The sequence below is a fragment of the Oratosquilla oratoria genome, chromosome 7 (genome assembly GCF_046742065.1).
Source record: "Oratosquilla oratoria isolate Oo_2021 chromosome 7, ASM4674206v1, whole genome shotgun sequence".
NCBI classification, from domain to species: Eukaryota; Metazoa; Arthropoda; class Malacostraca; order Stomatopoda; family Squillidae; genus Oratosquilla; species Oratosquilla oratoria.
Window position 1 is genome coordinate 59,295,548 of NC_134783.1, and position 72,089 is coordinate 59,367,636.

At 39.9% G+C, this 72,089-nt stretch overlaps 3 protein-coding genes across 6 annotated transcripts in view; 2 read left to right on the forward strand and 1 right to left on the reverse strand.

The window, feature by feature from the left end:
* Positions 1-2,488: 2,488 nt before the first annotated feature.
* On the forward strand, positions 2,489-49,092 carry Gmd (GDP-mannose 4,6 dehydratase). 3 transcript variants are annotated; one of them, XM_076188267.1, is made up of 10 exons: positions 2,489-2,642; positions 2,802-2,875; positions 17,837-17,953; positions 23,509-23,634; positions 28,542-28,734; positions 30,422-30,654; positions 32,889-32,990; positions 35,117-35,230; positions 42,185-42,253; positions 44,942-49,092. In XM_076188267.1, exons 2-10 carry the CDS (start codon positions 2,825-2,827, stop codon positions 45,002-45,004), a joined length of 1,068 nt encoding a protein of 355 aa, XP_076044382.1. In that variant the 5' UTR covers positions 2,489-2,642; positions 2,802-2,824; the 3' UTR covers positions 45,005-49,092. The 3 variants fall into 3 exon arrangements, with proteins under 3 accessions (XP_076044382.1, XP_076044381.1, XP_076044383.1); XM_076188266.1 differs by having other exon boundaries at positions 2,508-2,669; XM_076188268.1 differs by having other exon boundaries at positions 2,509-2,641; positions 2,795-2,875.
* A 2,694-nt stretch (positions 49,093-51,786) lies between these two features.
* On the forward strand, positions 51,787-54,180 carry LOC143026930 (uncharacterized). The gene is made up of 2 exons (XM_076187721.1): positions 51,787-51,806; positions 52,610-54,180. Exon 2 carries the CDS (start codon positions 53,082-53,084, stop codon positions 53,760-53,762), a length of 681 nt encoding a protein of 226 aa, XP_076043836.1. The 5' UTR covers positions 51,787-51,806; positions 52,610-53,081; the 3' UTR covers positions 53,763-54,180.
* A 12,391-nt stretch (positions 54,181-66,571) lies between these two features.
* Positions 66,572-72,089, reverse strand: part of trp (transient receptor potential) — a 66,471-nt gene continuing 60,953 nt past the window's right edge. Inside the window, exons 16-19 of one of the 2 annotated variants that reach the window (XM_076188270.1) lie at positions 71,087-71,254; positions 69,517-69,662; positions 68,878-68,945; positions 66,572-68,229 (exon numbers count right to left, since the gene is read on the reverse strand). In XM_076188270.1, coding sequence (XP_076044385.1) covers positions 67,148-68,229; positions 68,878-68,945; positions 69,517-69,662; positions 71,087-71,254 — 1,464 coding nt within the window. In that variant the 3' untranslated portion in view covers positions 66,572-67,147. The remainder of the gene's footprint in view (positions 68,230-68,877; positions 68,946-69,516; positions 69,663-71,086; positions 71,255-72,089) is intronic. The other variant, XM_076188269.1, reaches the window with a different exon arrangement.

Consider the following 72,089-nt stretch of genomic DNA (forward strand, 5'->3'; position numbering starts at 1 on the left):
GAAGTCATGAATAATCACTTCAAATTTGTCTTCACTAGAGAGAAAACACAATATTGGGATGAAGGTAATGAAAGGCGATCTCCCACCATGAGCGAGATAACAATAACACAAAAAGAATTATTGGAACACATATCAAACCTTGACGTCTGGAAATCACATGGCCTGGATGGAATTGCAAATTGTATTCTAAAAAAATGCAAAGAAGAACTAACGGACAAAATACATAACATAATAAGTTGCTCACTCAAAGAAGGAAAAAGACCAAAAGACTGGAAAAATGCTAACATTGTACCAATATATAAAAGAGGAAATAAGGAAGAACCAACTAACTATAGGCCAGTTTCACTAACAAGCACTATAGCCAAAATTTGTGATAAAATCATCAAGAATAGATGGGTAAAACACCTGGAAGACAACAATATAATAAATCCAAGACAATTTGGGTTCAGACAAGGAAGATCATGTACCACAAACTTAATATGTTTCTACTCAAGATTGATAGACAAAGTGCAAGAAAGGGATGGATGGGCTGATTGTGCCTTCCTGGACTTACAAAAAGCTTTTGACAAAGTACCACACACAAAAAAATATAAATTAAAAAAAATGGAACATATAGGAGGGATACAAGGGAACCTACTAAAATGGATGGAGGACTTCCTGATTGGTAGAAAGATGAAAGTAGTGCTCAGAAAAATATTCAGATTAGAAAGAGGTGATCAGTGGAGTACCGCAAGGATCTGTATTGGCTCCAATAATGTTTACTATTTATGTGAATGACATGGATGATGATGTGAAATGTTACATGACCCTCTTTGCAGAAGACGCCAAACTGTCAAAGAAAGTAAAAACTGAAAAAGATTGCAAAACACTGCAGGAAGACTTGAATAAGGAATGGAACTGGAGTCAGAAATGGGAAGTGGACTTCAATATTAACAAGTGTAGCATAATGGAGTTTGGGAAAAGCAAAAACAGAATATCAGGACAATATAAAATTGGAACCAAGGAGGTAAAGAAGGAGGGATCTGAAAAAGACTTGGGTGTAATTATCTCAAACGACTTGTCCTATGACAAACAGATAAACAAAATTGTCAGAGAATCCTACAACTTGCTAAGATCAACAAAAGTGGCATTTACATATCTGGACGAAGAAATTATCAAAGAAATATTGGTCACACTGATAAGGCCTAGACTAGAATATGCGGCGACATTGTGGTCACCCAGTACCAAAAAGAATATAAAGAAAATAGAAAGAATCCAGAGAGCAGCAACAAAGATGGCACCTGCACTTGCAAACTTGTCATTTGAGGAGAGATTGGCTAAATTGGAGTTACCTACTCTGGAGCAAAGAAGAGAGAGAGGTGACCTACTGACCATCTACAGAACCATGAAAGGCACAGAAATACTTCATAGAGTGGACTTGGTAATCTGGGACAAGAGAAGCACAAGAGGATATGGAAAGAAAATAAAAAACATAGCTACAAAAGAGATCTGAAGAAGAACAGTTTTCCACATAGAGTGGTGGACACTTGGAACAAACTGGACAATGAAATAGTGTGCGCAAAAACCATTCATGAGTTTAAGAGCAAACTAGACACTGCAAGATACAAAGGCGGGACACCACGAGCGTAGCTCCCCTTCCCGCAAAATACAACTAGGTAAATACAACTAGGTAAACTAGGTAAATAGGCCCTGTACAATGGGCGATTTGAAGGAAGCTATTCGCGTGGAAGTCGCCCAAATCAACAGACCCAACTTTCAAGAACGCCTTCAGGCTTCAGAAATGCATAAATGAAAACGGACACTACATGATGGGTGTTGCTTTCTACACTTGTGTCAAATGCCCTTTCACTACAAACACAGTGATGTCAATAAAATTTGTTTGCATCGGCAATTTATGATTTTGTGTATTTTCCAAAAACGTTTGTCTTCTCTGCCCCACCTATAAGACAAACACCGCAGTCGGAGCAGAAGAAAAAGACTGGAAAAGGGAATTACAAATTTGGACAACTAACTTCAGTCCTCTTCAGTAGTACAAAGCGAAATGGGGATGTTATATTTATATTATATCTTCTTCCATAAAAAGAAAAGTAAGGCGAGGAACAAGGAACACTCAACAATGATCTAGGTTGTTATTCTGTGTGGCCAGGAGGATGATACATATATACATACATATACCAAGGCTTTTTTCCCCTTACAAGGAAGGTAGCCAAAAAGACAAAGGCGTAAAACCATTCCCACCCATTCCATCCCTAAATACACTCAACCCCCCTCCACCCTCCCTCTTATCTTAGCAGTTGCTGGATGATGTCTTCTATAAAATCGGTGATTGCAAGCCTAGATATAATGTCCGGATACCCGTGCCTCTTTGAAAAGTTCATGTTGTGGTAATACTTAATAGTATATTTCCTTTAAAATGTCATTGTTTCTACTTAAAGTGGGTGCGAGTAATCCATAGTATTACAATTTTATTTTAATTATACGACAGTTTCAGGATCGAACATCGGAATGGCTACAGGGACTAAACTTTGTTGTCAGACGAAAGCAGATGCGTCTGCCGCTGTAAACACCTGTACGCAGTAGCCACGTCAATTGAAAGTGTACTAGTGTAGTGTTCAGTTAGTTTGACTATAGCCAGCGTAGAGGTTAGTACTCCACAGGTTTAGTCAGAGGTACAGTAATATTGACCTTCATGTTGATATTCATATATGATATTCACTTTATTCATTATTTTTTTTATATGAAATAAGAAGGCTTTGTTTAAGTGTTTTCATTAATTGTTTTATCATGTTTCATGGTGACAGTTCTTACACTTGGAGAAAAAAACATGGCAGACTGCGTTGGAAGAGTGGCATTGATTACAGGAATTACAGGGCAGGTAATGTAACTTCATTGGTTAAATGTAGAAAGATGCTTTTTTCAATTTCACCGGGCGGTGATTAGAGTGGGATGTTATTTACACTGTAATATAGTTATAGAACATAAGAATGGAGGAGGCTGCAAAAGACCATAAAGCCTACACTAGGCAGCTCCATATCTATTACCACCTATCATTCTCATCCATAAAAATACCTTTTAAAACATCCAATTTTAGTTTCACTTCTCACTATTACATAGCCATAGGTTATCAAGTCCATTCCATTTGTTAACCACCGTATTGGTAAACCAGTTCTTGCCTAATTCCTTCTTAAATCTAAATTTGTCCAATTTAAATCCATTTCTATGAATCCTGCCGTCTTAATATATGATGACTTTGGTCTTTGTATGCATCACCTTTGTTAACCACTTCACTATAAGTCAAATTCTCACGTACAGCATTGGCTGCCACGTGTGCAATTCATCACACTACTCACATAGAATATAAAGTCACGACTGTATTACTTATTCTCTTTTACTCTGAATAATAATAAATTGAAAACGTGATCAAACCAGTTCATAGAATCCGGGGGTAACGTCATGTACGACTACAAAAAAGAATATATAATCAGACATCCTTGAGTACCCACTCGCACCGCACGAAGCCTACATAGGCGTCATCCTACTCAAGTGATTAAAGCCCTTGATATTTTTTAGAAGATTAAATCTACATGATATAACAATAGAAAATTAGATATTGATATTATAAACTTTAATACGTTAATGTAATATATGTTTTCCCTGGCAGAAATCAATAAGAAAAATTGCTAAAAGCAAATACAACTGTGATGATAGGTTTGAGATGCCATTTTGTTGTATGTCCAGTTCCATCAATATTAGTTTGATGTTAGCATTGACATTGTGCACTGAGTGTTCTCCCACTCCAAGTGACATCACCATGCTACACATTTTTTAAACTACAAAGGAGCTGAGCTTCATGGTTTTCTTCAAGTTATGAAATTCCTTTACAACAGAGATGGGCACATTACCACTGATCAGGTAGTGCAGTACCAAAAATCTGGTGTACATTTCCATCAATGTGTATTGTATACATATATGTATATATATTTATAAACTTGGAACATAAGAGTAGAGTGTGTTTGAGATGAGGTGCCTGCGAAGTATGATTGGGGTTACTAGGCTGGATAGAGTGAGAAATGAGGAGGTGAGGAGGAGAACAGGGATGGAAAGGGAGTTGGGAGATAGGGTTGATGAAAGAGTATTGGGATGGTTTGGACACATGGAAAGAATGAGTGAAGAAAGATTAATAAAAGACATATGGAAGGCAGAGGCAGAAGGAGTGAACATGAGGGACAATCAAGGATGAGATGGATGGATGCGGTAAAAGGGGCATTGGGAAAGAGGGGAATGTCTGTTGAGGAAGAAAGGGAGGGGACAGAAGATAGGGGTAAATGAAGAATGGTTGTGTATAGATGATGTGGTGATGCATGAAAGGGAGTGTGGGGAGATGGGGGGTGAGGGAGTATGTGCGAAAAATCACTTCACACAGACCAAACGGATTTCTCCCCATCTTCTCTTTTTCTGCATGAGGGGTGGTCACCAATTAAATGGATGTGCTGAGTCTCATGACACTGCTTCTGACCCAGGGCAGTGGGTGAGATGTAGGGATGACCTGTCATCCAGGAATAGCCAAGATATGAGGGAGGGAGGGGTGTGAATGGGAATGGAGTATGTGGGGATGGAATGGGTGTGAGTGGATTTCTATGACATTATTTTTTGGCTGCCTCCCTTGTAAGGAGGAAAAAGCCTTTGGTATATGTATGTATATACAGTGCATATATTTATACATACATATATATATATATATATATATAGATTTTTCGGTAACACATTACCTGTCTGGCCCAGGACATAAAACACCACTAATTCCCAAAGTGGGTTAATGTCCTGGGCCCAGACATCTGCACAAGTGGTGGTTAGTGAGTGTTGGATTAAGAGACATAGGTGTATAGGGATTATGTGTGTGTATGTGTGTATATATATATATATATATATATATATATATGTATATATGTGTGTGTGTGTTTATTCACCTTCACCTTGGTCTTTGGATCACATGCTGGACTCATGATGGACAGCTATTTCCCTCCCAGAAGAGAGCTCAGAGCTCGTGTGACCGATCTATGGGTAATGCTGTGACCTTACATGCACACACATACCCAACTCCCCGCCCACAAGAGTTGGAGTAATGACTTGAAGCACAGCAATACTGAAATTATTTCAGCCCTGGGCAGGATTTGAACCTGAACCTCCATAGTGACAGTTGGGGACTCTGCAAACCGCGCCACCGTGTATTTACCTAGTTGTATTTTACGGGAAGGGGAGCTATGCTCGTGGGGTCCCGTCTTCATATCTCATTTTATCTAAACTATTTTTAAATTCATGTATTGTTTTTGCACACACCACTTTCTCATCTAACTTGTTCCAACTGTCTATTACTCTGTGAGGAAAGCTGTTCTTTTTCAAATCTCTTCTATAGCTGTCTTTTTTTATTTTCTTTCCGTGTCCTCTAGTATTTCTGTCATCCCATTTTATCAGATTCTCTCTGTCAGTAATTTCTATGCCTTTCATGATTCTGTAAATAGCTATCAAATCTCCTCTCTCTCTTCTTTGCTCTAGTGTCTGTAGTTCAAGTTTTTCTAGTCTCTCTTCATATGATAGTTTTGAGAGTGTTGGTGCCAATTTTGTAATTGCTCTTTGTATTCTTTCAATTTTTTTTATACATTTTTTTGTACTTGGTGACCATATCGTTGCTGCATATTCCAATCTTGGTCTTATCAGGGTGATTAGAATTTTCCTCATCATTTCTTCATCCAGGTGTGTAAATGCAACTTTGATTGTTCTTATTAAATGATAAGTTTCTCCAAAAATCTTATATGTTTCTCAGGTGACATATTATTCATAACAATGACTCCTAGGTCCTTCTCATTTTCTACTTTTTTTATTCCTTCTTCTCCCAATTTATATGCTCCTGTTATTCTGTTTTTGCTTTTTCCAAATTCCATTATACTACACTTTTTTGTATTGAACTCCATCTCCCACTTCCTACTCCATTCCTGTACTTTATTTAGATCTCTCTGTAGTGATTCACAATCTTCTTCAGTTTTCACTCTTTTCAGTAGTTTTGCATCATCTGCAAAGAAGCTCATATAGCTTTCAATTCCTTCATCCATATCATTAATATATATAGCAAACATTATTGGGGCCAGAACTGTTCCCTGCGGAACACCGCTTATTACTTCATCCCATTTTGAGTGCTGGTTTCTTATCACTACTCTCATTTTTCTTTCTTGCAAAAAGTCTTCCATCCAATTTAGTAGTTTGCCCTGTATTCCTCCTTCAGTTTCTAATTTCTTAAGCAACTTCTTATGTGGTACTTTGTCAAAAGCTTTCTTTAGGTCTAGAAATGCACAGTCCGCCCATCCATCTCTTTCTTGTATTATATCTATTAGTCTTGAATAGAAACATATTAAATTGGTGACGCATGATCGTCCTTGTCTGAATCCAAATTGCCTTGGATTGAACACTTTGTTTTTTTCTAAATATTTTACCCATCTACTTTTGATAATTCTTTCACAAATTTTTGCTATTGTACTTGTTAGAGAGACTGGTCTATAGTTGGTAGGTTCTTCTTTATTTCCTCCTTTATATATAGGTACTATATTTGCTTTTTTCCAATCTTCTGGAACTTTCCTTCTTTCAAGGAACTATTTAGTATGCTATGTATTTTGTCTGCCAGTTCATTCCTGCATTCTTTCAGTATCCAGTTTGCTATTTCATCTGGTCCATGCGATTTTCTGACATCAAGATTACTCAAGTGTGTTAATATTTCATTCTTTGTTACTTCTATTTCTTCCATAGGGGGGACTTTCTCTTTCCATTCGTTCTCTTCAGGTTGTATGTTCTCCCTTGTAAACACTGATTTAAAATGCCTGTTCATAATTTCCGCCATTTCCATTTCCTCAGTGTATTCAACTCCCTCTTGTCTTAATTTCTCCAAGTCTTGTTTGTTTTTCAGTTTATTGTTTACAAATCTGTAGAATAGTTTTGGTTGATCTTTACACTTTTCTATGATATCTTTTTCATATTTTCTCTTTTCCTCTCTGCACGTTTGTACATATTCATTTCTATAACAGGTATATATTTTCCATTTTTCAGGTCTTCTGTCTTTTTTCCATCTGGTCCAGGCTTTGTCTCTTTTGTCTTTTAACTCCCTACAACTTTTGTTGTACCAGCATTTTACATATTCTTTTTCTTGTTTTTGTCTTGGGACATACTTTTCCACTCCTTTTTTGTAAATTTTTGTCAAAATATTCCATTTCTCTTCTACTGTTGTTTCTTCTTTGTATATTTCTTCCCAGTTTTCCTTTTGAAAGAATTCTCTTATTTTATCAAAGTTTGTTTTTTCATACATCATTCTTCCTTTTCTATATTGTTCATTTCTTTTCATATATTTTTCTTCATTAAGTTCCAGTTCAATCAATATGTGGTCACTTTTACTTATTGGTGTTTTATATTCAATTTTGTCCACTATTCTAGGTTCAGATGTAATTATTAGGTCTAGTCTCGATGGCTCTTCTTCATTTCTATACCTAGTGTTCTCCTGTATCCATTGTGTCATTGTATGGTCAGTAACCATCTCAAGTAGAGCGTTTCCCCATGAGCCGTCTCCACCCTTTACTGTCATTTCTTCCCAGCAGATTTCTTTGCAATTAAAGTCGCCCATCATAACTATTTTTCCTCCCTCTTCCATTATCTTGTTTAATGTTATCTTTGTGTCCTCTAACATACTTTTATGTTCACTCTCTTCCCATGAGGCTGTTTTCGGGGGCACATAATTTATCACAAACTTTCTGCTCTTCTTATCTCTATCTTCTACTTCCATCATTATCATCTCTACTGTATTCTTTCCATATGTGACACACTTCACGTTTATATCCTTCTTAGTCAGGAACATAACTCCACCCCCTTCCTTTTTCACTCTGTTTCTAATCCAATAATTATATGCATCATGTCCTACACTGTTGGGTGGTAGTGGACCTTTTAATTTTGTTTCTACAATTCCCATTATGTCTGGTTCTTTTTCTTTCAAATAATCATTCAGCTCATTCAATCCTGTTATTTATCCATCTATATTTGTGTAAGACACTCTTAGTTTTCTGCCACTTCCATTGTGTTCTCTGTTTCCCTTTTGTTTTTCTCTTGTATGTCGACTTTCTTTAGTTTCATATTCACTACTCTCCAATAGAATCTCTCTTTTTCTGACTCCGTTCTTATCTCGTTTTTTTCCTTAGCTTCAAGTCTTTTCTGTTTTTCTTCCTCTCTTTCCTCTTTATTCATTTCCTTTTTTATCCATACCTTTTTATATTCACTTGTTGCTAGTTTCCCTGTTTTGGATAAGATATTCTCAGCCGTAGTTTGTGACCTGAATTTAATCTTAATTGGTCTGGTTTTGTCTGTACTATATTTCCCGAGCCTGAATTTCTCTTCGATTTGTTTCATTATTTCTGGTTCATCTTCCTGAACTAATTCTAGTAAATTTCTTACTTTTTCATTTTCCTCTTTGATTCTTGTGGTTCTATCTGGGTTATGTTTCTCTTCCATTCCTAATATAATTATACATTTCTTTCTGTCTGCTAAGTCTCTTACTATATTCTCCTTCTGTCTCATCACTTTAATAACTGAGTTTTCAGTTTGTTCATTCATTTGCTGTCTGATTATGTCAGTGAATGCAACTTTGCTATTTTCTTGGATTTTTTTCCAACCCTCCTTGTTCTCCTTATTATTCTCCTTTAAGACTTTATTCTCATCTTTTACTTCTTTTAACTGTTTTTTTAATTCTTCAATTTCCTTAGTTAAGTTTTTGTTCGCCTTCTCTAGTTCTTCCAATTTTTCAACTCTCCGTATAATGTTGTTAACATGACCGAACCTACGCTCCAAGTCCTCGATCATCTTATCGACCTTCTCTTCTAGTCTTGTCAGTCGGGGGGGGTTTGTGTCCCCCCCACCCTCTTTAAATCCCTGGAAAATATTCTTATCACTTTCTACTGTATTGCTCTTATCTATACTTCTAATCTTTACATTTTTATTAGACATTTCATCGTCGCTCAGCTGGTCGGGGGGCCTTTTGTTTACCTTTCGCCTGTCTGCCTGGGCCAAGTCCTCTCCTTCCTCATTTCCTTCCATTTCCCTCAGCAATCCCTCCCCTTCTCCTCTTTCCCTACTTTCCCACTACCCCACGAGCAATTTCCCCCCACCCTGTAAATACAATAGGCACTTCTCTTTGCGTTGGGATCCAAGAAACTTCAATTTTCTTCAGAACGTCTTCTAAGCCGTCTGTTCATTGAAGTGTGTGTGTGTGTGTATTTACCTAGTTGTATTTTACGGGAAGGGGAGCAATACTCGTGGGGTCCCGTCTTCATTTCTCATTTTATCTAAACAATTTTTAAATTCATGTATTGTTTTTGCACACACCACTTTCTCATCTAACTTGTTCCAACTGTCTATTACTCTGTGAGGAAAGCTGTTCTTTTTCAAATCTCTTCTATAGCTGTCTTTTTTTATTTTCTTTCCGTGTCCTCTTGTATTTCTGTCATCCCATTTTATCAGATTCTCTGTCAGTAATTTCTATGCCTTTCATGATTCTGTAAATAGCTATCAAATCTCCTCTCTCTCTTCTTTGCTCTAGTGTCTGTAGTTCAAGTTTTTGTAGTCTCTCTTCATATGATAGTTTTGAGAGTGTTGGTGCCAGTTTTGTAATTGCTCTTTGTATTCTTTCAAGTTTTTTTATACATTTTTTTGTACTTGGTGACCATATCGTTGCTGCATATTCCAATCTTGGTCTTATCAGGGTGATTAGGATTTTCCTCACCATTTCTTCATCCAGGTATGTAAATGCCACTTTGATTGTTCTTATTAAATTATAAGTTTCTCCAAAAATCTTATTTATATGTTTCTCAGGTGACATATTATTCATAACAATGACTCCCAGGTCCTTCTCATTTTCTACTTTTTTTATTCCTTCTTCTCCCAAATTATATGATCCTGTTATTCTGTTTTTGCTTTTTCCAAATTCCATTATACTACACTTTTTTGTATTGAACTCCATCTCCCACTTCCTACTCCATTCCTGTACTTTATTTAGATCTCTCTGTAGTGATTCACAATCTTCTTCAGTTTTCACTCTTTTCAGTAGTTTTGCATCGTCTGCAAAGAAGCTCATATAGCTTTCAATTCCTTCATCCATATCATTAATATATATAGCAAACATTATTGGGGCCAGAACTGTTCCCTGCGGGACACCGCTTATTACTTCATTCCATTTTGAGTGCTGGTTTCTTATCACTACTCTCATTTTTCTTTCTTGCAAAAAGTCTTCCATCCAATTTAGTAATTTACCTTGTATTCCTCCTTCAGATTCTAGTTTCTTAAGCAACTTCTTATGTGGTACTTTGTCAAAAGCTTTCTTTAGGTCTAGAAATGCACAATCAGCCCATCCATCTCTTTCTTGTATTATATCTATTAGCCTTGAATAGAAACATATTAAATTGGTGACGCATGATCGTCCTTGTCTGAATCCAAATTGCCTTGGATTTAGTACGTTGTTTTTTTCCAAGTATTTTACCCATCTACTTTTGATAATTCTTTCACAAATTTTTGCTATTGTACTTGTTAGAGAGACTGGTCTATAGTTGGTAGGTTCTTCTTTATTTCCTCCTTTATATATAGGTACTATATTTGCTTTTTTCCAATCTTCTGGAACTTTTCCTTCTTTCAAGGAACTATTTAGTATGCTATGTATTTTGTCTGCCAGTTCATTCCTGCATTCTTTCAGAATCCAGTTTGCTATTTCATCTGGTCCATGCGATTTTCTGACATCAAGATTACTCAAGTGTATCAATATTTCATTCTTTGATACTTCTATTTCTTCTATAGGGGGGACTTTCTCTTTCCATTCAATCTCTTCAGGTTGTATGTTCTCCCTTGTAAACACTGATTTAAAATGTTTGTTCATAATTTCTGCCATTTCCATTTCCTCAGTGTATTCAACTCCCTCTTGTCTTAATTTCTCCAAGTCCTGTTTGTTTTTCAGTTTATTGTTTACAAATCTGTAGAATAGTTTTGGTTGATCTTTACATTTTTCTATGACGTCTTTTTCATATTTTCTCTTTTCCTCTCTGCACGTTTGTACATATTCATTTCTATAACCAGTATATATTTTCCATTTTTCAGGTCTTCTGTCTTTTTTCAATCTGGTCCAGGCTTTGTCTCTTTTGTCTTTTAACTCCCTACAACTTTTGTTGTACCAGCATTTTACATATTCTTTTTCTTGTTTTTGTCTTGGGACATACTTTTCCACTCCTTTTTTGTAAATTTTTGTCAAAATATTCCATTTCTTTTCCACTGATGTTTCTTCTTTGTATATTTCTTCCCAGTTTTCTTGTTGAAAGAATTCTCTTATTTTATCAAAGTTTGTTTTTTCATACATCATTCTTCCTTTTCTATATTGTTCATTTCTTTTCATATATTTTTCTTCATTAAGTTCCAGTTCAATCAATATGTGGTCACTTTTACCTATTGGTGTTTTATATTCAATCTTGTCCACTATTCTAGGTTCAGATGTAATTAATAAGTCTAGTCTCGATGGTTCTTCATTTCTATACCTAGTGTTCTCCTGTATCCATTGTGTCATTGTGTGGTCAATAATCATCTCAAGTAGAGCGTTTCCCCATGAGTCATCTCCACCCTTTACTGTCATTTCTTCCCAGCAGATTTCTTTGCAATTAAAGTCGCCCATCATAACTTCTTCCTCCATCTTCCATTATTTTATTTAATGTTATCTTTGTGTCCTCTAACATACTTTTATGTTCACTCTCCTCCCATGAGGCTGTTTTTGGAGGCACATAATTTATCACAAATTTTCTGCTCTTCTTATCTCTGTCTTCCACTTCTATCATAATCATCTCTACTGTATTCTTTCCATATATGACACCTTTCACGTTTATATCCTTCTTAGTCAGGAACATAACTCCACCCCCTTGCTTTTTCTCTCTGTTTCTAATCCAATAATTGTATGCATCATGTCCTACACTGTTGGGTGGTAGTGGGCCTTTTAATTTTGTTTCTACAATTCCCATTATGTCCGGTTCTTTTTCTTTCAAATAATCATTCAGCTCATTCAATCCTGTTATTAATCCATCTATATTTGTGTAAGACACTCTTAGTTTTCTGCCACTTCCATTGTGTTCTCTGTTTCCCTTATGTTTTTCTTTTCTATGTCGAACTTCCTTAGTTTCATGTTCACTACTCTCCAATAGAATCTCTCTTTCTCTGACTCCGTTCTGTTCTCGTTTTTTGCCTTAGCTTCCAGTCTTTTCTGCTTTTCTTCCTCTCTTTCCTCTTTATTCATTTCCTTTTTTATCCATATCTTTTTATATTGTTCACTTGTTGCTAGTTTCCCTGTTTTGGATAAGATATTCTCTGCCGTTGTTTGTGACTTGAATTTAATCTTAATTGGTCTGGTCTTGTCTGTGCTATACTTTCCGAGTCTAAATTTCTCTTCGATTTGTTTCATAATTTCTGGTTCATCTTCCTGAACTGATTCTAGTAATTGGCTTACTTTTTCATTTTCCTCTTTGATTCTTGTGGTTCTATGTGTTGTGTTTCTCTTCCATTCCTAATATAATTATACATTTCTTCTTGTCTGCTAAATCTCTTACTATATTCTCCTTTTGTCTCATCACTTTAATAACTGAGTCTTCAGTATGTTCTTTCAATTGCTGTTTGACTATGTCAGTGAATGAAACCTTATTTCCTTCTTGGGTTGTTTTCCAATTCTTAGTTTCTTTAGCTATTGTCTCTCTGTTTTCTTTACTATTCTTCTTCAATTCCTCATTCTCCACCTTTACTTCTCCTAACTGTCTTTTTAGGTCTTCTATTTCATCAGTTAAGTTTTTATTCGCCTTTTCTAGTTCTTCCAATCTTTCAACCCTTTGTAAAATGGTGTTCATATGACCTAACCTACTCTCCAAGTCCTCGATCACCTTATCAACCTTCTCCTCTAGTCTTGTCAGTCGGGGGGGGTTTGTGTCCCCCCCCACCCTCTTTAAATCCCTTGAAAATATTCTCATCACTTTCTACTGTATTGCTCTTATCTATACTTCTAATCTTTACATTTTTATTAGACATTTCGTCGTCGTCGGGAGGCCTTTTGTTTACCTTTCGCCTGTCTGCCTGGGCCAAGTCTACTCCTTCCTCATTTCCTTCCATTTCCCTCAGTAATCCCTCCCCCTTTCCTCTTTCCCTACTACTCCACGAGCAATTTCCCCCCCACCCTGTAAAAACAATAGGCACTTCTCTTTGCGTTGGGATCCACAAACTTCAATTTTCTTCAGAACGTCTTCTAAGCCGTCCATTCGTTGAAGTGTGTGTGTATTTACCTAGTTGTATTTACCTAGTTGTATATTACGGGAAGGGGAGCTATGCTCGTGGGGTCCCGTCTTCATTTCTCATTTTATCTAAACAATTTTTAAATTCATGTATTGTTTTTGCACACACCACTTTCTCATCTAACTTGTTCCAACTGTCTATTACTCTGTGTGGAAAGCTGTTCTTTTTCAAATCTCTTCTATAGCTGTCTTTTTTTATTTTCTTTCCGTGTCCTCTTGTATTTCTGTCATCCCATTTTATCAGATTCTCTCTATCAGTAATTTCTATGCCTTTCATGATTCTGTAAATAGCTATCAAATCTCCTCTCTCTCTTCTTTGCTCTAGTGTCTGTAGTCCAAGTTTTTGTAGTCTCTCTTCATATGATAGTTTTGAGAGTGTTGGTGCCAGTTTTGTAATTGCTCTTTGTATTCTTTCAAGTTTTTTTATACATTTTTTTGTACTTGGTGACCATATCGTTGCTGCATATTCCAATCTTGGTCTTATCAGGGTGATTAGGATTTTCCTCACCATTTCTTCATCCAGGTATGTAAATGCCACTTTGATTGTTCTTATTAAATTATAAGTTTCTCCAAAAATCTTATTTATATGTTTCTCAGGTGACATATTATTCATAACAATGACTCCCAGGTCCTTCTCATTTTCTACTTTTTTTATTCCTTCTTCTCCCAAATTATATGATCCTGTTATTCTGTTTTTGCTTTTTCCAAATTCCATTATACTACACTTTTTTGTATTGAACTCCATCTCCCACTTCCTACTCCATTCCTGTACTTTATTTAGATCTCTCTGTAGTGATTCACAATCTTCTTCAGTTTTCACTCTTTTCAGTAGTTTTGCATCGTCTGCAAAGAAGCTCATATAGCTTTCAATTCCTTCATCCATATCATTAATATATATAGCAAACATTATTGGGGCCAGAACTGTTCCCTGCGGGACACCGCTTAAAAAGTCTTCCATCCAATTTAGTAATTTACCTTGTATTCCTCCTTCAGATTCTAGTTTCTTAAGCAACTTCTTATGTGGTACTTTGTCAAAAGCTTTCTTTAGGTCTAGAAATGCACAATCAGCCCATCCATCTCTTTCTTGTATTATATCTATTAGCCTTGAATAGAAACATATTAAATTGGTGACGCATGATCGTCCTTGTCTGAATCCAAATTGCCTTGGATTTAGTACGTTGTTTTTTTCCAAGTATTTTACCCATCTATTTTTTATAATTCTTTCACAAATTTTTGCTATTGTACTTGTTAGAGAGACTGGTCTATAGTTGGTAGGTTCTTCTTTATTTCCTCCTTTATATATAGGTACTATATTTGCTTTTTTCCAATCTTCTGGAACTTTCCTTCTTTCAAGGAACTATTTAGTATGCTATGTATTTTGTCTGCCAGTTCATTCCTGCATTCTTTCAGAATCCAGTTTGCTATTTCATCTGGTCCATGCGATTTTCTGACATCAAGATTACTCAAGTGTATCAATATTTCATTCTTTGATACTTCTATTTCTTCTATAGGGGGGACTTTCTCTTTCCATTCAATCTCTTCAGGTTGTATGTTCTCCCTTGTAAACACTGATTTAAAATGTTTGTTCATAATTTCCGCCATTTCCATTTCCTCAGTGTATTCAACTCCCTCTTGTCTTAATTTCTCCAAGTCCTGTTTGTTTTTCAGTTTATTGTTTACAAATCTGTAGAATAGTTTTGGTTGATCTTTACATTTTTCTATGACGTCTTTTTCATATTTTCTCTTTTCCTCTCTGCACGTTTGTACATATTCATTTCTATAACCAGTATATATTTTCCATTTTTCAGGTCTTCTGTCTTTTTTCAATCTGGTCCAGGCTTTGTCTCTTTTGTCTTTTAACTCCCTACAACTTTTGTTGTACCAGCATTTTACATATTCTTTTTCTTGTTTTTGTCTTGGGACATACTTTTCCACTCCTTTTTTGTAAATTTTTGTCAAAATATTCCATTTCTTTTCCACTGATGTTTCTTCTTTGTATATTTCTTCCCAGTTTTCTTGTTGAAAGAATTCTCTTATTTTATCAAAGTTTGTTTTTTCATACATCATTCTTCCTTTTCTATATTGTTCATTTCTTTTCATATATTTTTTCTCATTTAGTTGTAGTTCTATCAATATGTGGTCACTTTTACCTAGTGGTGTTTTATATTCAATCTTGTCCACTATTCTAGGTTCAGATGTAATTAATAAGTCTAGTCTCGATGGTTCTTCTTCATTTCTATACCTAGTGTTCTCCTGTATCCATTGTGTCATTGTGTGGTCAATAATCATCTCAAGTAGAGCGTTTCCCCATGAGTCGTCTCCACCCTTTACTGTCATTTCTTCCCAGCAGATTTCTTTGCAATTAAAGTCGCCCATCATAACTTCTTCCTCCATCTTCCATTATTTTATTTAATGTTATCTTTGTGTCCTCTAACATACTTTTATGTTCACTCTCCTCCCATGAGGCTGTTTTTGGAGGCACATAATTTATCACAAATTTTCTGCTCTTCTTATCTCTGTCTTCCACTTCTATCATAATCATCTCTACTGTATTCTTTCCATATATGACACCTTTCACGTTTATATCCTTCTTAGTCAGGAACATAACTCCACCCCCTTGCTTTTTCTCTCTGTTTCTAATCCAATAATTGTATGCATCATGTCCTACACTGTTGGGTGGTAGTGGGCCTTTTAATTTTGTTTCTACAATTCCCATTATGTCCGGTTCTTTTTCTTTCAAATAATCATTCAGCTCATTCAATCCTGTTATTAATCCATCTATATTTGTGTAAGACACTCTTAGTTTTCTGCCACTTCCATTGTGTTCTCTGTTTCCCTTATGTTTTTCTTTTCTATGTCGAACTTCCTTAGTTTCATGTTCACTACTCTCCAATAGAATCTCTCTTTCTCTGACTCCGTTCTGTTCTCGTTTTTTGCCTTAGCTTCCAGTCTTTTCTGCTTTTCTTCCTCTCTTTCCTCTTTATTCATTTCCTTTTTTATCCATATCTTTTTATATTGTTCACTTGTTGCTAGTTTCCCTGTTTTGGATAAGATATTCTCTGCCGTTGTTTGTGACTTGAATTTAATCTTAATTGGTCTGGTCTTGTCTGTGCTATACTTTCCGAGTCTAAATTTCTCTTCGATTTGTTTCATAATTTCTGGTTCATCTTCCTGAACTGATTCTAGTAATTGGCTTACTTTTTCATTTTCCTCTTTGATTCTTGTGGTTCTATCTGTTGTGTTTCTCTTCCATTCCTAATATAATTATACATTTCTTCTTGTCTGCTAAATCTCTTACTATATTCTCCTTTTGTCTCATCACTTTAATAACTGAGTCTTCAGTATGTTCTTTCAATTGCTGTTTGACTATGTCAGTGAATGAAACCTTATTTCCTTCTTGGGTTGTTTTCCAATTCTTAGTTTCTTTAGCTATTGTCTCTCTGTTTTCTTTACTATTCTTCTTCAATTCCTCATTCTCCACCTTTACTTCTCTTAACTGTCTTTTTAGGTCTTCTATTTCATCAGTTAAGTTTTTATTCGCCTTTTCTAGTTCTTCCAATCTTTCAACCCTTTGTAAAATGGTGTTCATATGACCTAACCTACTCTCCAAGTCCTCGATCACCTTATCAACCTTCTCCTCTAGTCTTGTCAGTCGGGGGGGGGTTTGTGTCCCCCCCCCCACCCTCTTTAAATCCCTTGAAAATATTCTCATCACTTTCTACTGTATTGCTCTTATCTATACTTCTAATCTTTACATTTTTATTAGACATTTCGTCGTCGTCGGGAGGCCTTTTGTTTACCTTTCGCCTGTCTGCCTGGGCCAAGTCTACTCCTTCCTCATTTCCTTCCATTTCCCTCAGTAATCCCTCCCCCTTTCCTCTTTCCCTACTTTCCTACTACACGAGCAATTTCCCCCCCACCCTGTAAAAACAATAGGCACTTCTCTTTGCATTGGGATCCACAAACTTCAATTTTCTTCAGAACGTCTTCTAAGCCGTCCATTCGTTGAAGTGTGTGTGTGTGTGTAAATATATATATATAGATTTATATATATATACATATATATATATATATATATACATATATATACATATATATATATACATATATATACACACACACACATTATGTACATATGCAGTATGTATATGTGTACATATATGTATGTATATAATTGTAATATGTAGGGAAGGAACAGCATTTTTTGAGTCTAATTCTCTCCAATTATTATACTGAGACTAAAGTTCCTGTACTGTAACTTGGTTTATATCCTTAATTTCCAATAATCATATTTATATTGAAATTCATTTAATATAGCTCTGGCCATATCCCCTCTTAAGTTATTCCAAGTATCTATGCATCTATACCAAATGGATTTGCATGCAGTTTTTTATTTGTTGAATAATTGACCCTGTGGAGTTGATATAATTGGAATATCTTTGGTTTTCATGCAGGATGGATCCTACCTTGCAGAATTTCTCATAAACAAAGGATATACAGTCCATGGGATCATTCGCAGATCATCAACCTTCAACACTGGTAGAGTTCGTCATTTGTATGAAGATACAAAGGTAGGAATGTGCAACTATAAAATTGTCATGTATTAGCCAGAGTGAAATTTTTAAATGTCATGGGCGTTAAGGTTAACCACTTTGGTATGAGTCAAATTCTTGCATGCAGTATCAGCTGCCATACATACGATTCATCACACAACTCGCATTATACAATATTAAGTCACTGCTGTATTACTCATACTCTTTTACTCTGAGTAATAATAAACACAGAAAAGTGATCATACCAGTTTACAGAATCCGGGGGTAACTCATACAGAAATACAAAAAAATATATATATAATTGAGATGCCGACGCCAGCACCCTCGTGTACCCACTCATGCTGTATTACTCATACTCTTTTACTCTGAGTAATAATAAACACAGAAAAGTGATCATACCAGTTTACAGAATCCGGGGGTAACTCGTACAGAAATACAAAAAAATATACTGTATATATAATTGAGACGCCGACGCCAGCACCCTCGTGTACCCACTCATGCTGTATTACTCATACTCTTTTACTCTGAGTAATAATAAACACAGAAAAGTGATCATACCAGTTTACAGAATCCAGGGGTAACTCCTATACAAATACAAAAAATATATATATAATTGAGATGCCGATGCCAGCACCCTCATGTACCCACTCATGTTGTGTTACTCATCCTCTTTTACTCTGAGTAATAATAAACACAGAAAAGTGATCATACCAGTTTACAGAATCCAGGGGTAACTCCTATACAAATACAAAAAATATATATATAATTGAGATGCCGATGCCAGCACCCTCATGTACCCACTCATGTTGTGTTACTCATCCTCTTTTACTCTGAGTAATAATAAACACAGAAAAAGTGATCATATCAGTTTACAGAATCCGGGGTTAACTTATATAAAAATACATATATACATACATATACCAAGGCTTTTTCCCCCTTACAAGGGAGATAGACAAAAAGGAAAAGACATAAAATCATTCCCACCCATTCCATCCCTGAATACACTCCACACCCCTCCACCCTCCCTCTTATCTTAGCACCTCTTGGATGTCGGGTCATCCCTGCACCTTGTCCACTGCCCTGGGTCAGAAGCAGTGTCTCAAGACACAGCACATCCACAGCAAGGCCGCTTCATTAAATCAGCAATCCCCCCTCTCTGTCCCCCCATGCATAAAAGGAGAAGACAGGGAGAAATCCCTTCGGGCTGCGTCAAATTTTGCTCACACATACTACCTCACCCCCCATGCCCCCACCCCTTCCACCTCATGCATCACAACATCATCCATATACAACCATTCTCCATTCACCCCTGTCTTCTGTCCTCTCCTATCCTTCCTCAACAGACATTCCCCTCTTCCCCAAAGCCCCCTTCACCCCATCCATCCACCTCATCCTAGGACGTCCCCTCATGTTCACTCCCTCCACATCTGCCTTCCATACCTCATTTACTAGTCTTTCTTCACTTATTCTTTCCATGTGTCCAAACCATCCTAATACTCTTTCATCAACCCTATCTCCCAACAACAACAACAACAACAACAACAACTCCCTTTTCACCCCTGTTCTCCTCCTCACCTCCTGATTCCTCAGTACAGGGAGCCCTCAGTTTATGATAATCTAGACTTACACCTTTTGTGGTTATAAAACTGATAGTGTTTGTCTCTTTACATTCTCCCTTGCTTTTTTTTTTTTTTTTTTTTTTTTTTTTAGTACAGATACAAGCACCCGGCTGCGCCGGCCCTGGCTATGCCAGGGGTACTTGGCCTGCGGCGCTGCTCGCTTACGCGCCCCGAGGGCTCCGCCCCATGTTTAATACTATACAGTTTTATTTATACTATTTACTCCTTCACAATATTCACATCTGCACCCCATTTTCTCTTCTTTCACTGTTCTCATCTTCTTCATCACTGCTGATAATCTTGTAAAGCAATTCCTTGATGGTTTCCAGCTCTTTTTCATGATTTCTTTCACGTTTTTTAATCTCTTTAAATTCTATGTCACGTTTCTTAATCTCTTCCTTAAGTTCTTTAAACTCTTCTGAAAGCTCAACCTTCTCGGAGTCATCATCACGGTAAAATTCTTCGGGCATAAAAAAGAACGCGAAGAAGAAGAAGAAGAAGAAGAAGAAGTCGTGGTCAGGTGGTATTCTTCTTCTTCTTCTTCTTCTTCTTCCTCCTCCTCTTCTTCGCGTTCTTCTTCTTCTTCGTCTTCGCGTTCTTCTTCTTCTTCGTCTTCTTCTTCTTTGTCTTCTTCGTCTTCTTCTTCTTCTTCTTCTCCTTCGGATCTAGAGGACTCGAGCGGATCTTTGAGACTCGAGTGGATCTACAGGACTCGAGCGGATCTTTGAGACTCGAGTGGATCTAGAGGACTCGAGCGGATCTTTGGGACTCGAGTGGATCTAGAGGACTCGAGCGGATCTTTGAGACTCGAGTGGATCTAGAGGACTCGAGCGGATCTTTGGGACTCGAGTGGATCTAGAGGACTTGAGTAGATCTTTGGGACTCGAGCGGATCTTGAGGGCTCGAGCGGATCTTTGGGACTCGAGCGGATCTTGGGCGTAAGTCTAAATAAAAATAAAGTCTTTCCAGTTTTTCTCCGTTTTTTTTTTGTTTTTTGGAAAGCTTTTGTAACCAGTAAAATAATGTTTTTTAAAATTTTCTGAAACTTCACTCTTAATTTCACCATCATATAACGGTAAACTGTCAAACATTTCATCGCAATACGTATACTCATCTGATTCACGAATTGTGGCATTAAATTTTAACACTTTTCTATGAAACTCTTTTAGTGATTCGTTAACATTAAAAGACTTCACATTATCGTAAAATTCTGGAAACATTGTACTATGCTCTGATTTCAACATCTGAAGTTGTTTACAGTTTTTCAACACTACATTATTAATTATCTTCTTCGTGTTTATCACCCATTTCCAAAAATGTCTCTGTCTTCGTTTCTTAGCAGCAAAAGACTCCGGCATCTTTACACCGCGCCACTGCCCACGTTGGTTATCAGCGTATAGAGAAGGGAATAAAGAAGAGTGCTCTGCTGTTAACTTGTTGAAAAGCGCTTTATTGTTTTGTACATTTTTCTTGTCTTGGCTCTTCTTCGTGGTGACCCAACTCCAGAAATGTCGTATCCTCCTCTTTCTCTGAGCTTCAGTTTCTTTAGCCATTTAACGATAACCAACTCCGAGAAGGGGGCCGTAGTTCAGAAACCCCAACCCGTTAACTTTCAAATGTATGCTTACAGCTAGGCCGGCGGGGTGTCCCAGAAACACAATGGAAGTCGCAGACACCCCCGGGCCGGCCGACTCAGATCGGGAGCGCTCCAGAATTTTTTTTAGAGAGTTATAGATGTACGGATGCCCCCCCCCCCCCAAATTAATTTTGTCACATTGTTTTACTGGGTTGATTTTACATGTTTACACATGTATCACTTGTAAAGTATTCTCCATTTTAAGCAATGCACTTAACCAGACACATTTTCCGCTGTTCATAACAGCTCTGGAACTCGTACAAAGTGATGCCTTTTAACAACTGTCTTTTTTCACCTCATCCTTGTCTGCAAAACATTTTCTCTTATGGACTTTCTTCATTCAAAAAAAAATCAGGGAGTGAGATTGGATGAATGGGAAGGGTGGGTAAGCAGGGTCATGCCATTTTTGGTTAGAAACTGTATTATGCTCAAGGTGGTGTGCGCTGGCACATTGTCGTGACAAGACCGCTACCTTCCACTTTGCCACAAGTTGGAGCATGTTCATGTCACTGTGTCTCACAAACACTTCAGAAAGGCTTAGTAAAAAGACTAGTTAACAGTTTGACGAGGAAGAACAAATATTTTGAGGGCAATTCCTTTTGTATTGAAAATACAAAGCATTATCTTGATATTGGACTTCACTTGACACATTTTTTTTTTATCTTGGTGATGCTGGATGTTTCCATTGACTTGATTACTGTTTCATTTCCAGGTCATAGCCATAGCACCAGCTTTTGTCACCAAAAATAACCTTCGTAAAAAGGTCTGGATCTACTTCCAACTGTTCTTTCAGTGCACAACACACATTCATTTGAGACTGTTTTTGATCATTTGTGAGCAAGTGAGGCACCAATTTTGCTGCAATTCTTTTCAGTCCCAGTTATTATTATTATTATTATTATTTTTTTTTTTTTTTTTTTTTTTTTTTTTTTTTTTTTCCAAAATTTGTTGGCAGGAGCTCAAGCCAAAAAGTTCATCAATTGTTTGGTAATAGTCCTCCAAAATCAGTTAATGAACTTTTGTGATGTTTCCATCTGTTTAGGAGGTTAATGGTCGCCCTGAATGAGGTTGGTCTTCAACCAACAATTGACTACTCCTAAAGTGTGCAAACCACTCATAAACATGTGTTTTGCTCATGGTAACATCCTTATAAGGTGTTTGAAACATGACATCTGTTTTGGCCACTATTTTCCACTGGAAAAAAAAAACAGAATTTCATGTCAGCATACCTTGCCCATCTTCCTCCTACGAGTATGGCCGCCTCTTCCATTAACATCCTTTCATCTGCACCTTTTACGTTTTCTTCTTTACTTGATTCGCCTCTCCTTCCTCCCTCGATTTCCTTGAGGGGACAAGGAGGGAGGGATGGCATGTAAACGAAGCACTGGACCCTTGTTGTGGTTGTAGTGGGTTTTGTTGCATTGCTTCTGACTTAAGCAGTGTGTGAGAGACTAGACTGATCCTTCATCCATGAGAAGTTGAAATAAAAAGGAAACAAAAGGGTCATGGATGGAAGTGGAAAGGATGGGATTGGTTGCATGCTTTGATTGGCATACAAACAATCAAAAATCTCTTAAACCCATTCCATACGATGATGCCATCATCGGTGTCATGAGGTGCAAGTGAGTATACAAAAATCCCAGCATTGGCGTCTTGATTGTATTTATTTTATAGTTGTAGCTGAGAGACATTCATACTCTGTGACCAGGCTTGATTACATTTTCTGTGGTTATCAACATTCAGGGTGAAAGAACAAATAATATAGCTGTAACTATATTTTGTAACATTCATATCGTGATGCATCATCAAATCATTGTATATCAGGCAGCCAATGTTGCATGCAAAAATTCAGATTGTATTGAAGAGGTTGAATTTTGAACTCATTCTCTAGAAAAAGAAAAATAATTGGTAACATCAGAATTGAAAGTATTTTCAGATTGAACATTAACAGAACGAGAAACAAATGCCACAAGCTGCCATGACATAGAATTAATCTAGAAGTAGGTAGAAATAATTTTGCCATCCATGTCAACGGTGAATGGAAAAAGCCACCAGCTAAGGCAGTTGAATTTAATACAGTTTGAAGTTTTAAAATTCACTTAGATAATCATGTAAACATTATTATTTTCTTTTCTTTTCTCTCTGATTTCATTATAGACTGAAAGGTTTTCTTTTAGCATAATTTATCATTGTAGCTAAATCAATTAACAAATTACTTTTCAGAAAGTTGTGTATACTGTGTCATATATCAACGAGTTTGTGTCCAAAAAATATTTCTAATGGGAACATAAATACATTTATATATATTTACTTTTCAGTCTCACAGAGAAGGTAAAATGCATCTTCATTATGGCGATTTGACAGATTCCTCTTGCCTTACAAGAATTGTTACAGAAACTCAGCCAGATGAGATCTATAACTTAGGGGCTCAGAGTCATGTTAAGGTAAGTTGTTTTGTAATGCCATACTGACTTCAAGTATAAGTTTTGTTTTGTGGCATTTCCCAGCTTAAATACCTCTAGTAGTTTGATGTAGTATCATCCTAACCCTCTTGTTACAGAGGGGGTTTCTTTCAGGTGACTGTTACAATGAATAATGTGTTTGTGTTTACCTAATTGTTGTATACAGGAAAAGGGTAACACTGATGGGGCTGTCTCTCTTACTGCCCAATTATCATATCTGGCTACAAATTCACATAGCCAGGTGTCACAGTCTTGGATCATGTACTGGACTCGTGATTGACCTCTTTTACCCTCCTAGATAAGAACTCAGGACATATATGGCTCAATCTATGGATAATGTAGTTAATGCTGTGACCTGACATATACATAGCAAAAATGTGTAAGAAAATTGTAAAAGATAGATGGATGAAACATCTCAAAAACCAAAGATTATTAATAAACAATTTGGATTCAGAGAAGGAAGGTTCTATATAAAAAACCTACCAAGTTTTTACTCGAGTGACTGATGTGCTGCATGAGAGAGAGCAGTGGATGGACTGTGTATATATGGGTTTAGTTAAAGCCTTTGACAAAGAGCCACATAAATAAAACAACCCTCAAAAGACCACATTTTATCTAATACCATCCAATGTTGTAGTCAAACTGATACAACTTTGACACAGCCCCATTCACCACCCCTCCTGTCCACTTATCATGACTCCTGCATGATGGGTCATCCCTGTACCTCGCCCACTGTATCAACCTTATCTCCCAACTCCCTTTCCACCCCTGTTCTCCTCCTCACCTCCTCATTTCTCAATCTATCCAGCCTAGTAACCCCCACCATACTTCATCACAAACACATTTAAACTCTTTCACTCTAACTCTCTTATGTTTCTTGTTTCTGCCCTATACAGTGCTGTCAGTATAATATTTTTTTATATAATCTCCTCTTAGCACCTATTCCTAAACTACTCACTCTCTCCAATTTTAATTCAAACACAGATTCTACTACTCTCATAAAAACTTACTGCTTTTAACAGCTTTCCTCCTATCCCATATATCTGCATTACCTCCCACAGTGCCTTCTTGTCTACTATGTCATAAGCCTTTTCCAAATACATAAGGGCCCACAAAACATCCTTACCTTTTCATAAAACTATTTCACATATCTACCTTACCACAAAAATCTGATCCATCCAACCCCTACCTGTTCTAAATCCACACTGTTCCTCACCAATTATTCCCTCTGTTCCTCTCCAAATCCTCTCAATCAGAACCTTACCATATGCCTTCCCAATTACATTCAACACTCTGAAACTACTACACTCACACTTGTCCCCTTTTCCCTTGTAAAGCAGAACTATACAGGCACTCATCCAGTCGTCTGGTGTTCTACCCTCTTTAAGACATACAATAAATAACCTCACCAGCCAGTCCACCATCAGTGTACCTCCCTTTTTAGGCACTCTGCATGACACCGATCCAACCTGCTCTCGTTATGTTAATAACTGCTTTCAACTCTTCTTATTTCTCCTCCATATTCCTCACTCATCACTATCATTTTCTCAATGCTTTCCACTGCAGCTATCTTTCCCTCCCTATCCTCCTTCACATTTAGCAACTCATTAAGATATTCAGCGCATCTTCCTTATACTTGTCTCTTCCATTATCATCTCTCCATGTGCACCTTTCACCTTTTCTTCTCTACTTGATGCACCTCCTCTTCCTCTCTTAATTTCCTAACATCTTTTTATCACTTCAAAAAATTTCTGTCATAATCTTACCCCATTTTACATCTCTCCTCTTTGCCTACTTTATCTTGTGCTTTACTTTTTTTTTTTTTTTTTTTTTTTTTTACCCATATGATTCTCTTGTCATATATATATATATATATATATATATATATATATATATATATTACCTAGTTCTATTTTATGGGAAGGGAAGCTATGCTCATGGTGTCCCATCTCCATATCTTGTTTTATCCAGACTGTTTTTAAATTTGTGTATCATTTTTGCACACACCACATTCTCATCGAATCTGTTCCAAACATCTATTATCCTGTGGGGAAAGCTGTTCTTTTTCAGGTCTTTTCTATAATTGTCTTTCTTGATTTTCTTTCCATGTGCTCTTGTATCTCTACTATCCCATTTTATTAGATCCTCTCTATCAATAATTTCCTTGCTTTTCATGATTCCATAAGTAGCTGTCAAGTCTCCTCTCTCTCTTCTTTGCTCTAATGTCTGTAGCTCAAGTTTTGCCAGCCTCTCCTCATAAGATAGTTCTGAGAGCATTGGTGCCAATTTCGTAATTGCTCTTTGTATACTTTCAAGTTTTGTTATACGTTTTTTTGTACTTGGTGATCACATTGTCGCTGCATACTCCAATTTTGGTCTTATCAAAGTGATTAGTATTTTCTTCACCATTTCTTCATCCAGGTATGTAAATGCCACTTTGATCTTATTAAGCTATAAGTTTTATATTCAATCTTGTCCACTATTTCAGGTTCTGATGTGATTAGGTCTAGTCTCGGTTGCTCTTCCTCATTTCTATACCTAGTATTCTCTTGTATCCATTGTGTCATTGTTCTATAATCATATCAAGTAGTACATTTCTCCATAGGTCATCTCCACCCTTCATTGTCATTTCTTCGCAGCAGATTTCTTTACAATTAAAGTCACCCAATATAATTATTCTTCCTCCATCATCCATTTTGTTATTTAGTGTCATCTTTGTGTCTTCTAACATGTTCTTGTGTTCTCTCTATTTCCACAAAGCCGTTTTAGGAGGCACATAATTTACCACAAACTTCCTGCTCTTCATGCCCCTCTCTTCTATTTCCATCATGATCATTTCCATTCTATTCTTTCCATATGTAACATTACTCACATTTATATCCTTCTTAGTCAGGAACATAACTCCACCACCTTGTTTTACTCCTCTATTTCTAATCCAATAATTATATGCACCATGTCCTATATTGTTGGGTGGTAATGGACCTTTCATTTTTGTCTCTACAGTTCCCATTATGTCAGGTTCCTTTTCCATCAGGTAATCATTCAGTTCATTCAAGCCTGTTATTAATCCATCTATATTTGTGAAGAACACTTTTAATTTTCTGCTACCTCCATCCTGTTTTCTGTTTCCCTTCTGTTTTTCTCTCCTATGAACCATTTCCTCATTTTCATATCCACTACTCTCCAATAGAATTTCTCATTGACTCTGTTCTGTTCTCATTTTTCCCTAGCTTCGATTCTTTTTGTTTTCTCTTTCTCTTTTTCCTCTTTATTCATCTCTTTTTATCCATACCTATTTGTACTGATCACTTTCTGCTAGTTTTCCTGTTTTTGATAAGACATTCTCTGCTGTTATTTGTGACCTGAATTTAACCTTAATTGGTCTGGTCTTGTCTGTATTGTTTTCCCAAGTCTATTTCTTCAATTTCTTTCCCTATTATCAGTTCTCCTTCAAATATTCTTAGTACCCTGTTCACTCTTTCTTTCTCCTCTCTTTCTCTTGTAGTCCTATTTGGATTATGTTTCTCTTCCATTTCTAACATAATTATACATTTCTTTTTATCTGCTATCTTACTATATTCTCCCTCTCATTACTTTAATAACTGTGTCCTTAGTGTGTTCCTTCATCTGTTGTTTCACTATATCTCTAAATTCAATTTTGCTATTTTCCTGAACCTTTTTCCAACCACTTACCTCTTTTTCTATGGACTCTTTATTCTCCTTATTATTCTTCTTTAATTCCTCATTCTCATCCTTTGCTTCTTTTAACTGTCTTTTTAATTCTATAAATTTAGGTTTTGGTTCTCCTTCTTTAGTTCTTCCAATTTATCAACTATTTGTGTAATCAGTGCAAGTTGACTGAACCTAACCTCCCACTGTTCATTCATTTTTGCTAGTTTTTCTTCTAGACTTGCTAATCGGGGGAGGTTGTCATCTCTTCTCTCATTAAATCCATGGAAATAATTTTCTTCGACTTCACCACTATTGTCTGCACACCTTTTGTTGACATTCCTTCTGACTTTCAGGGCCCATTCATTCCCTTCATCATTTCTTTCCATTTTCGTCAGTAATCCCTCCCCTTCTCCTTTTTCTTCACCATCCCACTACACTACGATCTTTCCCCTTCCCTACTAATACAACACAGGTACTCCCTTATCGTTAAATCCACGAACATTGCATTTTTTTTTTTTTTTTTTTTTTTTTTTTTTTTTTTTTTTTTTTTTTTTTTTTTTTTTTTTTTTTTTTTTTTTTTATTTTTCCTGGAGTCCAATTGTCACCTCTTCTCTGCTGAATGTGTGTGTGTGTATGTGTATATGTATATGTATTATAAATAGAAAAATTCTTTAGTATGTTATAAGGTGAATAGGCCATTGGTATATATAATATATATATTTTTCATTCCAGATAAAAAAAGAATTCATGACTTAACAGAATGACCCAGACAACAAATGTATTTTTGGATGGTGTGTAGGATAGGTGTAGGGTAAATGTTTGCTTTAACTTGGCTACTCCCCATATAGGAGGGAAAGAGCCTTTTGGTATTTGTATGTACAAATTCATGTAGTAGAACAAGTTGTTTTATACTAATGGAAGGAATAAAAAGGGGTCAGCATCCCCTGGTACACATGCTGAAGTTTGCACTAGACACCTGCCAGGTGATTTTAACAAATTACAACAGTATCAATAAATAACAGCACTTCAGATTATCAAAATTAAACAAAGCATTGAGGGAGTTAATATTAGTGGCATCTTATTCATTAGCATCCCTTCTTTCTGACAGTAATTTGTATATTCAAAAGTACTGTAGGTTTTGAAAATCAAACAAACTGGCAGTGTTCAAAAAAGACCCCTGGACTAATATTACAATGTATATTATTTTTGTTAAACAGGTCTCCTTTGATTTAGCAGAGTACACAGCTAATGTTGATGCTCTAGGTACTTTACGTATCCTTGATGCTATTAGGACAAGTGGATTAGAGAAAAAGGTCAAATTTTACCAAGCCTCAACATCTGAGCTTTATGGAAAAGTTCAAGAAATTCCACAGAAAGAAACCACACCTTTCTACCCACGGTCTCCATATGGTAAGGAAAACTTTTCCATAGTTGTAGTAGTAATCTGTAATGTGCTTTAACAGATTATATTAACCCCTTCCATACGGGGCCGCACACGTAGGCGTCATGGGGAGCGAGTGTATTCGCGAGGCTGCCATATCGGCGTCTTGATTATATTTATTGTAGTCGCCCCTCCATAATGACATTCTTTCTAATTCTTTTGTAATCGCATTTTCTATGGTTATCAAAATTCACGGGTGAAGAGAGAACGATCGATATAAGCGGTGACTATATTTTATGATGCGAGTATTATTACGACACGTCGTACGGCTGGCATTGTTTGCTGCCACCGAGATCTAAGTCCATGACGCCTACGTGTGCGGCACCGTATGGAAGGGGTTAACAGTATTCCTGAGCCAGCTGCTTTGTTATTCTCATATTTCATTTCATTTCTCTATCTCTGAGTCTCTCTCCCTCCCGTGTATAACAGTGTCATCCATGCACAGTCATTCTCCATTCATCCCTATATTTTGCCTTCTCCCTTCCTTGCTCAGCAGGCATTCCCCTCTTGCTCAATACCCCCTTCACACCATCCATCCATCTCATTCTTAGTTGCCCCTTCAAATTCATTTCCTCCACCTCTGCCTTCTACACCTCTCTTACTAATCTTTCATCTCTCATTCCATGTGTTCAAACCATCCCAATAATCTTTCATCATCCCTATCTGACATCTCCTTTTCCACTCCCACTCTCCTCCTCACCTCCTCATTTCTCACTCTATCCATCCTAGTAACCCTTACCATACTTCTCAGACATTTCATCTCAAACACATTTAAATTTTTCCTCTCTCCTTCTCTTAAATCCAAGTCTCTGCCCCATATATCAGCACAATCACCCATTCATACTATCACCTATTTGTATCCATTCCCATTTGCCTATTTCTTATAACACTTTTTAGTCCCCCAAGGCATTTACTTGCTTCTCTCAATCTACAATTTACCTTCACATCCAAACCTCCCTTTCCTGCCACATATGACCCTAAATACCTAAAACTATCCACTTCCTCTAGTCCTTGATATGGAAATTAGAAAACATAGGAGGCCTGAGCAGAAACATACTGGATGAAATATTTCTTATAAGGTAGGCATATGAGAACAGTGGTGAGAGATGAAGAGTCAGAATTAAGAAAAGTAACCAGTGGTGTATCACAGGCTCAGTTTTGGCTCTCGTAATGTTCCTCATATATATTAATGATATGATGAAAGGAATAAGTTTATATGTAAATTTAATTGCTGATGATGCAAAGATTACAAAGAGGGCAAGAAGGATTGTAAAATGTTACAAAATGACCTGGGTAAAGTAGTTGAGTGGAGTCAGGAGTGGAAATTTAATTTTAACACAATGGAGGTGAATCTGATATTCCTCTCACAAGACCTCCATGAGTGGACACCAGTTATTTCTCTGTGGGGCTGTAGATTTTTGATATAAGAAACTTGAGACAGCAGTGAGTGGTCTAAATCCTAAGAAGTGCCCATAAATTGTATCCTGCTGTAATAGATTTCGGTATTTGGTTTTGGACGTAATTATAGGATTGTTATAGTTTCATGAGTGACTCATGTTATTATATATTTTCATAATCTCACAGGGATCAACTCTTATCATTATATGAATTTTGCAAGTTTTACATGGATTCTTACTATTGATCAAACTATTACAGGTGCTGCTAAGCTCTATGCTTATTGGATTGTTGTGAACTACAGGGAAGCATATGGAATGTTTGCTTGTAATGGTATTCTTTTCAACCATGAGTCCCCAAGGAGAGGAGAAACATTTGTTACACGTAAGATTACTCGATCAGTAGCAAAAATCTACCTTGGACTTTTAGACTTCTTTGAACTTGGAAACATCGATTCACAGAGAGATTGGGGACATGCCCAAGATTATGTTGAGGTAATGTTTAATTATTGGATAATTCTGTTATATTGGTTTTACTGTGTTGGTGGCTATGCACAAAACTGCACTTTCACAAATGTTTTCATATATTGTTTATGGTAAAATATATATATATTTATATATATATATATATTTATATATATATATAATATATATATATATATATATATATATATATATATATATATATATATATATATATATATATATATATATAAATTCATATATACATACACACTGACACACAGATACACTTCAGCATGCATATTTTCAAGTTACGTCAATTCTATACATATGTAGGTTTTTAAAGATAATATATTAGAATATATCACTTTGAGCTATGGCATTTAACTCGCTTATGTCACTGCATTATATAATGTGATATCACTAAAAGAACAATAAGAATATATAAGATCACATTAAGATGAATGTTGAAATACACATAAATATTGTATTGTATTATGGTTTATGAAATCAATTGAAAACAAAAAAATATGAATAATAACACACTACTACAAGTACTTGCCAACTTATGTCTTAATTTGGTTCCAATCATTATTAGTCTCCAAGTAATATTCCATTTGTATAGAGTCCACCATGGTTGACAATTCATTGATATGTCATCAACAGAAGATGGTACTGGTGACAATTCTTCTGCAGACAATGGATGTTGTGGCACAGTAGAAATAAAAAACAGCTTGGTATCTTCAATTAATGGGGCAAATTGGAAAAAACAAAATTTTAGTTTCTAGATGTGTTTTATCGTACATTTATGCAAAGTAGTACATATGCTGTGTGCTTATCCTTTAAGAGAGACAGAGAGGAAAAGTTGAAATGTTTTTGAGATGAAATCTGAGAAGTATGGTAAGGTTTGCAAGGTTGGATAGAGTGAAAAATGAGATAGTGAAGAGAGATGTGGTGGAAAAGGAGATGGCCAATAGGGGTGATGAAAAAGTATTGAGATGGTTTGGACACATGGAAAGAATGAGTGAAGAAAGATTAGTTAGAGATGTATATACAGTAGTTTTAGAGGGATCAGATTGTTGAGTGTCGTTGGAAAGACATGTGAGAGGGTGTTGATTGAGAGGATTAGGAGAACAACAAAGGTAATTGGTAAGGAATAGTGTGGGTTTAGGAAAGATAGAGGGTGCATGAATCAAATTTTTGTGGAATGGCAGATATGCAAGAAGTTTTTGGCAAAAGAAAAAGGGTCTTTTTTATGGATCTAGAGAAGGTGTATGACAGGAAGGCATTGTGGGAGGTATTGCAGATATAAGGGAAAGGAGGAAAGCAGGTAAGAGCAGTCTAAAACTTTTACAAGGAGAGTAGTAGAGCTTGTGTTAGGATTGGGAATGGTGAGAGTGAATGTTTATAGGTGAAGATGGCATTGCACCAAGGTTGTGTTATGTCATGACTGTTCAATGTGTACATGGTTGGGGTGGTACAAGAGGTAAATGTGAGGGTGATGGGCTGGGGATAAGAGATGGTTAGTGAGGTGGAGGGAAGTGAGTCAGTTGTTGTTTTCTGATGACACTGTGCTTGTGAGGTGGAGGGAAGTGAGTCAGTTGTTGTTTTCTGATGACACTGTGCTTGTGGCTAGGTCAGAGGAGGGTTAAGGCAGTTAATGACAGAGTATGGAAAGGTATGTGATAAAAGGAAGTTGAAAGTAAATGTAGGTAAAAGGAAGGTGATCAAATGCACAAGGGATAAATGAAACAGTGAGTTTGGATAAATCTTAAAGGAGAGAGACTAGAGAAGGTGATAAGTTTTAAGTAGTTAGGGATGGATGCAAAGAGGAGACTATTTGAAAGGGTGATTATGTCTATGACATTGTTTGAGGAATAGACTTGGAATTAAAGGGAGGTACAAATGAGAAATTTAAGTTATTTGAGATGAAGTGTTTGAGAAGGATGGATAGAGCGGGAAATGAGGTGGGGAGGAGAGGAGGAGTCAAAAGGAGAAGGGTAGTTAAAAGAATATTGGGATGGTTTGGAAGCTAAAGTAAGATTATCACTTGAATATTTGGTGTTGATATTGGATCAATTCAACTAAATAACTAAAAACAACTTGGAGTAGTCTTTCATTGTTTCATGGACTGTTTTTGTAGATGTGAGTAAAACTTTGAATTATAAGGAGTTGATGGAACCTGAATGTGGACTCTTTATCTGTATTTATTTACTTGTTTACTTTGTTTTTATTTATTTATTCATGATTATAATTTTATTTTTTAGGCCATGTGGAAAATGCTACAAGTGGATAATCCTGAGGATTTTGTTATTGCTACTGGTGAGGTGCACTCTGTTCGGGAGTTTGTCGAAGCGTCATTCAAACAGGTAATTTTCTTAATCTGTTGGATTTTAGCTTCGAACTTCTCTTTTAGCCTGTTTACTTCCTCTGTTGGAAGCTCGCTGGCTGAGCGGGTTAGGGCGTCGTTACTTGCAGCAAAGGTTGAGGAGATGGCGGTTTGAATCCTGCCACCGGTGAAGTTGAACCAAGGGCATGGTTCATTAAATTCCACGCTACAAAGTACTCTGTAAGAGGCACTGTCCTAGCCTTCCGATGGGAGGAGTTTGTGACGTTAAACCATATCATCAGTTCATGTTTCCTTTGCCGTGTTTTTGCAACATATCCTCATCACTTCCTCTGTTGGTACTTTAACATTATTTGTAATATTGTTCTTTCTTCTTGGTATTCCTTTTTTCATAAGCACAAAGCCACATTTACATGACAATCCAATGTATTTGTGTAAGCTACATTGGGAATAAATTATAAATCAAGCAGACCTGTTGACATTTTGTATTAATACAGAATTATCTGCAGATACTAAAGTATTTAAACCCTTAGTATATAAGGACTACATGGGCACCATGAGGTACCAGTGGGATATATGAGGAATGTCCCCTTTGGGGCTACAGAGAGTAGATGCCTAGTCCTATCCCCATCCTGTTTTTGTCAACTTTTACGACTCGTATAGGAACACTCGATGGCAGTATTCTTTTTCCCCTACCACAGGATTCAGCAAAAAAGGAAATGTGTAGTCAGAGAAGTGGTACAGAACAATATTAAGAGTGGGGGGACAGCATATAATGGAGGGGCAGTTGCAGCATCATAAAGTAGCATCATTTCTCTATGAATAGAGATTTCCTCTATCACAGACACAAAGATGTGTGGCTCTGGTCCATAGGGGTGCCCCATATAGACCCTAAAGCATGAGCTGCATGCTACTGAGCAGATTTTAACCTCACAATAACATTGGGTGTTGTCCCAGATCAGGATCTGGGATGTCAGTTGAGGAAGGGAGAAGACAGAAGATAGGAGTGAGTGGAGAATAGTTGTGTATGGATGATGCTGGTAATGGTAGGGTAAACCATCCCTAGTTGTTGGGCTCTGTGAAAGTGCTGTGTCTTTCTGAATTCCCTCTGACCTGATTAGTGTGGCAATGGACAGAGATGGCCGTCATTCACAAGGTGCTAAGATAAGAAGAACAACATATGGGTTTTTGAATGGGTGAGTGCATATATGCTTTGACTTAGGTACCACCTTTTAAAGAGGTAAAGTCCTTTTGTTATGTGTATGCATGATAAGATGCTCACTGACTGAGTGGTTTAGAGTATTTACCTAACTGTAGTATACAGGAAAGGAACAGCACTTGTTGGGTCCTATCTCCTAATGTCCACGTACCTAGCCTCAAATTCATGTACAGTTCCGACTTAATATATATCCTTGATTTTCATGTATCGTATTTAGGTTTGAATTGTTGTTATTTGACAGAATGGAGGTGGATCAAGTCTGCCTGGAAGATAAGAAGTTCATAGTAAGGTCATACTACATTAAATTCCCTGCTTCTCTAAGGTGGAAACTGTTGTAGCCCTCTAAGGAAGGGGAGTTCATGATGTTAAACCAAATAATTTATGATAAGAAATGTTAGTCGCATTCTAGAGAGTGTTAATGTGAAGGGCTCTTAAAGAGGTAGTGAGCTTTAGTAAAAGAGAAAGCGAGGAAATATCCTCTGATATGTATTCAACAGGACCACCTTGTGAAAGTCTCCATTAATGATTCCAGCCATCCAGATTTTTTTTTTTTTTTTTTTTTTTTTTTTTTATAAATTTATTCTTTATCTTTTTTGTGATAGATTTAAGTATATCAACTTAGATGTGTTTCTGTCTGTTTTACATACATATACCAAAGGCTTTTTCCCCCTACATGGACAGTAGCCAAAAAGAAAAAGGCATAGAAACCACTCCCACCCATTCCATTTCCAATATGTTCCACTCCCCTTCACTCTCCTCCCTCCCTCTTGGCACCTCCTGTCTGTTTTACTTTGAATAAAGACCATTCCTGCAAGCATTATGAATAGCAGGAAAGCACTGTGAAGTGCACCATGATCACAGTTGTGACAGATAAGTATCTGGGAAAGAAAGAAAAGGAAATAACAATCTTCACTCCTTTTATTTTTCAGATTGGGCGTGAGATTGAATGGGAAGGCAAAGGGGTGAATGAGGTTGGCCGAGAGAAAGGAACAGGAATAGTCAGAATTAAGATCAATCCCAAGTACTATCGTCCAGCTGAAGTGGTAAGTGTGTATGTATTTCAGTTATATAAATATTCTATCTCCCCAAAGGATGCGGACATCCTGAACTCTTCCTATCCTTCCTTTGGATACCACTACATAGTCCATTAATGCCTTATCAACCATCTTTCCATTCACAACCTTTTCCCTTATAAACTTATGCTTGCCTCTCTTAAAACTGTTTACTATAATCAACTCTCCAAGCATATCTCTAACATCAACTCTCCACTATGATTTTTACCTGGCATTCCAAACTTCCCTATTACTTCATCTATTAGTTCATTCCCTACTCAGACATTGAGATCTCCCAACACTATTTTATTGACATTCTTCCCAAAAACTATCTTGGCACACACTTAAATGCATACATACATACATATGCCAAGGCTTTTTCCCCCTTACAAGGGAGGTAGCCAAAAAGGAAAAGGCATAAATTCATTCCCACCCATTCCATCCCTGAATACACTCCACACCCCCTCCACCCTCCCTCTTATCTTAGCACCTCCTGGATGATGGGTCATCCCTGCACCTTGTCCACTGCCCTGGGTCAGAAGCAGTGTTGCAAGACACAGCACATCCACAGCAAGGCCACTTCATTAAATCGGCGACCCTCCCTCTCCGTCCCCCCATGCATAAAAGGAGAAGACGGGGAGAAGTCCCTTTGGGCTGCGTCAAATTTTACTCACACATACTACCTCATTCCCCATCCCCCCGCCCATTCCACCTCACGCATCACAACATCATCCATATACAACCATTCTCCATTCACCCCTGTCTTCTGTCCTCTCCCGTCCTTCCTCAACAGACATTCCCCTCTTCCCCAAAGCCCCCTTCACCCCATCCATCCACCTCATCCTAGGACATCCCCTCATGTTCACTCCCTCCACATCTGCCTTCCATACCTCTTTTACTAGTCTTTCTTCACTCATTCTTTCCACTTAAATAATTCAAAAAATAAATCCCTTTCCTCTACACTCTCCTCACTACCAGGTCCATGTGCACTTATAAAAGCCCACATTTCCCAACCCAGCTTCACCTTCACTCACATTAACCTTGAAGATACTTCCTTCCATTTCACCATGAGATTTCCCATCCCGTCTCTTACCAGCAGACCCACTCCTTCCCTCCCTCACCCTGTCTTCATTCCTGACAAATAAGGATATGCAACATAATGAATGATGAGAGAAATTCACTAGTAACAGCGACATCAATCCGATAATTTTATGACAGTCGCATGCAGGATGTCTGTTGGTGTAGTGGGCTAAGGCTCTGTGAAGGTGATCTTACGAGTGGCCGATAGCAGTGGGTTCAAATCCTGCCTGCGACTGTTATAAAATTATCATATTGAGTGATGTTTAATCACTTCAGTACAATAATGCCCATGTAGGTGTCATGAGCCACAAGTAGGTACATGAGGATGCCAGTGTCAACAACTTGATTATATATAATAAATTTATATTTTTAGGGTTACATAAAAAAATTAATGAAAACTTCCTATGAAAATTATAGCATGTTTCTTGTATCAAAATAAAATGTGCTTATGATGCTTATCATTTTTTCTTAAGAACAGATTTGCATTTAAGTCATGATTCATAAGATCATAGAAATCCTTAAACATAATCTGATAATTTTTGCAACAGAAATAAGTAATTATTTGTATGTAAGATGGAACAGAGGGAGTAATTGGTGAGGAACAGTGTGGATTTAGGACGGGTAGAGGTTGTGTAGATCAGATCTTTGTGGTAAGACAGATATGTGAGAAAGCTATAGGAAAGGGGAAGGATGTTTTTTGGGCTTTCATGGATCTGGAAAAGGCTTATGATAGGGTAGACAGAAAGGCACTGTGGGAGGTTATGCAGATTTATGGGATAGGAGGAAAGCTTTTGGGAGCTGTCAAGAGTTTTTATGAGAGTAGTAGAGCATGTGTTAGGATTAGAAATGGAGAGAGTGAGTGGTTTGAAGTAAAGGTGGGACTTCGTCAAGGATGCGTTATGTCGCCCTGGCTGTTCAACTTATACATGGATGGGGTGGTGCGAGAGGTGAATGCTAGGGTAGTGAGTCAGGGATTGGAGATGGTTAAAGAAAATGGAGAAAAGTGGGAGGTGAGCCAGCTGTTGTTTGCGGACGACACTGCGCTTGTGGCAGGGTCAGAGGAGGGATTGAGGAAGCTGGTGGCAGAGTTTGGGAGAGTATGTGATAGAAGAAAGCTAAAGATAAATGTGGGTAAAAGTAAGGTGATGAGATGTACAAGGGGTGAAAGTGGCAGTAGACTGGAAGTGAACATTAAGGGAGAGCGACTGGAGGAAGTGGATAGTTTTAGATACTTGGGTGCAAGTGTAGCAGGAAAAGGTGGAGTGAAGGTGGAGGTAGAATGTAGATTGAGAGAAGCGAGTAAATGCCTTGGTGGTTTAAAGAGTGTAATGAGGAATAGACATTTGGGAATGGATGCGAAGAGGAGACTGTATGAAGGAGTGATTGTGCCAACAGCACTGTATGGGGCAGAAACGTGGAACATAAGAGAAGAAGAGAGAAGGAGTTTGAATGTGTTTGAGATGAGGTGTCTGAGAAGTATGGTGGGGGTTACTAGGCTAGATAGAGTGAGAAATGAGGAGGTGAGGAGGAGAACAGGGGTGAAAAAGGATTTGGGAGATAGGGTTGATGAAAGAATATTAGGATGGTTTGGACACATCGAAAGAATGAGTGAAGAAAGACTAGTAAAAGAGGTATGGAAGGCAGAAGTGGAGGGAGTGAACATGAGGGGACGTCCTAGGATGAGGTGGATGGATGGGGTGAAGGGGGCTTTGGGGAAGAGGGGAATGTCTGTTGAGGAAGGAAGGGAGAGGACGGAAGACAGAGGTGAGTGGAGAATGGTTGTATATGGATGATGTTGTGACTGCATGAGGAGGAATGGGCGGGGAAGTGGGGGGTGGGGTAGTATAGTATGTGTGAGTAAATTTTGACGCAGCCCGAAGGGATTTCTCCCCGTCCTCGCCTTATATGCAAAGGGGGACGGAGAGGGGGGGTCGCCGATTAAATGAAGCGGCCTCGCTGTGGATGTACTGTGTCTTGCGACACTGCTTCTGACCCAGGGCGGTGGGCAGGGTGCAGGGATGACCCGTCATCCAGGAGGTGCTCAGATGAGAGGAAGGGTGGGAGGGGTGTGGAGTGTATTTAGAGATGAAATGGGTGGGAGTGTTTTTATGCCTTTCCCTTTTTGGCTACCTCCCTTGGAAGGGGGAAAAAGCCTTGGTATATGTATGTATGTATGTAAGTCTTTAACCTCAAAAAAATTATATGAAAATGAAGCACACCTTCACATCTCTCAAAGCTTGCTTGCTAGCTTATAGCAGTTCATCATTAATTGATGATGACATTGTTCCGGTGAAGTGTGATGTGTTGAATGAGACTGAGTGGTGAGGCTGTGGAGCTCAGCCAGTGGAGATGACTGTGGGGCCCACAGGCAGATGAGTGCTTGAGATTATGCATTATGAGTTTTGTCTGACTGTCTATGAAGGGTGTATAGTCTGAGTCTGTGGGGAAGTCTTTCTTACGTCGAATGGTGCGTCGGTCGTCAGGGTGAGATGTAAGATGGCTCGTCTGTGCAAAATGACGTATGAGTGCGTTTGCTTGTTGTCTGTTTGGGGGTAGATTATCTGTTGTTGTGATTATTGCTGCATGAGAGCGTGTAGTGTTAGTGTTGGATAGTGTGATGCTGTTGAGTGCTTTGTACAATTTGCTGGTGTTTGTTTTGTGATCAAGTGTATTGATAAAGTTTTGCCAATTTTGTGTTTTTTGTTCATGTATTTTATTGGCAACCACAGTGTTTAGTGTTTGTATTTGGTCTGCTATGTTTTGAGGGATAGGTGTGGGGGTATCGTGTTTAAGTGTGTCACGTTGTCTGATGAGGCCTTGGATTTCTGGTGTGAAGTTGGGGTTGTGTGATTTTCTGTTGCCTCTAGGGATGTATCTCTTGTCTGCGTTTTGTATGATTGTATTAAAAGCGTGCACAGCATTGTTTATGTTTGTGATTGGTGTACTGTTAAGTGTTTCAAAATGTTGTTCTGTCTCTTCAGTAAAGGCTTCCCAGTTAGCTCTCTTGTAATTGGTGTAAGTGTGTCTGTGGCCAACTGGGGTGCATCTTGTTTTGGTGGTGATGATGATTGGAAGGTGGTCAGAGCCAAGGGCTCCGACCACTCTCCATGATGTTGTTGGGGTTAGGCAGGGGGAGCAAAAGGTGATATCAGGAGAGGAGGGAGTGTAGAGGGCTTGGTATGGGATATGTGTATGATTATGCGTGTTGTTCATGATAGTCAATGAGTCGAATTGAGTCTGTATATCAAGCCCTCTGTCTGTGTCAGGGTTGTCGACAAACCAGGCAGACGACTTGGCGTTGAAGTCACCACCCATGATCAGGTTGGGGATTGAGGTTAGTTGGCTGAGTTGAGGTCTGAAGGTGTTTGGAACTGTGGGGGATGATTGGGGGGGAATGTACATGTTAACTATTGTTAGTGTTGAATTGTTGCCTGTGCGGATACGAATGGATTGGGTTTCTGTTGTGTTATCTGTGGTAGGGAGGAGAATTTTGGTTGTGGCACTTGTGTCCACAAAACAGATGGAATGGTGGATCAGGGTGATGAGTCCACCGCCATTGCCGTCAGTCCGGTCTTGTCTGATGGTGGTGTAATTATGAAATGATGGTGTTTTGTGTGAGTGTCTTAATTTTGTTTCTTGTAAAATTGCAATGTGTATGTTGTGTTGTTTAAGAAAGTGTTCAAGTTCATGTTTTTTAGTTTTAATACCGTCAATGTTGTGTTGTAATATGTTGATGTTGTGTGTTTTGTATGTGTTGTATGTTGCCGTTTGGGGTTGAGGTTGGGGTGGTAGCGGGGAAGGTGTAGGATCTGGGTCAGAGGGGGGGAAAGGAGAGATCGGGGACAAAGGAAGGGGAGTACTAATCGGGGGTAAGGGCAAAGGGAAATTGGGAGTGGGTAAGGGTGTTGGCTGTGGTTGGGGAGGTGGGATTGGGGCCCTGATAACATAAGCAACATCCACCTAAAACACATTGGACCACAAGGTATACACGCACTCACAAACATTGCAAACTACAGCTATTCACACAACACTATACCCGACATCTGGAAGCATGGTAAAATAATCACCATTCCAAAACCGAACAAAGACCCAACAATCCCAACATCGCACCGCCCAATCACACTTCTCTGCACCCCCTCTAAAGTCATTGAACGCCTAATACTTAAACTTGTCACACCATATATTCCCCTTGCTGACTCACAACACGGTTTTAGGCCACTACACTCCACAAACACTCTTCTAACAAACCTCACACAAAGAATTTTAGATGGCATCAATTCAGATAGGCCCCACCACAGAACACTTCTTATAACATTGGACATTAGTAAAGCTTTTGATGCTATCCCCCGCCACAACCTAACAAATAAAATATATAACACAGACATGCACAATAACACCAAAAGATGGCTGGCCAATTATCTGGCAGGCAGGAATGCTCATGTGTCATATAATGGCCAATCATCGCACATCAGAAACATTAAGAACGGAGTACCACAGGGCTCAGTTCTATCCCCCACATTATTTAATCTATACATGCATGACTTACCCACGCCAGACACCTCAGAAATACAAATCTCTTCCTACGCAGACGACATAACAATCACATGCACACATCGTAACACAGACAAAGCTGCAGAAATAATCCAGCCTTACCTTGACACACTCAACACATGGTTCATCACAAACAGACTCAAAATAGCTCCAACCAAATCTACAGCAACACTTCTCACCAACTGGACAAAAGAACACAAATACATACCTCATCTCTACATCGACAACACTCTAATACCACACACAAACACACCGAAAATTCTTGGTGTAACATACGATACATCCATGTCTTTCAAACAACACCTCACAAACATAAAAAACAAATGCACACCTAGACTTAACGCACTTAAGTCAATCACTGGAACAACATTTGGACAAAACAAAGAAACTAATATAACAATATACAAACAATGCATACGCTCAGTGATGAATTATGCGAGTCCTGCATGGGCTCCTAATCTCAGTGAGACACACCACAGCACCCTTCAAATCATACAAAACAAAGCCCTAAAAACAATTACAGGCTGCACAAATACATCACCTACAGACCATTTACACCATGAAACAAAAGTCCTCAAAGTCAAGGACCACCTCGACATGAGAGGCACACAAACACTTGCTGCAGCCACCACAAACACATCACACCCGCTATACTACATAGCAGAACACCCACACACACCAAGAAACATTAAAACTACACCCAAAGACCTTTATTACGCACAGATACTCTCTTCTCTTCCTCCACAACCACCAAATACCAGCCTCCGGAAACATATTCATAATCATATCACTCACCGCTCCATTAACACACTGAAAGACAACACACTGCTGCATGCCAGACCCCCTGATATCCACCCTTCTGAATCCTCTCTCCCACGAAAGGACAGAGTCCACTTGGCCAGACTGCGATGCGGTCACCACCCAGCACTTCTAAGCTACCAGAAGAGGCTGGACGACCGTGTTGTGAACAGCTGCCCAGGATGTAACACTTCACCCCATACCATACAACACATAATGGAAGACTGCATTATACACAATCATGCACGCAAACAACACAACATACACTCTATAAAGGATTTGTGGGAAAACCCAGTTTCGGCTGTGGCCTTCCTTGGGGAGACGGGACTGCTCGGACAGACAGTCTAGGGAACGACAACAACAACAACAACTGTGGGGCCCAATTCTTGACTCACACGTCCTTCCACATTCTGGGCAAGTCAGCTCAGATCCAGAGCTGACTTTCCCAATATTATTATTAAAAAGCCTTTGGTATATGTATTATTAATATTTTTTTTTCTTTATTTTTTCTTACAGGATTTCCTGATGGGTGACCCCACAAAAGCCAAGAACATGCTTGGCTGGAAGCCTGCCATTAATTTTATGGTATGTTTCATGAAGGAAAAAGAAGAAAAGAAGTTGGCATATTTTATTGATACCTTTTGTATTTGCCCTTTCTCAATGACTGTGCCATGCTGTCAATACTACAGAAATTTGTAACACCTCCCCACTTCCCTCCAATTCCCAGCAGTAGCTGTTACTTGCCCCAAAGGTTAAATGCATAGAGCAAAGGCAATGACTATGACTGCTCCCACATGCCTCTCGACATTGGCTCCTCACCACCTGCAGCCCAAAGTCACCCAGCATTATAAAGATGTTACAGACTATTCAGGGTGAGGCATAATTGCCCTACTGATACTATGCAACCAGTACTACCTTCTTTGTTGGTTATTAAACCAGCTTCCACATTGGTTGCCTGCTAATGAGGAAGTGTTTGGACATCCAGATGAGAAAAAAAATAATGATAATAGACAAGAAAATAAAGATCATCAGTTGCCATCCAACACTGTTATGGAGCTAGGATGGTTGGCCCCTCTTCATTTATATAGGCAGATCAGCTTAGTTGTGTGACTTGAACCTTCAAGCCAAATAGCCGTGACCCGAGCAGCTACTGCCAGAGTTAACACCACATAATTCACCGCTGCCCCCAGCAGTGCAAATGTGGTAGATGTGTATATTTATCCAGGTCCCTTGGGACTGTTAGGTTAAACCCAGTGCTTAGCTTCCATGGTGGATGGGGGCACGGGAGGGTAGAACTTTATATCTGTGTATATCCAGACAGGTTTCTGAGGAAGTTAGGCTTGCAGCTGTTAAATCTACCAGGCTTTGGACATGACCAGAGTGGTGCAAACAAGGCACAAGCTTACTAAGACTGTCACAGGATTAACTTCCATTGGGCTGTTTGTGTGAGCACTTGAAACTAAAATGTTCTTTCCCTCTACAAGGACTATTAACCTCCCCTCCTTTCTTATCAGCTGAGCTGAAGAGACCTAGAATAGTTATGGTAGTTCTCTTTGAGATGAGATTGGACAGTGGTAGCATAAGGAGTGAGGGTTAACTACTCTTGGTGGAGGTTAGGCTTTTCTAACCTGCTATAAATCCAGTTTTAAGGTCTGTGGAATCTCAAAGATAATATGATAGTAGGTTTGTGTGATGTGCAAAGCCAGCATGTATCCAGACTCTCTTTTGTTTTCTTGAATAGCATCTGTAAAATTGGCGAGTTATTTCTGTATCCATCACTAAATGTGAAGGAGGATAGGGAGGGAAAGATAGTTGCAGTGGGAAGTGCTAAGAAAATGACCATGATGAGTGACAAAAATGGAGGAGAAATAAGAAAGGATGAAGTGAAGGCAGTTGTTAAGATGATGAGAGCAGGTAAGGCACCTGGTTTGGATGGATGCCATGTGGAATGTCTAAAAAAAGGAGGTACAGTACAGTGATGGTGGACTGGCTGAAGAGACTTAGAATAGCTATGGTAGTTCTCTTTGAGATGAGATTGGACAGTGGTAGCATAAGGAGTGAGGGTTAACTACTCTTGGTGGAGGTTAGGCTTTTCTAACCTGCTATAAATCCAGTTTTAAGGTCTGTGGAATCTCAAAGATAATATGATAGTAGGTTTGTGTGATGTGCAAAGCCAGCATGTATCCAGACTCTCTTTTGTTTTCTTGAATAGCATCTGTAAAATTGGCGAGTTATTTCTGTATCCATCACTAAATGTGAAGGAGGATAGGGAGGGAAAGATAGTTGCAGTGGGAAGTGCTAAGAAAATGACCATGATGAGTGACAAAAATGGAGGAGAAATAAGAAAGGATGAAGTGAAGGCAGTTGTTAAGATGATGAGAGCAGGTAAGGCACCTGGTTTGGATGGATGCCATGCGGAATGTCTAAAAAAAGGAGGTACAGTACAGTGATGGTGGACTGTTTGGTGAGGTTATTTAATGTTTGCTGGAGAGAGAGTAGAGTGCCGTAAGACTAGAGGAATGCCTGTATAGTTCCATTTTACAAAGGAAAAGGGGACTAGTGTGAGTGTAGTAGTTTCAGAGGGATTAGCTTGTTAAGTGTAGTTGGGAAGGCTTATGGGAGGATCTTGATTGAGAGGATTAGTAGAGGAACAGGGATTAATTGGCGAGGAACAGTGTGGATTTAGGACAGGTAGAGGTTGCGTAGATCAGATTTTTGTGGTAAGACAGATATGTGAGAAAGCTATCGGAAAAGGTAAGGATGATTTTTGGGCTTTTATGGATCTGGAAAAGACTTATGACAGGGTAGACAGGAAGGCACTGTGGGAGGTTTTGTAGATATACGGGATAGGAGGAAAGCTTCTAGGAGCTGTCAAGAGTTTTTATGAGAGTAGTAGAGCATGTGTCAGGATTAGAAATGGAGAGAGTGAGTGTTTCGAGGTAAAGGTGGGACTTCGTCAGGGATGTGTTATGTCGCCCTGGCTGTTCAACTTATACATGGATGGGTTGGTGCGAGAGGTAAATGCAAGGGTAGTGGGTCAGGGATTGGAGATAAATAAAGAAAATGGAGAAAAGTGGGAGGTGAGCCAGCTGTTGTTTGCGGACGATACTGCGCACATAGCCAAAATAAGAGGGAGGGTGGAGTGGAGTGTATTAGAGATGGAGTGGGTGGGAATGGTTTTTTTGCCTTTTTCTTTTTGGCTACCTCCCTTGTAAAGGGGAAAAAGCCTTTGGTATATGTATGTATGTACTTACATTTTCTATTCTCCTTCAGGATCTGGTGAAGGACATGATGGAGGCTGACATAGCACTCATGAAGAAGGATCCAGGTGCCTAAAATGATCCTGATGCCTAAGAAGTGCATTCTTAGTAGCATAAGTTGTTTCCAATTTATCAGGGAGAGAACTGTGGAAATATAAGCAGATTTAGTCCATTACATATTGTTGATATATTTTTATATTGTGGTTTTCTTGGTTGCTTCATCAGTTGGTTTTGAGAGGATTTAGACTGATTTTGTTGTTGTGTCATGCTAGTGGGATAATGATTTACGGTATGATTTATTTTGTATGACAGTCTGTGAAAAACTGTGATTATTAGAATATAGTGTGATAATGTAATCCTTGTGTGATTGCAAATAAGCCAAAGTGTTTTCTTACAGTATATTGATGTACTTCATTAAATCTATTCTGGTAAAGGGCATTACTTTGTGCTGCTGAGGAGCAGATGAAGGCACTGTTTTATTAGAATTTTACTCACTGCTTCATGAAAGTGTTCACACATTCATTCATACATAAATACTCCAGCAAAGCTGTCCATTTTTTAAAACCTGTCAACCCCTTCATCTCTATCAGGAGTAGCCCTGACTGGGCCCAAGATCTCTCTCTCTTTCTCTCTCTACCAACTTCAATTGGTGACCGGTGACCGCTCCCATTCTCCCGCCACCTTCAGCCATTGACATAGAAACAATCCCTTAACAATCCAAAGTTTCTTCCCAGAGAGATCTGTGGGAGGGCTCAAGGAATGTAGCCAGCCACTGTAGGGCTGCAGATTTTCCACCCGGTGAAATAAGAGGCAACAGTTATTATGAATATCATTATCATTACTATGGAAGCTTGCTTGCAAAGCAGGTTAGAGTAGAGCATCATTACTTGCAGCTAGGGTTGAGGGGATGGCAGTTTGAATCCTGCCAGTGGCTAAGTTGAACCAAGGCATGGTTCATTAAATTCCACGCTTCAAAGTCCTCTGAAAGGGCAATATCCTAGCCTCCTGATAGGGGGGAGTTTGTGACATTCAACCATATCATCATCATTATTATGAACTGCATGTTATTGTTCAGTATTAATTGCACAGTAGCATCCAGCCAATGCACTAGGGACTATTTTGGGGTGCTTCTACAGACTAGACCCAAGAAGACAGAACAAAAAAATGTAGAGACTGGACAACTTCACACCAGGCTTAATGATCCCCTTATGGGTCAATAGCCTAAAAAAAAAAAAAAAATGGATAAAGAAAAATAAAATAAATTAGACCTACACATCAATTGTCTACTCTTAGAGGAATGATGCTACTTTTGTACTGCACCTGTCCCTCCTTTATGCTGTCCCCTTACCATTTCTTTGAATATACATACATATACCAAGGCCTTTTCCCCCTTTCAAGGGAGGTAGCCAAAAAGAAAAAGGCACAAAATCATTCCCACCTATTCCTAAATACACTCCACTTGAATATACCTTTTCTTTTCTACTGTGGCCCCAATAGTAAGGGAAGAAAAGTGCTACAGTGTGATGAGACTAGGTATCCTGCTCTCTGTTTACTTATCCTACGAGAAGTCAAAGCACATGAGGATCTAGGAGGAGATTTCCAGCCAGAGCCCAAGAATTTGGGTCGCTAAATGTGTGTAGTTGTGGTGCAGATGAGAGTAAAAAGGAAGAGATAGTCAGTATGTTTGTAAGAAGGAAGATGGAAGTGTTGGCATGAAGTGAAGCAAAGTTGAAAGAAAGTGATCATTTTGAGTTTGGGAGTGTTTGGAGTGAGAAGGGGGTGAGGGAAGGAAGGGGTAGCTCTGTTGGTAAGCAATGATATAGGAAAGCACATGGTGGAGTGGAAGGAAGTATCTTCATTATTAATGTGAGTGAAGGTGAAACTGGGATGAGAGATGGGTTTTGTAAGCACATATGGACCTGGTAGTGAGAAGAGGAGTGAAAAGGAAATGATATATTTATTTACTCTCTTTTTTTTTTAATGAGTGCCTAAAGAGTCTTGGAAGGAATGTTAGTGTAGTAATGTTGAGAGATCTTATTGCTGAAGTAAGGGCCAATAGATGGAATAGTTGGGAATTTTGGAGTGCTAGGTAAAAATCATAGTGGAGAGTTGATGTTGAGGATGTGTCTAGAAAAGGAGCTGATGATAGCAAATATGTATAAGAAGAGAGTCAAGCATAAGTATGAATAGGAAAGGGTGGTGGTTGATAAGGCATTAATGAACTATATAGTGGTATCCAAAGAAAAGACAGGAAGAGTTCTTGATGTCCATATTCTTAGGGGAGAGAGTAGGGGTGTCAGATAATTATTTTGGTGGAAGGGAAGTTGAGAGTGGAGGATAGGTGAAGAAAGAGGAAAAGAGCAGAAGGTAGAGAGTTACTTAGAATAAACATTTGGAATGAGAAAGAATACCAGGAGAAAGTGAGAGAAATGTGAGAGGTGATGAAGGATAAAGTAGAGGTGTGAGTACAAGAGGAATGTGTATGTTTCAGGGAGGAAGTGTCACAATATACAAAGATGGTATGTGGAACACTCGCCCCCAAGTATCCAAAGCTATCTTTGTTCCTCCATTCTTTCTCCCTTAATACTCACTTCCAATTTGGTGCCATCCTTTCTCCTTGTACATCTCATCACCTTGCTTTTACCCACATTTATCTTCAACTTCCTTCTTCTACACACCTTCCCAAACTCCATCACTAACTTCCTCAATCCTTCCTCTGATCCTGGGATGACAAGGTGAAGATGGAAGTAGAAGAGAAGCAAGCAACCTGCTTTTACAACTCAAGTGGAAAGACTTTGTGGTAGCATTCTCTTCCCCCCCACCACAGGGTAGGCAAAAAGAGGAAATAAATATTCAGAGAAATGGTACAGGACAGTAACAAGGGGTTGGGGGACAGCATAACAGAGGGATAGTCGTAGTATAAAAGTGTCATAATTTCTCTATGAACAGAGTTTTCCTCTATCACAAACAAAATGATGTGTGGCTCTGGTCCGTAGGGGCACCCCATAGAGAGACTAAAGTATCAACTGCATGCTACTTTGCCACAATAACATGCAGCCAATACCCCGGATGGGGTGAGGAAGTATGTATGAGAAAAAATATTGACGCACCCCGAAGGGATTTTTCCCCGTCTTTCTCCTTTTCTGCATGAGGGGACGGAGAGGGGAGTTGCCGAATTTATGAAGCAGCCTTGCTGTGGATATGTTGTGTCTTGTGACACTGCTTCTGACCCAGGGCAGTGGACAAGATGCAGGGATGACCCATCATCCAGGAGGTGCCAAGATAAGAGGGAGGGAGGGGAGTGGAATATATAGGAAATGGAATGGGTGGGAGTGGTTTCTATGCCTTTTCCCTTTTGGCTACCCCTGTGTATGGGGAAAAAGCCTTTGATATATGTATGTATGTACAAGAAAAAGAGAAGAGGAGCAAAACATAAGATAATGGAAATTAGCTCCACCGCAAGGACTCAAACCTGTGCCTTAGTGACTGCTTATTATGAAGCAGAGATGATAGCTATTGAGCCACCAGAACCTACAAAAGGAATGACATGGGTCAGGACCTGGTAGTTCCCTGAGGGCACTAGGCTTAGCTCAATCTCTATTCTAATTTCACTTAGTTTTTATCATGGTGAGCCATCCGACAAGTTGTGTTGCCATAATAAAGACTGTTTCCATTTGTCACAATGACACACATAAGATAAAGGAAACAAAGAAGAAAGCAGATGGAAAGTGGGGAGTATGATGGAAAATTTTGAAAAGGATAAACTTTTTTAAAGGAAATGAACAAAGTGAGGTAAGAGGTGAGTCAGGTAGAGAGTAAAAGGTCAATGGTGCAGATGGACAGATGTTAATGAAAGTGAAGGTGGTAAGGGTAAGATAGGTAGATTGTTTTAGAGAGTTGTTGAATATGGAAAATGATAGGAAAGGATTGTGGAAGTGGGAGGACCTAAAAAAAAAATTACTAATGGGAGAGGAAAATGAAAGAGATATGGCAGAGTTTATATGGGTCATGCAAAACCTGGAGAATAATTTAATTTTGCTTAAATATTTTTCAGGCCTTGAAAGGCACGAAAAATTGATACTTTCATTAAAGTTATAAAGTATCAAGGTTTGTGAAAATTCAATTGTTATCTCACCAGAGGTATAAATAAATATTTCAACCATTTTCTTCTTGTGTTTTCTTTCATTTGAAACATTTGCCAATTGATTATGAAAAAGATGAGTTTGATGGGCTTATGCGGCGTGTGAGTGGCAGTTAATTGTATGGGTCACTATGTCTCCCACCTTTTTTATGCAATTTCCTTGGCTTTGCTTTAACCCCTTCAATACGAGCCAAAATCTCGCGGGCAGCATTAGCTGCTAGATGTGCGATGTTGCGTCATAATACTCGCATTATAAAAAATAAAGTCACCACTGTATTAATCGTTTTCTCTTTCACCCGTGAATTTTGATAACCATAGAAAAAATATGATGAAGCCAGTTTACAGAGTATGGAGGTCACACAGGTACAACTACAATAAATATAATCAAGACGCAGACGTCGGCATCCTCGCGTACCCACATGCTCCTCATGACGCCTACGTAGGCGTCACCGTATGGAAGGGGTTAAGATCAAATTTTTAAATGTACCATATAAAAATATTGTTCAAAATTCATTAAATTCTCGCTAGATTGTGGAAAATCATGGAATTTAACTCATGAGAAAGTGAACCCTATATTGGAAAATATGAGGTAAGAGGAACTTTGAAAATGAGAGCTGGTAAGGTACCTGAGTTGGAGGGGGTGTTGTGTGGAGTGTCTGAAAAAAAGTAGGTTATAGTGGATTGACTAGTGATGTTGTTTAATGTGTTTCTAAGGGAGGGGAGAGTGTAGGAGGAATGGAGGAGTGCTTGCATAGTCATGTTGTACAAGAGAAAAAGGAACAAATGTAAATGCAGTAGTTTTAGAGGGATCAATTTGCTTAAGATGGTTGGAAAAGCTTATGGAAGGGTTTTAATTGAGAGGAACAGAGGGAATAATTGGTGAGAAGCAGTGTAGGTTTAGGAAAGATAGAGGGTGCATGGATGAAAAAAATTTGGTGAGGCATATTTGCGAAAAGGCTTTACCAAAAGTAAGAATGTATTTATGGGTATTCATGGATTTGAAGAAGGCTTATGACAGAGTAGACATGAAGGCACTGTGTGAAGTATCACAGATACATGGAATTGAGAGAAAGCTGTCACGGGCTGTCAGGAGTTTTTATGAGTAGTAGAGTTGGATGATGACAAATGTAGACAGAAGCAGGATTCAGACAGCAGAAATGAGACCACTGAGAGCCATAGTTGGAAAGACAAGGAGAGATAAACTAAAGGACAAACATATTAGGAAAAGCATTGGCATCTGTTCCATGCTATGCAAAATAGATGCTCCCCAGTTAAGATGGATGGGACATTTAGAAAGAATTATAAGTGAATGCCGGATGGAAGAAGGCCACACTGAAGACTGAGAGATGGAAAGAAAAAGTTAAAGAAGCCTTCAGTAGACACAATTGCCCAACATTGAAACACTGAGGGAGGAAGGGGTCTTCCATGATAGAGCCAGATGGAGAAATTTGTTGGGACCACTGACAGGTGGAACGCCTACTACTGGGAACTGAAGTAAGAAGTAAGTAGAGTTTGTGTTAGGATTGGAAGTGAAGAGAGCAAGTGGTTTGAGGTGAAGGTAGGGCTGTGTTATGTTTCCATGGCTGTTCAATATGTATATGGGTAGGGTAGTGTGGGAGTTAAATGTGAGGGTGATGGGTAGGGGATTGGAGATGGTTAGAGATTGTGGAGGGAAGTGGAAGGTAAAATAGCTGCGTATGGAAGGCACTGCACTTGTGGTAGGGTCAGGGGAGGAACTAAAGTAGTGACAGAGTTTGGTAAGTTATGCAATAGGAGGAAGTTAAAAGTAAATGTGGTTAAAAGGTGGCAAGATATACAGAAGGAAAGAGTGGCAGCAAATTGGATAGTTTTAAGTATTTGGGGTCACATGTGACAGGAAACTGAGGAGTGGTAATGGAAGTAAACTGTGAAATTTGGGAATTAAGTAAATGTTTAGGGTGATTGAAAAGTGCTGTGAGAAATAGACATCTGGGAATGGATGCAAAGAGAATATTATATATTGGGTTGATTTTGCCTATGACATTGAATGGGGTGGAGACTTGGAATTTAAGAGAGGCAGAAAGGAGAAGTTGAAATGTGAGATGAAGTATCTGAGGTATGGTAGGGGTCACAAGGTTTGCTCTAATTCATTTTTAAATTTACTTTGAGACTTTCCTTGCTTAGGTCACTCAGCATATCTTGCAAGTCTTCTGCTCTTTCTGAAATGATGAACTATGGAGCAAGTGTGTTACTGGGTGGACGCCGCGAGATAGGAAGCGTGGAAGAGGGAGACCAGACAGAAGGTGGAGAGTTTGCAGGAGCGACGTGGCAGAGGTTGGCGCGGTCGTGTGAATCATGGAATGCTATGAAGGAGGCCTTTGTTCAGTAGTGGATTCAGAACGGCTGATTTGATTGATTGATTCTATGAACGAGATCGCGAAGCATTATGGATAAACTGTAGCTCCGCCCATCCATGACGTCATTAGGACGCGTTCGGACGTGAATATAGACTAGGAACCTTAGATTTAAGAGAATGAGAAAAAGACCTAATCTCCCATTCAAGATTCCACTAGAGTAATAATTTTGAGGAGTTGGGATATCTAGAGGTTAGCTCGAGAAGCGAAATGATGAAATCTTGAGTTATATCACGAAGGGGTAGTCGGTAGTTTTATACATAGATACGAACGCGTTCGCCAGCCATTTTCTGCTTCATGTGCGCAGCTTGCTCAGACTCGGGCCCCAACTATTGACCTAACAGGTATGTCAATGCGTCCCGTAAAAATAATTTAAATATAGTCCAATAAGTGGAGATAAATGGACATACATTGAAAATAGAATTGATAGATATTATTATAAGTTGTCTAGATGAGATTCGAGCACCAGCTATTCCCCTAACCGGGAGAAAAAGGGTTAATCAAATCTCATGTAAACACATGGTGCTTAAAGTGATTGAAGGAATTTCGTAGGGCAGAAGTGAATTAAAAAAAAAAAGTAAAATTGTGGCCGAAAGTGCTCTCCACTTAGAATGTAGAAAGTTTTAGGTTAGGTTGGATAGGCATAGGTGATACAAACATTGGATACGTGGCCGAAATGCCAATAAGCGTTGAATTACGTAACCTCCTAACTGCACCAAAAGCTACCACAAACATTATTCTTTTAAATATAATAATACAGAACGGGTTATAGTTCAGGTTATTAATTTTAAATCAGTTGACCTTACTGTAATTTGAATAAGATCACGTATTTTCTTTAAACTATTTTTGTTACAATTTAATAATTAACGGACTGAAATTTTGAAACTCTTTCATTATTCAACCTGGATACAGCTACTAAAACATCACAAACGGTCTTACAGGGGGGAGAATGGAATAAAATATTGCAAAAACATCTTCCTTTTCAAATTATATACTTACAACTTGGCTAAGGCCCTTAGTGGAGAAGTCAGAACGAATGGTTAAGAATTCCACAGATTCTGTGGATAGATTACGAGGAATAAGCTTGGAAGAGGGAGATATATTGGTTTCGCTTGATGTTAAATCAACGTTCACTTCTTTGCCACAGGATTTGTTAAAGCAGGCAGTGCTTTCCAAGGTTGAAGGGTCGGAGGAGTTTCGAGACAATGAAAAACTGTCAACAGAGGAGCTCGTGAGGTTAGTCAACTTATGCTTGGATTCGACCTTCTTCAGGTTTAGGGAGAAGGTTTACCACCAGAGGATACGAACTCCTATGGGATCCCCGATTTCTGTGGTCTTGGCAGAGATGGCTATGCAGGAGTTTGAGATGTTGGCGGCGGCACCTGTGGCTTTGAAAACGTGGATGAGATATGTGGATGATGTATTCGTGATTATGAAGGAAGGGGAGGTTGATTGCTTTCACAACTTCTTGAATGGGAGGAACGAAGCCATCCAGTTCGAAATGGAGAGGGAAGTGGAAGGACAGTTGCCGTTCCTGGACGTCTTGGTAGCAAGATGTGGGCACAGTATGACTACGGGAGTGTATAGAAAGGACACTCATACGGACAGGCTCTTGGATTATGAGAGTTGCCACCCGGTGGAGCATAAGAAGAGTGTGGTCAAGAGCGGGGAATTTGTGCTCGACTGAGGGGAACTTGAAAGAAGAGAGGAAATACCTGGAGAAGGTCTTTGCGGACAACGGGTACCCCAAATCGGTCATTAGAAGATGGACCACAGCGCAGGGAAGAAAAACTACAGCGGACACGAGACAGGCGGCAACTAGAAGGATTACCTTACCATATGTGAAAGGGGCATCTGAGGTGGCTGCTAGATTATTGAGGAAGCGCGGTGTTGAGGTAGCTCACAAGCCCGCCAATACGCTACATGGTGCTCTGACTAAGGTAAAAGACACGGAGGAGAAAGAGAACAAGACGGGAGTTGTATATGATATTGGTTGCGGCAACTGTGGTACTCGCTACATAGGAGAGACGGGTAAGAAATTATCGACAAGAGTTAAAGAACATCAACGAGCTGTAAATCGTAAAGATGGCAGTTCGGCGATATTCAGGCACTGCCAGGAGGAGCAGCACGAGATGGATTGGGACAATGTTGGTGTGATATACAGAAACAACAAGAAAGGAGAGAGGTTATTTTTGGAAGCTTGGGCGAGTGACAGCAACAGTGTCTACAGATGCATCAATCTAAATCCAATTTACAAGGGAGCGAAGGACAGAAGGAGCAGCGATCGGAGACCAGTGTAGTGCTTTTATGTCGGGACTGTGATATTTGGCATTCTTGTGCCTTTTGCTCTTTTTATTTTTGGTAGTTCCATTGTAATGATACTTTATATAACTTTATCATTTTTATTTTATCGTTCGGGATTGGTTTTGTTTTGTTTATTGTTTTGTTTCGCTGCTATTAAGTTCATTGTCATTTTGTCGGGTTTGTCTTTTATTTTTATTCCCCCCCCCCTAGCGGACACTTTATACACTTTGTAATTTATGTTATTCAGTTTTGGTTTTGGTGTTTGGTAGTTTTGATTTGTACTGATAAGGGAGCTAAGCACAAGCAGGACAGAAAGAGCGGCGATAGGCGGCCCGTGTGGTGGTTTTGGGTCCGGACTGTGAATTTTGATATTTTTCATTATGTCGGTTTTGCCATCTTTTGCTTTTTTGTCCCCGTTTTTTTTTTTTTTTTTTTTTTTTTTTTTTTAAAATGGACACAGCAAACTGCAATTTTTTTTTTTTTTTTTTTTTTTTTTTTTTTTTTTTTTTAAGTGTTGGTTTTCATTTGTGTTTTGTTTTATAGTTCGATTTGTACTGATAAGGACAAACAGGACAGAGCGGTGACAGACGACCCGTGTAGTGCTTTTATGTCTGGTCTGTGACATTTGATATTTTTCTTTTTGCTCTTTTTATTTTCGGTGGTTCCATTTGTTGACACTTTGTACTTTGTTATTAATTTCTGAGTCATTCAGAATTTGTATTGTTCCGTTTATTTTGAGATGGGATATGTGGCGTTTTTGTCAATTATTTTCATTTGGGTGGACGCTTTATACAAATTTGAAATTTAATATCCTTTTGTCATTCGGAATAGGTTTTGATTTTGTTTTATTGTATGATTTGTAGTACAGTATCATTTCATCGGGGTGTGATAGTTGGTTCTTTTTGTTCTTTTGAATTGCTGTGGTCCCCATTTTTGTGACACTTTAGCAAACCTTGTATTTAATTTCTGCAGGACTTGATTAGTTTATGTTTGTTAGGATTTGTGTTTTTAGCTACGGAGGAACGATGGACAGGCTTTTTGGATTTTGGTATCAGCGTGTTCTTGCCTATACTATATTTAATTTTGTTATCCTTTCTCCATGTTGAGTTTTACTATTCTGTTTTAGAAAAATGCAACATCAATCCGATGGGACCTGTCCCAGAGAACATCGGTACACTATATAACTGAATCCTTTTGCTAACAAAATTAGGTCAGGAGACGACGCACAGATTCTGCAGGATGATCTTAGTAAACTGTTAACATGGTCGGTGAAATGGCAAATGAACTTCAATATCTCTAAGTGTAGCGTGTTAAACGTAGGGCTACACAACCCCGAAAATAGATACAACTTAGATAACACGTTTTTAGAAAAATCTGAGTGCGAGAGGGACTTGGGAGTTCTGGTGAGTCCGGACCTTAAAACCAGGAAGCAGTGCATTAGCGCCAGAAATAAAGCTAACAGTGCATTAGGCTTCATTGCTAGGACGGTAACGAATAGAAGTGCAGAAGTAATTATTAAACTCTAGCGATAGACCCATCCTTGACTATGCGGTACAGTTTTGGTCTCCGTCCTACAGAATGGACATAAATTCACTAGAATCAGTACAGAGAAGAATGACCAAAATGAACAAGGACTCGGAAATTTGCCTTACGAAGAGAGGCTTAGACACCTAAACTTACACTCTGGAAAGACGCAGAGTGCGGGGTGATCTAATAGAAGTGTTCAAGTGGATCAAAGGCTATAACAAGGGTGATACAAACAAGGTCATCATAATAAAACAACAGGGCAGGACTCGCAGTAATGGGTATAAACTGGACAAATTTAGATTTAAGAAGGAAATAGGCAAGAATTTGTTTACTTATAGGGTGGTCGATGAATGGAATAAACTTAGTAACCATGTAGTAAGCGCTGAAACTATCAGTTGTTTTAAAAAACTATTCGACAACTTTATGGATGGGGATGACAGGTGGTGATGGATACGGAGCTGCCTAGTGTAGGCCTTATGGTCTTTTGCAGTCTCCTTCATTCTTATGTTCAATGTATAACCCTGAGGACGAACCCTGGACAGGGTTCGAAACGTCGGTAATAAATTCTGTTACTCTGAGTCCAGTGTTTTGAAATTTTCCGATAATATATATATATATGTGTATATATATATATACATATATATGTGTGTGTTAGATTCGGGTGATGACATCGACTTCTACTAAATAATTAGACTTAATATATTTCCCAAGCCACCATTTTATAGATATATTTGATCTTCCTCATAGGAGGTACTCTTGATTAAATACTATTCTACAGCGACGATATAAACATCTCGCCCTCCCATTCATTAATTGAATAATGATAACATTTATCATTTATAACATTACATTTTTCGTATGCCAATGGTGGGATATAATAGATAACTGTGTTGTGGTTTGGGGTCGGATAAGGCAGGGAAATGAGACTCACAGTAACGCTAACAATAAGATTTAATGGTTACTATACTCGGAGCTTACGACCGAGGGTACGTAGAGGGAAGGTCCAGAGTGTGGGCGTCATCAAGAGTCGTGACTGAGAGCAAAGGGCCACAGGAGGAGAACTGGTCCCGAGGCGTCTTGCTGGAGAGAACTGGTCCCGAGGCGTCTTGCTGGAGAGAATTGGTCCCGAGGCGTCTTGCTGGAGAGAACTGGTCCCGAGGCGTCTTGCTGGAGAGAACTGGTCCCGAGGCGTCTTGCTGGAGAGAATTGGTCCCGAGGCGTCTTGCTGGAGAGAATTGGTCCCGAGGCGTCTTGCTGGAGAGAACTGGTCCCGAGGCGTCTTGCTGGAGAAAACTGGTCCCGAGGCGTCTTGCTGGAGAGAACTGGTCCCGAGGCGTCTTGCTGGAGAGAACTGGTCCCGAGGCGTCTTGCTGGAGAGAACTGGTCCCGAGGCGTCTTGCTGGAGAGAACTGGTCCCGAGGCGTCTTGCTGGAGAGAACTGGTCCCGAGGCGTCTTGCTGGAGAGAACTGCTGCTTAGAGTTGAGCCCAGGAGAGAAGTGCCCGTCTCGGCTAGGCGCCGACCTTTTAAAAGAGGCTGGTGGGAACTCGGGGTGCTTTCCGAGTTTCTGATTGGCTCCCGGCTGACTGGCCGAGCAATGTAACATTAACAAGTTCTGAACAAGTTTCAACCCCACAACTCTAGAAAGTAACTAAAGGGATACAGAAAATCAAACGAGGTCCCTTCTCCAACAAAGATATAGAAAGGATATTGAAGAAGTTCAAAAACTCCATCCAAAAAAGCCCAGATAAGATCTCGGACATCCATGAAAATCACCTGGGTCCAAATGCAAAACCTTTGCTGATGCTTTCAACCACTTGGGTGTGCAACAACATTCCAACAATGCATCAGGGGCCACATATAATCCCCATATTAAAAGCAAACAAACCGTCAGTAAAATATAGCATCCTAGTTGATGGAAATGTTGATTGCCCATATAGTTCCACTTTACAAGGGAAAGGGGTACAATTGTGAGTGTAGTAGATGCAAAGGGATCAGTTTGTTGAGTGTAATTGGGGAGGGTTTTGATTAAGGGGATTAGGAGAGGTACAGAGAGGGTAATTGTTGAAGAATAGTGTAAGTTTAGGATAAGTAGGGATTTTGTGGTGAAGCAGATGCGAGGAAGCTTTAGGAGAAGGTAAGGATTTTTTTTTTTTTGGGGGGGGGGGCTTTATGGATTTAGGAAAGGCTTGTGACAGGGAAGACAGGAAGGCACTGTGGAAGGTATTCCAGATATATGGGATAGAAGGTCAAGACTTTTTACAAGAGTAGTAAAGCCTATGTTAGAGTTAGAAATGGAGAGAGCGAGTGCTGCATTACTACTGACCCAGGGCAGTAGGCGAGATATAGGGATGACCCATCATCTAGGAGGAGCCAAGAAAAGAGGGAGGGGTGGTGAATGGGAGTGGAGTGTGTGGGGATGAAATTGGAGGGAATGGATTTGTGACTTTGGCTACTTCCTTTGTAAGGGGGAGAAAACCCTTGGCATGTGTATGTATCATGTATAAAGAAATGAACATTATGACGGACAGTTTAGCTCCAAATCTGGAAGATCTTGTGTGTCCAACCTTTTGATTTTTTACTCAAGAGGGATTGATGTGCTGCAAGAAAGGGGTGGGTGGAATGTGTACCTCGACCCAGTGAAGGTTTTTGATCAAGTACCTCACAGTTGACTTAGAGGACTAAGAGGCAAAATATTCAAATGGATGAAAGATTTTTGAAGGAATGGTACATGAGGACAGATGTCAAGTTGGAGAGCAACAATGAGCAGAATTCCACAAGGTGCAGTGCTTGCACCTGTAATGTTTTTACATAAGAATGAAGGGGACTGCAAGAGACCACAAGGCCTACACTAGGCAGCTCCGTATCCATCACCACCTGTCATCCCTATGCCATTAACGTGATGAAAGGTACGAGCTTTGTTAACATATTTACTGATTATGCAAAAATCAAGAGAAGAGAAATGAGAACTGTATGTTATTGCAAAAAGATCTAGACAATATTTTTGCATGGAGCCAAGAATGGGAAATGGATTTCAATACCAAAAAATTAAAAGTACTGGAAATAGATAATAGCCGCAAGAGACCATCTTTAAATTATCAACAAGGAAGTGAACCCATTATGAAAACAAAAGAGGAGAAAGACTTGGGAGTGTTGATAAAAGACAACCTGTCACCTGACAAACACATCAGCAGGATTGTGGAAGAGACATACGGACAGCTGCAGAAGATTAAAGTGGCTTTTCACTTTATGGATGAAGAGATGACGAAAAAAATATATATTGAAACCCTGATCCGTCCAAGACTGGAATATGCGTCAGTGGTATGGTCCCCGCACAGAGTGAAGGATATAAGCAAGTTGAGAGAATACTTGGGGCATCAACCAAAACTGTCCCCAGCCTGGCAGATGAACCGAATGAGGGAAGACTAAAACCATTGGGCCTGGTGTGGTAGTGTCTTCGGCGTGGGACCACCCTCAACCCCAAGATTTGGGGACCAATTGGCCACAGCACACTCATGTCACCGGCTTTTACGCAGGTGACACTGATCCCTGGGAGCAGCTTCGTTTACCCAGGTGAGCACCACACCTTTTTTACAACAAGGCACCTTCACATTTTTTTCTGCACTGAGGGCTAATTCCTCAGCGATCACTGTGATGGTCTGCGTATATTTTCCCCCATTAAATACATTATTAACCATTGAGTGTATCGTTAACCATTAATTGTATGATTAATTATTGTGTTAATTTGTTATATTGTAATTAAACTGTATTTACAATGTATGTGGGAATCAAATGTTGAGCCCACGCGTGCCTCTATGAGTTTGCAGCCAAATCGGAGTTGGTAACGAAGTGTGGCATCAGTAGTGTATCAATCTTCAAAGTGTAAGCACGCTTTTGTAATTTTTGGTGTTCGTAGAGAAAGGCGACTCAATACACAATTCAATCGTTAATGTGCTTTTCATTGCCACCCATAACATCATCCCTCTTCTACTATTAGACAGAGATATAGAGAGCAATCCTGAACCCACCACGAAATTCACATGTCCAACATGCTTCAAACCCATCACCTTGAGTCGACGGACTCAATGTCCAGTGTAACTCATGCAAAAACTGGGCCCACCTCACTTGCACAACATTTGCTGACATAAAACAATACACAAACACATGGACCTGTTCTATTTGCCTAACCGTAACTTCATGCCCACCATCCCACCCCTAACCTGCATCCTTACCTCTACTCCCACCCTTGCCTTGACTCTTGACTCATCCTCCTTCTGATCCTAATCCTCCCCCACCAGTAACCCAATCCTGTACCTACAACATGTACGGAACACACAACATCAGCATCTTACAACATAACATTGATGGCATCAACAGATAAAACATAAACTCGAACACTTCCTCAAACAACACAACACACACGTTGCCACCATACAAGAAACAAAACTACGATACTCAAAAAATAAAATAAATAAAAAATAATTTCACTACCATCGGACACGACCGGACCGACGGCAACGGCGGTGGACTCATCCAACTCATCACCCTGATCCACCAGACCACCTGCAGACCGAAGAGACTCCCCGTCTTTATTTTCCTCATGGGGGGACGGAGAAGGAGGGTCGCTGTGTAAGTGAAGTGGTCCTGTTGTGGATGCACTGTGTCTTGCTGCATTGCCCCCGGCCCGGGCAATGGGCAGGAGACAGGAATGACCCTTTATCCACGAGGAAGCGAAGGTGAACAGGAGTTTTGAGGAGTGATAGGGATTCTACATGGTGCTCATCCTATAGGACCATTTGCAGATACTCGCCATTTGTCCCTCAGCATGATGTTGCTCCCAAAGATAGAAGGGCTGAATATCGACAACGAAATACATATACCTGAATTCCGTCCCTACCACTACGGGCTGAATTGACCTTGTACTCCCAGACTCTACCCAATAACAGCTCAGGACAGGGACAGATACCAGGGCCATGAGAACGGTATTAACAAGGGTACTGTTTATGGCCACGGGCTACCCTCAAAATCCAAACCAAGAGTTCGCCTTGCAATTCAGCCAAAAATCACGAGCTAACCCATTTGAAAAAATAAATAGATAAAACAAATACAGTAAATGAATTAATAAATAATGCACAGACGAATAGATAGTTGAATAAATATGTAATAAATAAATTAACAAATAAAAAGATAAACAGATTGAGTGGTTAATAGATAAACAAAACGAAAAACCTAGAGTTCACATTTTCACCAAACTAGTGCTAGTTTGGTGCTCTTGTGTGTGCAACAGAAACGCGGGGAGACGTTTGGAATCTTTATTGTGACGTTAAGCCTACAGGAGTGAGAGCGTTGGATGCTCTCTGTATGGGAGACTGGTATAGACTGATGTGGTGTTAACGTCGTATTCCCTGCACAGAAGGAAAACGGTGCCACGTCCTACATATTCAATCAATGAGGGCCTTGTGCCCAAAGAGTCCTTGTAACCCTATGGTGCCTTGCTCGTGTCGAACGCCAGGGCCCCTTACAACACTATACCACACCCCACCCTCAGCGGCGGAAGTGGGGGGATCCGCGCATGAGGACGGCAAGTCCCACCGAAGGGTGGGACGCGACGGGGCAGTGTCTCCGGAGGCCGGTGGTCGCTCCCGTGGATGCCGGGGCGGCAAGGCTGGTTGGGCAGCGCCAATCCTCGTCGGTGGAAAGGGCGTTTCAAAGCTTTCAATACGGAGGGATGGAGTGGGGAAGGGCGCGGCGGTCGGACGGGAGCCCGGAGGTCACGCAGGTCAGCGGGTGGCTAGGCGGGGCTTATTTGTGCCGCGGCCCGTAGTTTTCAGAGCGTTCTCTCGGTGTCGGCGGATGGCGACGGGTCGTCACCGCGAGGCGCCGGTATTGCCGGTGACAGCGCTCCTGACGTGAGGGGACGAGCGGACGATGGTCCGTTATCCACGAGAAGTGGGGCATGGTTTGCATTTGGATGCGGCCCAGGTGGCAGCAAGCGTCTCCAGCGGTAGTGGCGTGTCAGGTTTCGGCGTCCGTCGGAAACCGTGGGCCACACTGGACGAGGCGGAAGTGCCCGGTGTTTCAGTCCTGCATGCACACCACGTCGGGGGTGGAATCGAAGGGGATCTGCGCACGAGGGCGACAGGTCCTCCGCCGAGCGGAGAGGGCGGCCCGGTGCTCGAAGTGCGCCAGCATGGGCGGCGGCGGCAGAGCTCGCCTTACGGCATGCGTGACGATACCTTGTGGCACCATTGAGTCAAGGTCTTCCTTCTCTTGAACCTGAAATGCGAATGGTATCGGCCTGGGCGTTGCGGTCCGTGTCCGACGTCGAGGTGGTTCGGAGCGTTCCGTGGCAGAGGGGCAGGTGAGATATGTCGGCCGTATCGTCTGCACCGAGAGCAGCGGCTGTAGAGCTCTTGATATCTCCGACATGCCTAGGTGCTGAGGGCCTATCCCCGTGATTTACGCACCTGAGTAACGCAGCGCGTCGCGGGCGCTGACAGGTGGTGGCGGGCGATAGGCCGGAAGATACTGGGATGGCAGGTGCCAGCCTTCCCGGGAGAAGGGGCGGGGTGTGTGTGCGTCTGGAGGGGAACCCTATGCATGGCGTGCAGGTCCTACTGGGCGTCCGAGACGGTCCCCATCAATGCCTCCTGTGGGCGGCAGTGGCGTTGCCTCCTCCTGCGGTGACGTAATTGCCACGAGGGAGCAGAGGCGGTGTGCCAGTTCCTAAGCTGGGTGGGCGTGGCCTGTGCGAGTCAGCTGGGCTCCACGCGGGTGGCGCTCGCGGCGAACGGGGCGAAGCAGGATGAAGGCCTCCTTGTTCGCGCAGCCTGCGTTGGCCTGGGCCCCGTGCAGGGTGACGTTCGCAGCTGGTAGGGCGGAGCAGTGGGACAAAGGCCTCTTTGTTCGCCCCACTACGTGCACGAAGGCGCGCCACTATCACACGATTTTGCACGGTCCCGTGCATGCTCACTATAATCGGCACTGCACTCACGGTCCAGCGTGTTCACTGTCGCCTGTTGGTCTAGTTCCGTCAGTACTCTGTTCACGATTCACGTATCGTCCCATGTTTCACTGTTGCACGTTGCAAGTACTATCCTACTCACTGCGCCATCTTATGTGTGCAACAGAAACGCGGGGGGATGTTTGGAATCTTTATTATGACGTTAAGCGTACAGGAGTGAGAGCGTTGGATGCTCTCTGTATGGGAGACTGGTATAGACTGACGTGAGGGTAACGTCGTATTCCCTGCACAGAAGGAAAACGATGCCATGTCCTACATATTCAATCCATGAGGGCCTTGTGCCCAAAGAATCTTGTAACCCTATGGTGCCCTGCTCGTGTCGAACGCCAGGGCCCTTTAGAACACTGTACCACAGGTGCAACCTTTGAGGTTGGCACGGCAAGTGGCAAATGCCTCAAGACCAGCTGGCCTCCCTAATATATGTCTAACCCTCACGTCTGGGATCCTTACAACAAGTTGACTCAGCTGGAGAATCATGCCTAGGACCTCTCAGGGTAAGTAGAAGATAGCTAGGCGTGTGTGTGGGACCCAACTAAAGTTTAGGCTCCGGGCAAATTTTGCATTTAGCTTGTATAGACCGCACCTTTGTCCAAGTGATCCCTAAGTAAAATCCACAGGATTCAATGTTCTAGACCTATAGGTAAGAGGGTTGCTACATCAAAAGCACTTCGCCAAAAGGAACTTAAATATTTCATAGATCTATTTCATAGATTTTGTCCAAAATATCGAAGTCATTCGATTTTGCCATAGCTTGCCTTACCTGTGGCTACGGTCAGATTTTTACATTTCAATATTTGCAGGCTGTACCTTTGACCTGAGTGGTCCCCAAGTGAAATCCACAAGATGGGTAACAGGGTGGTCCAATAAGAGAAGGTTGGAAAAATTGAATTTGGTAAAAATCTCAAGGTTGGGCGATATGGTCATCGCTATGCCAATCATAATTTTCACATTTTCCCGTTATTGTTTCGTTACTGCATTATGTGGTGTGAAAATCCCGGACAGAGGCACATAGAATTTCCAAAGACAAGGTTAGCAAAAAACACTTCTCAAGAGTAAAATTTAATCAGTATATAGTTTTGATGCAAGTATGCTGTTCGTCTACATTAACATGCTAACTAGTACACATATGGTCCAATATCATGGAGTAGATATCAAACTAGTGCCTTGGTCTCTCTCTCTCCAATGCAATAATGAGCTGTATTCCGGATGGAGAAAACCGCAGTTCCTTACTAGGAAAAATAAACATGTCCCGTGAGTCCCTGTGGCTCCGATTATTTTGGTTCCTGTTTTTTGCCTGGCTATCTTACTCCAGTTATATGGAACCTCGCAAAAGACTGCTCAGGCGCAAGAAACCAACTACACCTTTTGTAAACTCCAGTTGCTACTGTATATATATATATATGTATATATATATATACATATATATATATATATATATATATGTATATATATATATACATATATATATATATATATGTCTGTGTGTGTGTGTGTGTGTACGCACGTAGAGTTGAAAACGACAGCATTGCAGTAGCTATTCTTTTCTTTTCTCTCGCATTCTCAATTTTCCTGATTAGCATTCTGCCATTAACCTGGTGAACAGAAACTAGCTCTCCGTATTCTCCCAGAAATTTCTCTCTGATCATGACTAACAACTTATCAGACATTACATCTAGAACCAATATAGTATACCAATATACTTGTTCTTCGGAGGATTGTAAGCCTCATAATCATACATTGGTTATACTAGATACAAGGTCAGCCGTCGCTTATCATCACATCTGCAGGAGGGAGCTATCAAACATCACAGAATTTTTCACAATGTCAAACTTAGCAGGGAGGACTTGGTTAATTCTACCAAAATTATTGGAACCAGTGATGACCTTAGGAGACTACAATTGCTTGAAGCATTCCATATTAGAGACAAAGCACCGGTCATTAATATCCAATCTAATATGACATCTAGTATTCCATTGTTTTCCTCACGGCCTAGGAATCCTAACTTATCCCCTCATCCCCCACTCCCCTTCCAACTCCTCTTCCTCCCCTTCTTCCTCCGGCTCTTCCCCCTCCACTCCTCTAGTAACCGCTCCCTCCTGACCTCATTATTGGCCTCTCTCAGTGTCGCCCGCTTGGCCCATATATACATATATATTTAGACATATATATATATATATATATATATATATATGTATATATATATATAACGCTCAGTACATCTCATTCTTTTAATTTTCCACACCTACTTTTGAATGTAAGTACCCGCTTCCTTGATACTCCCTTGTATTGTACTTTTCCCATTTATTGCCAGTATTGTTCTTATGTTTTACTCGTTACTGTGTGCAATTGTATTGTATCTTATTTTACCAAAATGGTATTGAATCATATTTTACCAGAATTGTTCATGTATAACTTATTTTGTACACTTGTCATCGTTGCTGTATTTGATTGTGTATTTTCTGTTATTGCAGTCTACTCTTGAAAATGTCTTTCTCAAGACGTAACGTTGAGTTATGCAATTAAAGAAAACTGAATGGAAGAATATGGAGACCTAGTTTCTGCCCATCCGGTTAATGGCAGAATTTTAATTATGAAAATTGAGAATAAGAGAAAAAACTAAACTACTGCATTGCTGTTGTTTTCAACTCTACGTGCATTGCAGAAGACCTGTTCCCTCCTCTTACAAATATATATGCATATACACTTATATATCTATATATATATATATATATATTACATATGTATATATATATATGTCTATACATATATACTTATGTATATATATGTATACATATATATACACACACACACACATATATATATATATATATATATATATATATATATATATATATACACATACATACCTACATAAAAAAGTAGAAGAATCTTACCAGTATTTTTACTCGTTAAATACCTCATTTCAATGTGTAAAATTATCTGTAAATGTCAGTTGTGTACCAGAATCTACAGAGGAACAAATAGCGTTGGCTCTAAAACGTACGAAATAGGGAAAAACATGTGGAGGAAATTGCATTTCGATAGATCTTCTAAAAGACGCAAATAAAGAAGTTTACTCTAAAGTAGCTTAATACAGACATCAGTGTTGCGTTCCTGAATTATGGTGAAATGCTATGGTGACCAGAAGGAACGTAGTAACTAATGAACGATTAGTTTGTTGTCAGACATATACAAAATATTTTCCAAGATTCTTTCAAATAAACTAAATAAAGTTTTTGATGGAAACCAATATGTATATATATGATTTTTTTTCCAGAAAACTGTTAAAAGTAAAATTAATCAAATGGTGGGCAAAATCTCCATGTGTTAAGCTTTCAAATAAGACCAAAATGAGTGACGTAGCTGAACTAATAACGGATGCAGAACGCTGTGGGCTCACTGAGCACTCGGTAACGTGCCGGTGCAGTGCACTCGTATACTCACTGCTGAGCTTGGGCAAAAATATAGGATGGCCAATATGAATACTGTAGGTGCTTTGTTTGAGGGAGGTTTTGTTATGAGTATCGTATGGAAATATGCTTATGAAGTACTGAAAACTTATCGAAGTATTTAGGTTAAATTAATGTTGATACTGTGAATACTGTAGGCGCTTTGTTCGATGGAGGTTTTGGTATGAGCCAACGCTTATGAGGTACCAAAAACTTATCGAAGTATTTAGGTTAATTTAATGTTGATATCTGTTAGAGAAATGTCCAGCAAGATTGGTAATGGTATTAGGCAGTAATAACATGAATATTTACGAATATTTTATATGAATATATTAGCGGTCTATGTTGTAAAAAATAATTGTTCTACATGTTTTACTAGGTTTTACATCTGTATCGTTGATTTTCTTTTACTGTATGAGCATAATATCTTAATATCAGTGATGAAAGCACATATATATGTATACTATAACTTAAAAAAGGTTTCTATATTCAAGAAGCGATGTAAGGTATAATTTGTAGAGTGACTTGTATATTGAACCATAGAGTAAGAAAGTTGTAAATTGTATTATGTTGTTTACTAAAAGTTGGTCAATAAACTAAACTAAACTACTTGATAAAGCTGTTTCTAGAGAAACGTCGTACTAATAAAGGTCCCTTATATATATATATATATATATATATATATATATATATATATATATATATGTATATATGCATATATATATATTTATATATATACATATATATATATATACATATATACATATATATATGTGTATATTTGTATACATACATGTATATATATATATATATATATATATATATATATATATAGATAGATAGATACAGAGAGAGAGAGAGAGAGAGAGATGCAGAGTATGTGAGGAGTATGGTGATAGAGTGGACAAGGGCGCCACGTCTGGAGGTGAGAAACCAGAGGGAAGTAATTCGTAACGAAGATTCTCGTAATAGGCCACCTCGCAGAGCAGGCCACAGTTGAAATAAGAATTGTATGTATATGTTCATGTGTGTGTGTGTGTGTGTGTGTGTGTGTATGTGCATAGATAACAAAATTATAAATATGACAAATACTGCGGCACCTCTATTGCGACACAAATCTTTATCCACCTCTTGAGACATGTGCATTATTTCCAAGTGAACCTAAGATGGATCCGTTTTCCACCATAATAGTTTGATATTTATGTCCTCTTCCTGGGCTCCTGAGAATCCACATCACTGGTTTTTTGTGGAAGTACAGAATCGACGTACTGCAACCCTGCATTAATGCAGAGGCAGGCAGACCCGGGGGGTGGGGGGGGGTGCAAGTGATGGAATCTTCACAACATGGAAGCCCAAACTGACGAAGGAGTTGACATTAGAATCTACAGCCAACCCGATCGAACCTGACCCGTCACTTGGGACTTGCCTGAGACAATAACCTTCCCCGACCCGGACGATGGAGTAGGTGAAGCCGAGCGAGGAGGTTCGGATTTAGGCTCTAGAGGTTTGGACGCAGGAGGTTTAGAGGCTGCTGGGGTCACTGTGACGGAGGGAGGCCCGGGAGGTTTGGAGGGAGCAGGAGCAGCTGGTTTTGAGGGACTGATTGGCGGAGGCTTGGATGCTCCTGCTGTGGGAATAGGTTTAAGGCCTGCATCACCTCCAGGGGCACTAGGTTTAGGGGGACCTGCTGGGGCACTAGGTTTAGGGGGACCTGCTGGTGGAGGTTTAGGTTTGGAGGCGCCTCCTGGCTGTGGTCGAGAGCCTCCTTGGGGTTCTCCTGGATTACCACCGTCTTTGAAGGCTGCAGGCACCTTTATCTTCCCAGGGGCTGGTCCAGGAGGGCCACTAGGCTTTGACGAAGGTTGTGGAGGAGGTTGTTTGGGTGCGGTTGGTTTAGGTGGGGTTGGTTTGGGTGAGGGTGGTGTGGGCGTAGGACTGCGACTTCCGGTCCTGAACTGTGGTTTGCCAATCCCGTCTTGTTTCTTATCGACCTCCAACTGTTTGTTGGCCTGCTCAGCCTTCTGCTGGCTGGCAGCCTGGTTTTCCAGAGCTTTCATTCTCTCCTTCTCCTTCTTTAGCGTGTTGACCTTGAACTTGGCGTAGGCGACGCGAGTCGTCGGCGAGTATTTCTCCAGGTTCGGGTTGTATTCGCACAGAGTATCCGGGTTCATCGACTTCAGGAGCTTCTCGTTCTCGATATGGATACGGCGCTTGATGGAGGTCTGTGACCTTCGGAGGCTCGCCTCTGAGGACCCGATCTGGTCCTTCCTGAGCGACGCTTTCGAGACTCGTGCGTTCCAGTCCGTCTTCTGCTTCTTACCGATGGCCTTGGCCAGCTTGCCAAAGATGTTCTTGGGTTTCTTGTCTGTCGTGAGGATCTCTGTGATGATGCCTTCTACCATGCCGATGTTGAAGCCCTTCATCAACCGGCGCTCGAGAGCTCGGCCCTTCTTGCCCACCACCGCTGTGAACATTGAGAAGAGACTGGTCAGGTTACGAAGGAATCATATGCACTGATTATAAGGCACACACACACACACACACACACACACACACACACATACACACACGCACGCACGCACACACAACTACTGAATGAAAACTTACAACCAGTATTTGATACGAAAGCGGAGTTTAAAAGAGAAAAGGGCGAAGGAAACAAAAAATATATATAAATAAGACATAATGGAAATATGTGAAGTGTTTAAATTATTCGAGAAAATGATCATGAGAAAGACCTCAGGGCCAGATGAAATCTCAAACAGGATAATGAAAAAAGTGTAGAGTACAACTTATGGGATAGCGTACATCAACTGGTTCTATATTCTTTGAACGAGAGGAAGCTTCCATTGGACTAGAAATCTGCAAATGTGGTTCCAATATTCAAGGAAGGGAACAGGGAGGTGCCGATATATCACAGACCAGCATCCTTGACCAACTATAACGATCCGTTTCATTCCATTTAATAAATTCTGACCACAAATATGAAGAAAAAAATTGAACACCAATACAAGAAACATATTTTGTCACAAATGATATGAACACAGAACAGAACTAACGACCTCAATCGATCGTGGAACAGAACTAACAATGTCAGGCGTCTGCTACTTACTTGGGTCCTCTGTGTTCACCATGGACGTATTCATACCATTGTTCTTCAAGATGTCGATGAGTTCGTACCTGGAAAAGGGACGATTGGATGTGTATGAAAATAATGAACATAAACACATTGCGTAAAGGCCTTGCGTAAAGGCCTTGCGTAAAGACATCATTCACACACATGTGCCCTGAATAAATCACTATATGCCTTTACATATAATATTTATCATAGGCAAACATACCTCTATAGCTCAGAGGAGAAATTGAGCTATGCCACATACCCCGAGACAGAGGACCACATAGGGGGGGTTGGAAAACATATCAATACTTCAAGCCGTCACTGTTTCCCTTGACATGACATGGTGTGTATGTATATATATATATATATACATATATATATATATATATATATATATATATATATATATATATATATATATATACACATACATACAGAGAAAATTAGAAAAAGAATTAAAGGCAGAGAAAGAGAGCGAAACAGAGAGAGAGAGAGAGAGAGAGGGTGAGAGTGAGAGGGACGGAGAGAGAAAGAGGGAGGGAGGCAGGAATGAAAAGCCACATGTGTTTTCTAAGGGAACATTGATTCCAGATGCAGAGAGCTGCCCATACACGAGTGACTGACGACCATCACCTGAATGTAGAAATATCTTGCTTGACCTCATTTACGTCATCCTCGGTAACGCCCTTTTCGTCGGCTTTCCTCTGCTGTTCGGTGATGTAGCGTCTAACGAGAAGGCGCATGATGTTCATGTGGCGAAGGTCCTGCTTCTTGCGCGTCTGAAATTAACACACAGGATAAGAAACCATGAGAAACATGTTCGATGACCAGGCTGAGCGACCTCGCTCAAAATATTTAGATACTAAGTCAAAGTGTTCACACACACACAAACACACACACACACACACGCACACACACACACACACACACACACACACACACACACACACACACACACACACACACACACACACACGCAATAGGGGACCCGGTTTAGTCGCCGACGATTTGTCTATGTGGTACTGAGTTACAAGGTACCAGGGGTGTGTTATTTCGCCATGGTTGTTCATCTGTATCTGGATAGGGCGGTACGGGAGGTAGAAAATGAGGGTGCTGGACAGAGGATTGGAGATGGTTAGAGAGACTGGAGAGAACTGGGATATTAGCCATTTGTTGTCTGCTGCTGACAATTGGTTTGTGACTGGGTCCGAGGAGGGACTAAGGCAGCCAGTGATGAAGTTTGGGAACGTATGTGATAGGAGAAAGTATTACTATATGTGTGGAAAAGCAAAGTGATGAGATGTATAGTAGGTAAGGGTGGTAGCAAGCTCGAGGAAAGTCTCAGAGGAGATGGGTCAGAGGAAGTGGATAGTTTTGAATATTTAGGGTCTCATACAGCAGGGAACGGAGGACTGGGAGTGGAGGTAATCTGTAGAGTGAGAGAAGCAAATTAATACCTTGGAGGAATGAATAGTGTAAAGAGAAATAGGTATCTGGGGATGGATGCAAGTTTTTGGTTTTACGATCCTGGATTTGGAGCCACACACGAATCGATAACCCAAACAGCGAACTGTTACCAGGGGCTCCATATGTATCTGGGGATGGATGCAAGTTTTTGGTTTTACGATCCTGGATTTGGAGCCACACACGAATCGATAACCCAAACAGCGAACTGTTACCAGGGGCTCCATATGTATCTGGGGATGGATGCAAGTTTTTGGTTTTACGATCCTGGATTTGGAGCCACACACGAATCGATAACCCAAACAGCGAACTGTCACCAGGGGCTCCATATGTATCTGGGGATGGATGCAAGTTTTTGGTTTTACGATCCTGGATTTGGAGCCACACACGAATCGATAACCCAAACAGCGAACTGTTACCAGGGGCTCCATATGTATCTGGGGATGGATGCAAGTTTTTGGTTTTACGATCCTGGATTTGGAGCCACACACGAATCGATAACCCAAACAGCGAACTGTTACCAGGGGCTCCATATGTATCTGGGGATGGATGCAAGTTTTTGGTTTTACGATCCTGGACTTGGAGCCACACACGAATCGATAACCCAAACAGCGAACTGTCACCAGGGGCTCCATATGTATCTGGGGATGGATGCGGGTTTTTGGTTTTACGATCCTGGATTTGGAGCCACACACGAATCGATAACCCAAACAGCGAACTGTTACCAGGGACTTCTTACCTTCTCCTTGATCGACCCTCGTTCAGTCTTCCTCTTGACTCCCAGGAACCTCATCATGCCCTTGGGTGTCGGGATGATGTTGAAAGGCGGGGGCACGGTTCCGCCATCTTCGAAGTAGCTAAGCCAGAGTTTGGTTCGCGCGAACTTCCACTCTGTGTCAGAGCGTTCCTGCCAATATCAAAAGTGAAGGATGAAATGCGTAGTACTAGGAACTAGGGAACCTGTACTGACAATCGCCGACTAAGTTACGTAGTAATGAGTAAGTTAGGATGACCTGTGCATTGAGTGTGTTGAAAAAGTAATGGATCATAGATTATTATGGACCACCCGGGTCAAACCACCTGGTTTCACGAGATCGGTTTTTGTGAGAGAGGAAGAGAAACCTATAGGAACTTGAAAAAATAAAAATATGGTCATGTATAAAGGGGGGCTATTGCCAATGAGCTCTTTTTAAGGATATTTGTTAAATCCTAGATCGAGGCTCAGAACCAGAAGGCATGTGGTGGGAAGACTTGGGGATCAAGACGTGCGTCGAACACACATTTTTTTTTTTTTTTTTTTTGGGGGGGGGTGAGAGGTAAACTGAAATGAGAAGATGCAGCCTGAGAGAAAGTTGGATATGAATTGAATTTTAGTAGAAGAAAACTGTTGTGCGTATGTTTGTGCATGCGGACGTGTTTTTGTTCATGCGAAGAGCATGTTACGTTTCCCACAAGAAGTGAGTTGATTTCATTTCCCGCGTGTAACAGTGAATATCGTGTTGGGCGATATTCACTTGTTTATACACGATTTCTTGCGTATACCGCTCAGGGTACAGGCGCAGAAGACAAATAGTTAAATGGTGAGGTCTGGGTGTGATGTGTCGGGTTTGGCGTTTGTTTCTGGCGAACAGTCTTTCTAAATGTCTAGATTGAACGGGAATAATGCATTTCCTGAAGATGAGTCATCATAAATAGGGTAGGATTACCTTCAGGTTAAGGACCGGGAAGGAAAACGAAGTTCC

Excerpts from the sequence above, each read along its gene's own strand:
- LOC143026930 (XM_076187721.1), top strand. The coding sequence starts at position 53,082 with ATGAGAGTTGCCACCCGGTGGAGCATAAGAAGAGTGTGGTCAAGAGCG.
- Gmd (XM_076188267.1), top strand. The coding sequence starts at position 2,825 with ATGGCAGACTGCGTTGGAAGAGTGGCATTGATTACAGGAATTACAGGG. Across the intron at positions 32,991-35,116 it reads TCGAAGCGTCATTCAAACAG|ATTGGGCGTGAGATTGAATG; the intron begins GTAATTTTCTTA and ends TTTATTTTTCAG. Across the intron at positions 42,254-44,941 it reads AGCCTGCCATTAATTTTATG|GATCTGGTGAAGGACATGAT; the intron begins GTATGTTTCATG and ends ATTCTCCTTCAG.